A 50805-nucleotide genomic window follows, 5' to 3' on the forward strand; every position below is an offset into this window, starting at 1 on the left:
CACCTAGACAAAAGAGCTGCTCCCACATTTCCTTGGGCACAGCTGCTTGATCTTTCTGAGCTCCTGGTGTGCTGGAGATGGAAACTGATGGCAGGGAAAGCCCCACCCAGAGATGCTGTTGAGGTGAGACTCCCTGCACCTTTTTTTAGCAGAGCACAGGCTCGCATCCACACAAACAAGGAGCACTGGCTTTTCTGCCTCTCGCCACTCCTCCTCCCCACCAGAGCCAAATAAGGAACTCGGCAGTGAATCCTGCACTTCGTAATTTGTGTGCAAACTATGAGAACACAGGAGGCAGAAAAACCTGTTCCCACTCCAGTCATGCCCCACCACCACCCCACTTTCCCAGCTGCATTTGCTCCCCATCATTTGAGATTTCAGGTGTTCAAAGCAGTCTCTTACCAGTCTTCCTTCAGGAGTGATAAATGAGTTTGCATTTTACTGTGGCAGGGCAGACCAGAAATGCCTAGAAATGACGGTGACAAAAAGCCTCAAAAAAGCTAAACCACAGGTTTGGAGGGCCCCTCCTGCCCACAGCAAAGGAATGCTTCAAGACCAGAAGGGCTTTTTCATCTGAAAGGGTAAGGGAAAGGAGTGGGACAATCAAATCTGGTTTCAGTTTATTTCCAGAATTTTACTGTACAAAATATGCAAAGTGTAAAACGGTTTTATGTTTCAGTTTAAAAAACAACAAAATCCCATCCAGCTATAACTTAAGAGAACCCAGCTTGGAACAGAACAATTTACAAGGCTAAACCCACAGTGCATTAATGTCACAGACACCAGGAATTTGCTTACTTAAGTTCACAATTAGAAAAGAACAGAAAGACCATGTACCACTGCAGTTAAAGTCACATGTGCAAAGAAGAGAAGAAAGAAAGAAATGCTGGTTAGTGTCTATTAATTAGAAAACCTTGGCAAAACCCTTCTTACTATACACAGTGTGTGTAGAAAAGGTATTACACAGTGATAAAGGAGGGTGAGGGAAGGGCGTTTTGCTCCCACCCCCTTCCCCAAGACACAATAACGCTGAATCAAAGAAACAGGCACAGGAGAGTGTAAGATTCCTTCACAGTTATGCCTGTTCAGGTAGTGGCCACAGCATCTCCCCACTGTGCACACAGGAGATAACCCCAAGCATTGTCAGCGCTGGTGAGAGGTGCCCGGGAAGCAGCCAGAGAGAGGGAAGGATCCTCTCCCTCCCTCCCTGCCTGGGCAGAGCACACCCAGGGCAGGGCTCCGTGTGCAGCAGGGATAAAACAATGCAGTCTGCTGGAGGAGGCAGAGGGGGAAATGCCAGCTGCACGGCTGGCACGGCGGGGACCCCGCTGGGGACCGGCAGAGCCAGCGCACCGCTCACAGCCGTCGGAAACTGCAGCTTCTGGTCAGCATCCATGGGAGGCAGCAGCCTGAAGGCAGGAGGATGCACACTCCTGTAAGAGACATCATGGCCCAAAGCCATCTCTTTCAGAACAGAAATTTGGGGAGTTTCCTTTTTTTTGTTTTGTTTTCTAAAACCAGCTCAATTCCAAGAGCACTTCCTTCTTAAGGACAGCTGAAACACTGAGCCACCAAGGCTGGCTTGAGGCTTTAAACACATATAATGTGCACACCAGAGGCGGAAAAGCACACAGACACACAGAAGCTGAATGAGAAAACACCTGCACACACACCTCGTGAGCAGCTCTCACACGGCTGGGCAGCACTGAGCCCGTGTGAGGAGCCAGCCTGGGACCAGACTACAGCACTGTTGGCAGAAGACTGCAAGACTTCTTATCCTTTGAAAAGGGCAGAATTACAAGTTTTGGTGAGCAAGATGAAACTGGCTTGAATAGGTTTCCATGTTTAGCAAGCTATGGATCTTTTCAGTTTCTTCAGCAGCAACTGCTGGAAGTGAGCACATCTCAAACAAGACCTTTCAAAGCCACTTATGTGGGGCAGGACCAGCTCCAGATATTCCTTCCCTACAGATTTTGGCTGAACTCAGCAACAGCAGATTCCCAAGGCGTTGCACAGAGAGCGCCATCCCAAAGGAAAAGGTTTGGAGGCTTCATAAGGGTTGGGATTTGTTCAGACCTCCAAACTTGAGCCTTACTGCGCGCTGCCTCCAAGCTTCCAAGTGCAGCCTCATCACCTCCCAGCCCCGCAGATTGCAATGGAGGGGAGTGCTACAATGCTTACACTTCCAAGAGTGCTGCTTGCTCAGCTTCCAGGCGTGGTAAAGGACACTGAGACCCAGGGCAGACTCGCAGAGGCTGAAGTCACACGGCAGATGTGACAACAGCACCTACCCATGCCCAGCTACAGCACTGGCAAAGTATTAAGAGTAATATCTGCCCCTACACTCCTGCAGGGGCAGATAGTACTGCAAGAAATTAAAATATTTCACTTTACAGCCAGGAAAGAGAAAGCCAGCCTTCATGGAAACCCACAGCCATTTCCATCTGCTCTAGAACACTTGAAAGTCTCAGCTGCATCTGGTTTTGCAAGATCTCAGCATGGCTTTGGATTTAGGCTGTAACAAATCTGAGAGAAAAAAAACCCCAAAGCCTTTAAAGTATCTGAGCAGCATACTTGAGTTACAGGAAACATGCCAACATGGAAGAGAGGAGTGGGGCACCACCACTCCTGGCTGGGCAGCACAGCACAGCACCCTATCAAATGGTTCAGCTTCCAGTGAAGGATGTCCAGTGCAAGGATCATCTCCAAGAGGGGCACTGACCACTCCGTCACCAACAGGGCTGTCTTAAAAAATCACTTGAATTCTAATAACCCCCCCACAATTCCCAACCAGGTACAAACATCCACACTGGGACAGAGGAAGAAAAATATGTGCAGGGAGACAGTGCAGGATAGGAGAGGCATTCGGAGGAACAGCCTGCACTTGGCTGGCAAACCCTCCAAGTTGTATTTATGCTCAGCTCTTGGCAAGCTCGGCAGAAGTAAGGGCTGCAGGAATTGGATCAGAGCTTCATTCCCTATGACTCCATTCTTACTCATTAGCTGGCTATAAACAGAGTTAAACAAACCAGTCTGCACTCACCACTCAGTATTTTTTACAGAGTTTGAATTCCTACAGATGCCACAGATCCAACTGTGGATCTCAAAGCACTTGAAAGCAAGTTGAGTTTAGCCTCACAACACTCCAGTGAGGTAGGTATGACAGTGGTCCCCTGATTTTGCAGGGAAAAGGGAAGCAAGAGAGACCCCAAAAAATTTAACCAGAAATACCAGAACAGGGAATATGCAGGAATCATGATTCCCCTTTCAGTCTGTCCTCACCTCTAAGCAGGCTGCACCTCTAAAGAGACCATCTGAGAGAGACCTCTCCTTCAGATTTCATCAGGCAGAGCATTCATGCTGCTGATACAGGGAAGAGCATTTAAGGTAGGAGCTGGCCCCTGTTGACAGTGTCCTTTTTGGCAGCAGGCAGAAAAGGCAGTGCTGAACCACAGCACAAAGATGAAGAAGCAGACCCAGACTGAGCACACACTGCTTCCGTCTGGTTCTCCATGTGTTAAAGGATTTAACAAAATTAAGACATGAGTTTCCTGAGCAGATACTGTCAGACAACCCCTCCTCGTGGGGCAGGGAAAAGGAAAGGGGAAGGAAATCCTGGGAAAGTAGAAAAGTTTTGCAGATGTGCCTGTGACAAGGTGCTCTCACATACGTGGCACACCCAAGCCCTCGGCAAGGTGGTTCTTGTTCTGGCTTCACAGAAACGAGCCAACTCAGCCACAGGCAGTAGCCTCCACACAGGTATTAAGTGTTCCACAGTCTCCCAAGCTACTCCCAGTCTCTCCCACCCTGCTGGTTATGCACATCAGAAAAGCCAGGTGTAGGCATCTTCAGGAGAGCCAAGTGTAAGATACTCTGTTCACCTTCCTTTTTTTTTTTTTTTTTTCTTTTAAAGTAATAAACCAACCTATTTTTTCAAAGTAAAACACTGCAAAGGCCACAGTCAATAAAGGAGTCCTCATACAGACTACCAGAAAGCCTGATCTGCCAAAAAACCCAAACACTGAGCTTAGAGAGGGGAAAACACTACCTACTTCCCATCCTTTAAGGGCAAAGGGCATAATCCCATCATGTGCTGTGCCATCCAGTTTCTTTACAACCACATCTGGCACATTTTCCACAGACTGAAAAGGACCCAGGAGACCACCACATGCTTGTAAGAAAGGTGCAGGAAACTGCAGGTGTCACTTGGATGGGGAATCATCACTTTGGACCCCCACTCACCAGGGTGCTCCCTTGATCCCAAGAGAACTGTTGGACATGCCTCTCCACTGCTGCTGAAGCTGGAAGAGGATGGACCCTCCTGCCCTGTTCCCAGCACCCCTGTTTAAAGTGGCTGCTCCCAGTGGACATCAGCCAGCCCATGCCTGCTGTGAGAAGGGCTGGGAAAGGCCAGAAGGGACATGAGGGGCTGTCACAGCTCTCCTCAGAGGACTGTGCAGGCTGGCAATGAAAGGCACTGACTTACACACTGCTGGAACCAGGGCCTTCTTGGTTAACACATCCATATGGAGGGCAGGCCAGATCCTGCCCGATAAGGAATATTTGCATGGCAAAAGACTGAGCAGAATAAATTGATAATTTACATTCACATGCATCTCAAGGGACCTTCAGATCACTGCCAGCCTTGCAGCTGGCTCCAGTCACTCCATGCTCTGTGCTGGCCATCAGACTTCAGACACCAATTCAGGCTCACCATTAAAAACAAACCTTCCAAATTCAGGTGACTAAATTCACACATGAAAGCTGCACTGGTGGGCAAAGGCAGCCTCACAAACAAAACTGCATCTCGCAGAAGCAGATCCCAATGCTGAGCAGAAACTCCCACAGTACAGCAAGGCCAAGAAAGGCAGGCAGATTTTCAACATTCAGGCATTGTTTGGTATTTCTTAGCTACAGCTGAAGGCGTACGGTGGGGAAGGACTCACTGCAGTGTTTCCAGAGCACAACAGCTCTCCAAAGCAAGTGAATGGGGCAGAGGTCAGCCTTTCCCTGGCTCCTCTCCTGAAGGAGGGAAGTGTTTTTGCACCTCTTTTCTCCAGACGCACTTGAAGCTGGAGAGGGAGGGAACATTCCTGCCTGCACCCGCTTCCCCTCAAAGAGGCTGTCAGACGCAGGGAGGGTCTGTGATTTATCTAAGGAGGAGCCAGCTACTTACTGACCCTGTCCCAGTGCAAATACACAGCCCTTGCAGGTGCAAAAGGAAGCAGCAGTGCCTGGAGAAACATTCAGAAAGCCAGACAGAGGAGACACAGAAAAAGGAAACCTTGGGCCTGCCTGAGAAAGATGCTGACAAGCAGGACAGAGAGAAGCAGGGGAGAGATAACAGGGAGCTGTGACATGAAGAACAACTACAATAACAAGCACTGATTAAGGAAAAAACAAAATTGAAGAGCTGCAAATGGGCTGATCCAGTTCAAGATGAGCAATTTCAGAGAGGGTGAAACCTTCCCATTATACCCATACAGGTCTGGCACTGACAGAAGAGGCACATGGCAAGGAGAAGAAGCAGAATAAAGAGTGAAAGTTCCCTCACACCCCCACCCTTCTCCCCAAGTGAGCAGGGACTGTGGCACCCTGTGCCAGGAGATTTCTGTGGGGAGCAGGTGAGCAATGAGCCCTCAGGAGCAGCCACAGGTGGCAAAGGCAGAGATGCATGGGTGCAGGCATGCACGGTGTAAGGCAGCGCTCCAGCAACAACTCTGACACTGCAGCTGTGCAGAGAAAGAGAGCGTGAGATTTACAGGATGCCTGGAAAGAGGGACAAAGAAAAAAAATCTGTTCTGTCTCCAAGGCTGAGCTAACTGAGACAAGTCGCCCTGTTGCCTCTTAAGATACTTCTTCCTAGATAAGATATCCCAACTCCCCCCTCCCCTTTCCAAATAAAGTGCAGATGGTCAAATATTACTGGTCCATCATCTGCCAGTTTCAGTCAGCATTGGGGAAATTAAACCCAAAAGCACGATATTGAAAAAAACAAAAATAAAAATCTCCCAACAACCCACCCTCAAAATCCCTTAGACTGAAGTCTCAGACTGTAAGCGGAGGACAAATTTATGAGATTTAGGGTCTATGAACTCTTCTGAGAGTTTGATGAAGGGGATTTTTTTCACATTAACAACAAGGCTGAAGTCCAAGCACTTGAGGACAAACACGACGCCGTCTTGTAAGCCGCTCGTGACCGCTTCCTCGCTGACCAGCGTCCACTGCTTGGAGAACCAGCGATCCCTGTCATACTGGAGGGTTGGGCCCGGGTTGAGGTAACGCTCCAGGAATGCCTGCCAAGAGCGGGACACACGTTAGCACCAGCCCCACAACTCTCCCTGCTCTCTTCCCATCCCCAAATACAGCGCCGCGAGCACGGGCTTGCCATGCTGCAAATTGTTTCAGCTTTAACACTTCAGAAGACATCTTCTCCCCAGTCCCTCTCAGCTTTTCAGACCCAGGAGTAGACACAAACATCAGGAGATCCTCTTTCAGTCCATCCCAGCAAGTTTGCAGAGTTATATCCCTGACTTCTGCCATCAGCACAGCCATCTGGCAGCAGTTCAGTAGAGCAGAGGTCATTTCTCCCCTACCAGCCCCATAACCGATCCCGAAACAACAGTCCCGGACAGTGAGACGGGATAGCGGCTCTCCTTCAGGCCAAGCTAAGGTGGTAAACAGACGTCTCCACATTTTCAGCCTGAGGGTGCAAAACTGAAAACAGCATGCAAAATGCCATTTGACCTTGCTTGTATTTTCAAGTCCCTCTGCAATCCTAATGGCAGCAGAAATCCCCTGGCATACCTGGGCAAAGTCTCCGGTAGCTCACAGTGAGAGGGTGCTAAGCCCCATCTCTTGACAGCATTTCTGTTCTAACTGCAGTAAGTCCTGGGTGAATGTCCAGGAATAACCCTTTCCTAGGACTGTGGGGTGTTCTTAGAAAGGAAGGTGGAGCGTGGGAGGGGAATTGTGTAACCTGTTTCCCTTATCATTCAGTCCTTCCCTGTGTCCGCAAGTCAACAGTCACAGCCTAGGCATGAAGCAGCAAACTATGTTTGATCAAGCAGCTCATGAATTAGAAACACTGTCAGAGATTTAGGCAATCATTAGCAGTCCAAAATGCAGCAAGGCAGATGGGGCAGAAAACCAAAAAGATCCTTTGCAGGTTGCCACCTGCATCATTCTGCTTCCACGAGCCAGCTGGGAAAACACCTGTGACTCAAAGCCACCCTTTTAAACATTTATTAAGCATTCCCTTTGCTGAATTGGATTCAAGAACAAATACCTCATAGGCACTTTCAGAAAAACAGAGACAGAAGATGCTGCAGAGGAAATATTACTTCCCCTCAAGACCTGATTCAACCTACACCACACTGGTCAATTCACAGGGAGCAACTATGAAAGCCTTCACTCACCTCCCTTGGTAACTTTCTGTTCTGCTTGCACACAAAGATGTGCCATCCCCTTCTCCCTCCCTCCTGCAGCAGCACTAGAGAATGCATTCATTACCTTTGGTGTCATGTTGTTGGTGATGCAGAAGGACAAGTGTTGCAAGATGCTCTCCATGCTGTGGTACTGCTGCTGGCGGGTGGTGCGAAGGTACTTCTGCAGAGCTCTCGCCATGGAGGGGAAGATGGCCTGGGCTGCTTCTCGGGGGTCCATCATCTCTCCTGGAGCTTTCTGCTGTTCCTCTCCCTGGAGGCGTTTGATGTGAGTGAAAGCCTCTTCCACTGCAACCACGAGCCTGCAACAAGAAAATCAGGACAGCAAGAGTCATAACAAGAAGTAGGACGGGTCTGTGGTTAAGGCAGAGCCTGGGAGTCAGGATTTACAAGGCTCCTATTCCCACCTGCCATCAAGTCACTGCCTGCCACCAATTTACACAAAATCTTCTCTACTGACAGTCTGAGGGACAGACAGCAGCTTTTCCTTCCTTGCCAAAGCCATCCACCAACTGAGGGCCATAAACCAGGATTAAGATTGTAGAGCCCTGAGCACTGCACTTGGTTCTGCCAGCACAGCATAAACATCAGCTACGTGACTCAAACAAGACACAGCTGCCCCTGTGTTTAATGCGTGCCTGAGTACAGCAGTGCCAGCACACAGGACAGGCAAGCACCCCAGGGAGGCTGTGCACACCCCAGTGTCACCCAGGACACAGCCTGATCCAAGACTCTGTGCTCACAAGCTGCTGTCTGCTCCCATTCCCACCAGCTGGGCACAGAGCTCCTGCTGCCCAGCGACTGCCCTGCACCCCTCCACTGAGCAGCAAGGGTGAAAACACTCCTCCACCTTCACTCCTAGCACTGTAGCTTAAGGCATCATCATCTGCAAACCGCTCCCGTGTTGGCACAGGTGAGCAAACACGAAGCCCACACCATGAAAGGGTGTCTTATGACACTCATTCCTTCATACTGGGCTAACTTCCAAGTGAGGGGCTGAGGAAAATACAATAGTGGAAGAGCCACCCAACAGAACTCTTCGGCCCCTTCAGACAGGACTTGTTTTAAACCTAATTTCCTCTCAAGTCCCCAAGGACTGTCCACAATGATCTCAATATCCAATGCATCTTAAATCCAGGGGCAGCTGCCTCACCACAAGCAGAGATACAGCATACTGCATTCAGGCTGTACATGAGGAACAGCATGAGAAGTCCTGACCTTTGCCCATTTTGTTTAATTTGACATGGGGGAGGGTAGGGGTGGAAATCAGTTTTAAACTCCTGGCCTGAAACATCTGGCCTTATCTAGTGACTGACGGTTTCCCCTCTGACTAAACAGATGTTCTAACCAAACTCAGCAAGCACAGGAGATGTGCCCAAGTTAGGATGCTACACTTCATAGAAGGGCAAGTTTAAGTTCCTATTGCTCTGAAGCTGGAAGAGGGCCTAAAAGACAGAGGCTATAGAGCACAGGTCAGACTGAAGCAGGCAAGGAGGGGACGTAGTGCCAGCACTTTCTCAGTGAAACAAACTGCCAAAAGAAAACTCAAAACAAGTCAGCTCCTTCCAGTTATGACACATTCCTTCCAAACACAGGCTCAGTTCAGGGGAGCCTGCCCATAAGTAACTTGCCTCAAACTGTTAGGTATGCTAACTACAGACTGCAATTAGGATCCTGAGTAAACAGGGCACCGTCTTGGGTCACCCCAACAAAGCATCAACTCTGCAGCCTAAGCATGACTGGCAGAAGACATCTATGTTTCAAAATAAAATGTAACTGCTTGTGGTCAAGTCTTTCCTCCTCACCTCATTGAAAGCCAGTCAAACTACTCCTCTGACTAGCCTGCAAACACAAATATTCTCCTCACCTATGAATAGGCAACATCAAGCACTCCACTGATCCTGTCCCTGGATTACTTCAGCTGACCAATCTGGGCATGAGCAAAAATAATGGGATTTCCTACAGCAAGTAACTACAGACTTGTCAAGCACGGGACTGTTCCCTAATCCACGACACTGCATTAGCTTATCTGCCTCGTATACAGGAGCTCAGCTGCATGCACATTCTTCCGATAATTCCAGTTGTGAGCCGCCACCGTCCCTTACGCATCTGCGTTTCACAAGCTCCCTCCCTGGGACAGATTTACAGCCAGCCCTCCGTGCTGGGTTGGGGGTACCCTCCAGGCTCAGCCCCACGAGGCCGAGCCTCTCGGCAGCAGCCGGGACAGGGTGGCTTTACCTGGCCCGGCGTTTCCTCACGCGGCGCTCGTGGTCGGCCTCCTCGTAGTAGAGCTCGTTGTGGCTGGAGTCCCGGCGTCGGGCGGCGGCCGCGATCATGGCCCGGGACTGCCCCGACGCGTTGTTACCTGGGCCTGGGGGACAAGGACGGGCACAGAGGAGATAAAGGCTGTGTCAGTGCCACAGGGCTGGGGCTGGGACAGAGCAGCACCCCGCGGCAGCTGTCACTGTGCTCTGGGGCTGCAGCCTTCCCAGCCAACGCTATAAACCCTTCCCCGGTCCTCGGGAGCTCCGGCAGAAACCCTGCAAGGCAGCACAGGCTTAGAGGGGGAGTTCTGGCACGTGGACAAGGGGAGTTAGTTGGGATGGAGGGTCTCACAATATACACAAAGGCAGAGTGAGGTGAACATGCCAAGGATGCAACTTACCCCCCGTTATATATGCTTTCAGTTTGAAGGCAAGGGCAGCTGGAGCATATCACATTTCAGCATCAAGACAGTGTGAGAGCACAAAAAGTGAGAAGTTGGAAAGAGGAGAGAGACAAACACAAGAACATAATGAGACATGGAGATGAATAAATGAAAGCCAAACTCCACATAGTCATTCACAGGAACGAGAAACAGGATGCAGGGGACAGCAGGGTCACCTTTAGACAAAGCATAGGGTTTCCCAGGAGGGCAGATGCTGTCAGAGCAGCAGTCCCACAGTAGGGTAAGATGGGGTCTGTGTGTGTAATAGCTTCTCATGGCACTCTGAGCAGCACCTGCTATTAGAACTTCTGCTGCTCTTAACAGATCCTACAGAGCCACAGGAACAGGGAAGCTGCAATCTGCTTTGTAACACCCAGTCAGCCCACAGAGCTGTCTACTACAAGACCTTAACTGTGACCTTAAAATACAGTACTAGGTTCTTCAACTCTCCCATGACGCCCTCAGCTCTGGCTTTTCAGGTAGGAAGAGGAAAAAGTGTTGGTGTTGCCCCAGAAGAGTTTACAAACACTTCCATCCAGAGAGAGGGCAGAGGTGGGTCTACCCAGAGCTAAGTGGTAGTCTAGGACTAACTCCAAGCCACCAAGAGCTGATTTGTGCCAAACTCCTCTTGCCCACACCCTCAGCTGGCAGTGGTTAAGGCAAATCAATTGCACAGACACGCTCAAAATCATTCTGCTCAAGCAAGGGCAACTCTTTTTACTTTTTTTTCCTAAAAAGCCCAAACCAGATTCCAAGACAGAAGCATGAAACTCAGCAGTGGGAAGAACAAGCACAAATAGCTTCTTAAGTGTCTAAACATTTCAGACTTTGTTTGACAGCCCTGAAATGGAGGATATGACTCAAGGGAGACACTAGCTCCCAAATTTGGGTTACATCTGTAATTTGCCTCATTGACTACACCTGGCAATGAAAATCCTGGTTTTGAAGGTGAACCTTCCCACTCTGCATAAGAGAGATTACAGCAATATGTTTTTCTTTCCTGGCTGCTGCAGTATCAAATACAAAAGCTGTCAACAAATTAGTCTGCCTTAATAGCATTACTGTCTCTTTACAAGAAGGGTATAACAGACTGTCAAGCTGCCAGGGTAAGCTGCAGCCAGAACTACACTCTGCTTTGTAAGATGGATAGAATCTTCTTAATGACATGCTTCTAAGCATGAGATTTCCACGTCCACAAAGGCAGCAGCATTGCACACAGCGCAACCCAGGCAACTGGTACTGCCCCAGAAGGGAAAGCAGGAGATTCCAGGCCCTGGTAGGCTCACAAGCTTGACACTTGGAAAAGTTGCCAGCCACATCTGCAGCTTGCTTCTGGTTCCTTCTCTTCTAACGAAGCCTCATGAGCTAGCAGCTTCTGAGCCACTCACGCTACCAGTCTGACAGGCTTTCCTTGAGCTGGGGAGTCCCACTGTCCCAGCAGGTGCTGCAGGAAAAGAGAGCATGCCAGCTCCTGAGAAGACCAGCCACCGATCCGAATGGCACACCCTGCAGCCAGCCTGGCAGGCTGTGGGGTCTGAATGGCGTGCAGACAGCTGTGGCATCAGGAGACCCTCACCTTCCCTACACCAGGCCTCACTGAGAGCAAGCAGCTGGAATGAACGATTGCACCTCTAGAAAAACACGGAGCATTTCTGTTTGCATGTCTGGTTGCTTCCCCTCTCCAGCGAACTCAACCAAAAGCAGCACTCCAGGCAGCAGAGGATACATGATGGGCAACCTGTCCTTCCTCTTCCTCTGTCAGGATGGGAATATCTCACTGTAAGGATCTAATCCTCCAATCAATGTAATGGACCCAGGAATGCTGCATGAGGTTGGAGAAGTCTTTAGGATAAGATTTTTGAAACTCACCAAAAATGGAAAAAACTCAAACAAACCAAAAAGGAAAACGAAAACAAAATATTCCACACCTGTAAGGCACTGAAACTTTGCTGAAAGTAAAACAATCATGTCTCATGTTTTTCAATATGACAGGTACTCTTCATATTTCAGTCTCCACAACGTGCACACAGAGCCACCTCGCCCAGCTAAGTCCCTTTAATCTCCTCTTCCCAGCTCTCAAAGCCCTTCAATGCTAACAAATTCATGGGCAGGACGTGCCTTTACTACATTTTGTCACACAACTTCAGCCATCCTTCACCATAAAAGCTTTGCTACTCAGCTCTGACTCCTCCAAAGGAATGTGCACCTCTATGGAGGCTGCTGGGCACACCTCGCTCAACAAGCATGGCTTTCACCGACAGGGTTTAAGAGTGTCAAATGATTAAGTCCAGTTTTTTCACTGCTTTGAGCATCCACACATCCATCCGATTTTCTAAAGCCCCACAGCTTGAAAACGGTTTGCAGAACAAAGCTCAATGGGGATCGTTATCGGTGTTTGAATTTCCATGGCCACGGGTGAGCCAGGCTCATTTAGTGCTGAGACTGCAGGCTGATGAGCATCACTTTCATCAGCAGCTGCTGCTCATACCGCGGCTCCTTCGCCTTCCTGAAGGCTGCATGTGAAAGCAGCACAATAAACGACTGGGGAACTCATTTCAGTTAAAAGTTGCGTTTGTTGTACTATCACAACTAAAGAGATGACCCAAGGGTGACAAAAAGCAGAGGCTGATCGAGACAAGCAGCGGTGCTGAAAAGTGTCAAGCCACATGACAATTAAGCCCGACCCAAAACCTGGCCATTTCACCTGGCAAAGACAAAAGCCTTATTGTGGGCTAAACACATCTGTAAAGTCATCTGGAACTGGCAAACTCAGTGCCGCTAGGAAGATTTCCAGCGAGAGACAAGGACTTGGCAAAGCAAAAAGGTGAGAATGCGTGCATAACAAAGCATAAAGCAAATCCAGCCCTTCCCCATCCCACTCAGTCTGAGAGACTACATTTTACCTCACCTACCATCAACATTGTAGACTTTCAGGCCAGCCATGTGCTTGGCTGCTCGCGATTTGGAGGCTGTCAACAAGGCTGGGTTGTAGACTGTGAAATCTCGGTAGTAATTTTCCAGAACCACCAGTGCAGCTCGTTGGATGCTGGGTAAAGAAGAAAAAACAAAATACGATAAATCCCTTCAGACTGAAATAAACTCTCTTGTTTCCATAAAATATTAAAAAAAAAAAAAGGAAGGAAGAATAGTGATAGTACTCGGAACAGAGCTGTCACACCAACAGGACCGTGCAATACACAGAATATTAATTACGCTCTCTAGGACCTGAAACTTCATTTGAGATGCAAGATAAGTATCTGCCCTCAACAGGAGGATGCCAGGAAATCCCTAAACAAGGGCAGCACATAAAGTGAAGCACTAGGCTGCCTGCAGCACGGGAAATGACAGAAGCAGAGCTCAGCACACCTCGGCAGCGCAATCCCTGTGCTGCAGAGACCTTGCTCAGGCTGCAGACCACAACACCACACGGGTTTTGCTGTAGCTGGCCAGCCTGCATGGAGGGACCAGCTCCGGATGGATGCTTTTCCCTCTGAGTCACTTCCAGCCGCACCTCGCAGCTCCCCGGACCGCCTCCATCCCAGCACCCATAGGAGCGATCTCTTGAGCTTTCACAGCGAGATAAGATCGCTGCCTGAGGAGTACGGCTGCCAGAGACGGGATTACCTCAGTATTGCTTGTTAAATCCCTGGCTAGGGACAGAACGAGGAGCAGTGACACTCCCTCCATCCCTTTGAAGGGATGCCTCTGCATAAAATGACGGCACATGGGAGCAAAACAAACACACGCGCCAGCAGCAGGAAAGGCTCAGCCCAGAGGTATCTCGCTTTGCCATCACTTTGACAACGGAGAGAGAGAGAGAGCGATGTCTGCAGGCACTGCTATCAACAAACAGGGCAGCACTTCAAAACAAGCCCGAGCTCTGGCGCTTAAAGATGCGGGAACAGGACACAGCTCCTCTCTCCATGCTGCTCTGGCTCCGAGCCTCAGCGCGGCACCGGCACTCTCAGCAAATCACCGGGATCACTCATTCCGCCAACGGGAGTCTGCCAAGGAGCCAGACTAAAAGTAATTTTTGTGCCTTCAAAATTGAAATCTAACTGCCAAAACATTTGTTGCCAATTAATCGGAAAGGCCACCCTTACCAACAAGGCCTCGCGGAAGGAAAACAGAAAAGTATTCTCACACATATTACAACACAGGAAGAAAACATTACAAGGACGGTAACGTGGGAAAATAAGACATTAACAAATTAAGCCCTAAATTCAGTGCTCAGCGCTGCCACAGATTCCGCGTGTGTTCCCGGAGGAGCAATTTAAATTTTCCTGTGCTTTGTGCTAATATTAAACTTCTGTATCACACCCAAGTAATTTAAACACACACACTCATCCCACCATCCTCACTCTACAGCTGCCACACTCCCACTCATCAGTGAATTAAGCACAGATGCCAGCCATTCAAGAGATTCTGAGAAAGAAGAACAAACCCAGACTTGTTCACTGAGTAGCTTCATCAGTCAGTATCATGGCACATCACCATTCACTTGCTGTGTACTTTTGAGATGATGAATTTAGCTTTTGAAGCAAATTCCATCATTAGGATTGTTTGGAGGGATCCAGTAGAGCGTTTTAAAGAAGGTTTACCTTTCAGGTGCCACTCCTTCATATTTCCTCAGCTTACATTTGGTGAAAGCACTTATGCACTCAGCTACTGATTTGTGATGAAGAGCCACTACTTAACTAAGGAAACAATTTTCCTTTGATAAAGTAGTACAGACTGACCCACCACCAGAAAAACGTAGATGCTGACACAGAAGAGGTGAAAGTCGTTTTATTTCTCCCTGCAAAGTTCTCATTTCTACTGTGAATTTGCTGCAGCCTATAAATAAAATTTCATAAAAGTAATCATGTGGCAGCAGCAAATATTCCCCCTTCTGACTGCATTCAAACATGATCAAGTTTTTCCATCTCTGCTTCCCAGGAAGATAAAACCTCCATAGAGTTTCATCACAAAACACAGTGTTTGGAAAACGAGGACCAAATCAAAACAGGAAGATAAAAATGAACAGTTATTCTCTGTTAATACACTGTACTCATTTCAAACGGCACTGGAATGTCCATCCCAGCAGTGGAAAATGTTTGGGAGCTCCGCTGACCAACTCGCTCTATTAGGACAAAACACAATGCATCACAGCAGAGAATAATTTACTTTCATACATACACATTTTCCCTGGATCCCACCAACAGCATTATCATCAGGATGCCAGCTTTCCCCGCCTATCATCCCTTCCATCCCCTCATTAAATAACCTTCCCCACCAATTCATTGGCATGTGCACTCAAAATCCAAATATAACAAAGCTTTTACATTGCAGCAAGCAACGATTATTGTCCTGAAAATTAAAGCCCAGGTACTTCTTGCTGATGCAAATCCAGTTCAGGCTCAATTCCACACATGAGATACCTCAGTCACACAGAGGAGTCTGCTTTCTGGAAGAGAAATGTAATGAACGTCAGTTTCCTGAATTTCTGCCAGCCCATTTCTGTCTCCCATGTAGTCCATCCTAAGCGTGGCAGGTTAGGAAGACAGCTACAACTACAACTCTTCCAATTCTGTTACAGGGAAAAAAATAATTAGAAGCTGCAGACAAGTAAATTAAAAGGGTCACAATGATTTGCAAGAGCAAGGAAAAGGCTGAATCAGAGCTTCCTGGGCTGCGTTGCTCAACCTCTTCACCCACATCAAGGGGAAGCCTCACCCCGGCCGGCCAGGACAGCCACGCAGATGCTGCAAAGCGACAGGAACCTGTGACCCTGTGCCCGCAGCCGGCACAGCACCCCGAGCAGGGCGGGGGGCACACAAGGCTCCTGTGCAGCACCACGCCGGCAGGAGGGCAGCAGCAGGCACGGCAGCGCCCAGAGCAGCCCGAGGAGCCTGCAGCAGCAAAGCAGACGCCAAGGAAGTCGGCAGTCTCCCTGCAGCAATCCAGGCTCTTCGGGCTCCCCATGCAGGGCAGACCCTCCGCTGCCCTGCGAGCAAGGTGAAGCGGCTGCAGGAAGCCGCCTCTCCACCCAGTCGGCAGCTCCAGCGGGAATGGGAGCCGGCAGCCTTCCTGGAGGCCACCAGTCTGGAGAGGCGGCTTCCTTGCAGCGCTGTCTCGGGAAGAGTTCAGCACCATGTCGGTCACTGCATTCATTCACCCCGCGTCTCGGCGAGCTGGGCCCAGGCTCTCCTTTTGTTCAGCGCTTTGAAAGAACGGGGAGGGGCAGGAAGAGAACGAACAGAAAGTTTCAATATTTAATCGCCCGTATGAAAGAGGTCAGAGTGAGGATTGTTCTCACGTCCCGTCGAGAGCGTCTGGCAGCCCAGCATATTTCAGGCATTGTAGCAAACTACCAGAAGGCAGAAAAAGCGTATCACAGAAACACAGAAATCATGCTAGAAAGGCTCAGGTTGGAAGGGATCTCAAAGATCATCTAGTTTTAACCCCACTCCCTTCCACCCCCGCCATGGGCAGAGTACAAAAATGAGGACATAAAAAGCATTTCCATGGAACAGTTCCGATTCAAACTTATGGCACAAGAGGGAAAACGCCTTGCACGACCCAGCAGCTGACTGGGAACACAGTTTTCCTCGCAGGCAGTGTCAGCGAGGCTCTAGGCTTTGGTGCTCTGCGTTTTGTGTTTTTTTGGAGGGTTGCTTGTTTCTAATGATTAGTTTCACTCCCCTGGAGAAGGCCATGTCACAGCACGCTGCCAAGAGGGAAAGCAAACAAGCAGACCCAGCAGAAGCACAGTGGCATTTGGCAGCACAGAAATGCAGAGCCCTTTACTAACAGTAATGAATTAACTTTTACAGGGCATCCAAGTAAGTGGAGGAGGGGACTATGTGACACAAAGGTAGCAACTATTTTTTTCTCTCAAAGGGGTAAGTCAGGAGCAGTTTTGCCTCAGTAGTTGCTGCTCACAAAGCATTTGAATATTTGCAGTCTTGCCATACTCTGTGCCTCAGAGGCCACTTAGTGTTTGCTTTCTGTGACACAACTACACCAACAATGAAATTGGCTTTTCTTAGTGGATTTCTAGGAAAACAGTCCAGTACTATACTGAAGCAAAGCACAAGGAAAGAAGCCTGTTTATATCATCAAAATACTGGCTTTGGACACTGATGGTTTCTACGAAAGGGGGTTTGAGTTTTATGAAGTGGTGGGAAAGAGCTGGCGAAAATAAAAAACAAGGAGAGCAAAAAAATTGAAGCCACACCTCTATGAACCTGTCACTCACATGGTTTTAGCAGTTTTGCACTTTCCTGATAAGCTAGAAATGCAGCTTCTCATGGTACTATACCAAACATCAGGAGCACAGAGAATCATTGAGGGCAGAGGAGTGTCCCACACTTTTGCAACAGATCTGTGTACACATCCAGAAAGAGATGAGCTGTTCTACCAGAGCATTCTTGCTATGGATGCAGATCTTGCAGCATCAGGGTTTAGAGTGAGCCACACACACATAAAATACACAGGGACAGTCAGAGGTTTGATGACTGCTCTGTTAATTGAGGGCTGTGGGGTTATTTAATCAAATGGTTCCCAGCACAGACTCCTCTCCTCCAAATAAAATTTTTCTAACATTCCTCAAAACAGGCACAGTATCAAAACAAGCCAAGGTCTTTGGGCACATTAAACACTTGCCACAGCCAACTGGGAAGTTCGGCACCTCAAAGAAAAGCTAAGAAAAGATTCCACAACACAGCCTTCTAAGGAGAGTCAGCTTTGCCTTACCAGATGTCTCCAACCTACAAGTGCATCGAGCTTGCTTACTGCAAGGGGTACTGAGGTCTCCTGGGGCACTGAGCTGCCCATCCACAGCACTTTGTACTCTCTAGCAGTGCTGTCAGCTCACACCCGACAGGCTCAGAGGACTGCTCTGCCTTCCCTTGCTGTACAACCACTTCTCCCTCCCAGAAAACTCCCTTTTTTTCCTCCTTCTCATACACTTTTGCCAGAGCACAGAGCTAGGGCTCAAGTTCCTGATCCTTCACCCTGCTGGACTGTTTTCCCAGAACAAAGTCAACAGAATGAGAAATAAAACTGGAAACAGACAACTGAAGTCAAATGCTTCTGACACCAACATCCCTGCTGAAGATGATTACAGAAGGGATTGCCACCATCCTCAATGCAGACTTGCCTCCCTGCTCTGCCTGTCATAGCTACAGGTGAGGCCAGCACAGGCTGCCCAGACAGGAGACCATGGGCAGCACTGCCACAGTGGGCATGAGCTGGCAAAATGCAAGAGATTTGGTACTCTGTCATTCCCAAGCAATACCTTGGAGCAGGGCTCCTAAGAAGACCAAGGTCATGCAGAAGCACTTTGCAGTGCTGGCAGAAGCACAAATGCCTTGGCTACAGTTTTGTCCCCTCCAGTACACAGAGCCTGAGTCAGATCTCCGCAGAGATGCCAAGACAAGGAACTTCTCCAGCAGCTGTGGCCAAACAAGCAGAGCAGAGAAATGCCTTTTGATTGTCATAACTACAAGAGCATTTCAGTTTGGTCAAGAGAACAGGACTGCAGCTCCTAGGAAAAGGAAAACCACATTTTCTTGCCAGACAACCACAACTGAGATCTCCACTTGGCTACAGCAGGCAATCCTCGCCTTCCCTGGAACAGGCACCGGGCAACCAGGACACAGCAGGTTTGTTTTAGATACCCAACTTCTGGCATTTGGTGAGGCAGGGAAAAGAATTTGCAAAGTCAAACCTTTATCAGGGAAGAGAAGAAAACCTTGTCATAGTAACAGGCTGTCGGCCTGATGGCAGCACAGCTGCTGCCCCCAAGGAAGCGAACATCCATCCACTAATGGTGTAATTTATATGGAACCCAAACACACACAAAGCTTGCCCCAGTTTGCAGTGACCCATCTCCATCTTGTCCCTCCCCTCACAGCCTTTTTTAACAACATGGAAGGAAAGGACAGGAATTTAAAGGGTGTCCCCATCTATATCCAACACTGGACATCTGAACAACATATGACAGCTGGAAATTTTAGGAAAGTACCACGTGAGTTGCTAACCACAGATCTCCCCTTTTCTGCCCTGTGCAGTCCAAGACACGTTGCTCTACAACAGACATTATAAGTCTCATCTTTTGCAAGACAAAAATCAGAATCAACACACCAGCTGAGCAATACAATAGTTCACTGCTGATATAGAAGAGATTTCAACACAGAAATTTTCTGTATGAGACAGAGAGAGAGGAGTAGAATTCATTTTCAGGTTGGCTTGTTTTCCCCAGACCTCAAAAGCAGCCTAGTCAAAACCCTCCACTACAGGTGAAAAAGAAAAGGATCTCTGCAAGTCTACTACTAACTTTGCTGTTACATTTGAATGTTTTCATTTTGACGGGAAGCTGTGAGTATTTTGAAAAAGCAAGATTTTACAGGAGGGTATGACCATACTTGGGGACTGGGGGGAAATCAACTCCTTTACCTCATACAAACCAAACTACTTAAGCCTTCCTGAGGAATCCTATAAAGGCACTCCCAGGCCAGCACTAAAAAGATGCTGTTACAGAAGTACAGAGCACAAAGTTTTAGCCAGCAGCTATAAAACCCAAGTAAACCAAATGGCATGCTCCCACTGCAGTTCTCCTTCTGAGAAACTTCCAAGACTTTTACCTCAGGAAGTTAACTGGTCTTTAGGGTACCAGCACACAACCTGAATGTTTTCCCCAGTCACCTTTATTGGTAGAACCTCAACACTTGATGAATGCTTTCCCAACAGCTGCACTGCCCTTCCTTCGACTTCCAACAGCTGAAGGTGGCAGCTAGCACAATAGCCTAGGGAAAAACCCTATATGGTAATATGTAGTGAGAAGGGGGAGGAGGAGGAGAGCAGAGTCCTCTCACTCAAGGAGTGGTCCAAAAGATCCAATAATATGATTTGCCATGAAAGAACAATCACTGTGTTGAGGTCAGATGCTGTGACAGCAACACACTTCTCTTCCTCAGTAACACTGTGAACATCCCGTTTCACAGTAGGCAGTGCCAAGGGACACAAAGATCATAAAGACACTTGTTACCTCCAACACCATATTCAACAGCCAGAAAATGAAATAAGCTGTAAAAGTCTAACCTGAGTTTTAGAAACAATGGAGGTTCTGCAGCACCAGAAGAGCTTCCTAGGCAAGGCAGAGGACTCTCTTTGGAAAAAAACCAAGATTTAATCCCCTGCTGAGACTAAGCTTTTTGCCAGGCTCCCTGTATACAATTCTAGGAGGCTTTATTGCAGTAGGTCAGCCTAGGTAACTGGAAAGATTCCCTTCCAGCCCCTCACAGAATAGCAAATGGAGTTTAACATGTGGCAAAGCAACGTGGCCCCAGTTGCCTCCATGGGGATGGGTGAGTGTACAACAAGAGCAGCTTCAGGAGCTGCATCTGAAAGAGCAGCTTGTGAAAGCCTGAACACGTAGTGCAACAAACTTTTCCCTCAGAAAGCTGAGGAACCCAGATGCCAGGAGAGCAGGCTCCAAAGCAAACTGCCCACATCCTCTTAAGCCAAGACCACCTCTCCAAGGGGAGCAGCGTGTGTGGGGAGGTGTTGTCAAGCACTTACCATGCAGGTACCTAGCAGAACCACTAAATCCAAATGGTACAGCTCATGGATTAGCCAGGGCACAACAGCAGCTTTCAGGCACTCAGCTTGGGTTGCATTTCAGCCAGTTCCTCAGACACCAATAACCACATGCAGATGCCCCAAGAGCTCTCAAACTAGACACCCACTTCCCTTCGATGCCATACAAGACCTTCAAACAGGCGAAGGCACTACCTTCTCATCATCCAGAAAGAGAACACTTGCCACCAGCATCTCATTGCTCCAGGCTCTGCTGCAACACTGACAAGAAACACGAGAGGCAAAGGAGCTGCCTGTGCCCTGCCACGCATCTGCTCTGTCCCAGACACCTGCAGTGAACCAAAACAACACCTGGCCAGACATCCACACCTCAAGCCCCATCCAGCGCCCTCAGGAGTCACTAGCAGTTTAACTGGACCTGGAGAGTAGCAGCTACTGGATCCAGGAGCAAGAGCTCAGAAAGGGGTTTTCCAAGGGCACTGCTAGCACACCAAACATTTGTCTCCACGATATGGTTTTGCCAGGTGGTGGGGGTATCCTCCAGGGAGCTAATGAGACTACTATCTTGCTTGTTCATGAGAAAAAAAACCACAAGCAAACCACCAGCTATTGTCTGCTCACACTAAAGTAAAGCCAAAACTGTGAAAGGCTTTCTTCATCAATTGAGCAAATGGGCAGTTTGGGAAGGAAAGCAGTGAGAGAAGAACACAAAGGGGGCAACTTAAGTGAAAAGGTGATGGGAAGAAACTGCTGCTGAGCCTTCCCCACAAACCTGCACAGCACAGTAGACACAGGCACCCCAAAAATACATGGGTGCTGACAAAGCAGGGACAAGTTGGCTTCCCCAGGCACTGTGGGTGTTGCATCCAGCTGCCAGGAGTCCAAAGGGATCCACTTGTCCACCCAATTTGACACAGACGCATGACCAATTTGAGAGAATCAGGGATGCTGCTGAAGTCAATGTTACAGTTAACATTTGCACAGCTGAGCAGATTATTGAGGCCAGTGAGCCCTGTGGCAGGAGACCTGCATGACTCAAGACAATTTTAAAAGTCCAGTCCCACAGCTGGAGATATGACTATAAACCAAATGGACAGAAGTAAGCTGCCATCCATTTTTGTGCCATGTCCAGCTCTGAATCTTCAAGGACATGACCTGAGGAGCTCCAGACCAATCCCTCACGCTTGGCCCAAGGCTGGTCTCCTGTAGGTCAGATGGACTGGGGAGGAGAAGCAAGGACTTGGAGGCTCTCCTTTCCCCATGGCTCAGCAGAGGAGCAGACTTAGCAGACAGAGCCGTGCCCCACCAAAGAGGGCTCCTGCAGACTGCAGGAATCTATGGGGCCTGATGGGATTCATGCAATACTCCTCAAAGAGCTGGCTGATGTCATTGCAAAGCTTCTCTTGAGGATTTTTGAGCAGTCACTGTCCTGATTTTCAAGAAGGGCAAGAAGGTGGATTCCAGATACTACAGGCCTGTCAGTGTCACTTCAGTGCCTGGTAAAGTGATGGAGATTATTCTGGGAGATATTGAAAAGCACCTGAAAGTGTGATGACAACACAGTCATAACTCACAGCCAGCACAGCTTCATGAGAGGAAAGTCCTGCTTATTAAACCTCATTTCCTTTCATGACAAGGTAACCCAGCTAGTTGATCAAGGATTGATCTTTTTGGATTTCAGTAAAGCTTTTGATATTGTCTCTCACAGGATCCTACTGGACAAGATGTCCACATTCAGCTAGATAAACACATCATGTGATGGGTGAGCAACTAGGTCAGGCACAAAGGGTTACGGTAAATGGCGTGACATCAGACTGGAGACCTGTCACTAGTGGGGTTCCACAGGGCTCCATCCTCAGCCCCATGCTCTTCAACACCTTCATAAGTGCCTTGGACACAGGACTGGAAGGAATACTAAGCAATTCTGCAGATGATACAAAACATGGAGGAACAGCTGATGCCATTGAAGGCAGGGAGGCCCTGCAGAGAGACTCGGGCAAATTACAGGGCTGGGCAATTACCAACCATGTGAAGCTCAGCAAGGGAAACTGACAGATTCTGCACGTGGGACGGGGCAATTCCGGACGTACAGACAGACTAGGGAATGAGATGCTGGACAGCAGTGCCACAGAAAGGGACCTGGGGTTCCTGGTCAATGACAAGTTGAATGTAAGTCTGTGGCCATGAGAGAATTCTATCCTGCATCTTTCCCTCAGCCCCACCAAACCTTTCCTCTGCCACCACAAGCCTTTGTAAGCACTAAACACCACAAGGCTAGTTAAGAAGACTGCAGAAATTAAGATGAGCAAAATAATTGAAGTAGAAAAATACACACACAAACTGCAAAGCTACATGGGTAATAGAGATATAAATTACCAGCTCCCCAATTCCTCCACTGCACTGCTGTGCAACTAGACAATATTTCTTTGGGAGGGGTGAGGAAGGATCAGGCTGCTGACAGGATTTTTTTCTGCAGCAGCATTAGCTTAAGAAGTGATGCAGAACTATGATCAAACATTTACGTAATTGAGGGGTGTACCGAGTATTTCTGAGGGAGGTGTAACCTCTTTCAAAAGTTTCTACACACTTCAGGTTGTATTTAGGATTTAGGGGGACAGAACAATACCAAGGTGTGCTTTACCTTCTGAACACAGGAATTAGGAGCAAGATCATGAGCTTACCCTGCATGCAAGGGTGAGTTGAGACAGGCACTTAGTGCAGACAGAAGGGATGAAATACCAGACACCCCCAAGCCCTGAGTTACAACAGGGCACCCATCAGCTTCCAGATCAAGCCTGTGTCCTGCTCCAGCACCCAAGAACTCTGCAGAAGTCGGGAACGTATGGGACCTGGATTACCATTTCCAGTTCCTGGGAGCAGCATAATCCACAACAGTGATGGATTTCCTCTTCCCAGCATACACACATGCTATGCCTCTGATTAGTCTAAGCCTCAAATGAAAAAAAAAAGAAAAAGTATATGCAGGAACTGGCAGGTATGGCAAGAAGTTTTGAAGAGTCTGCATTTATACAAGGTAATTTAAAGCCTGTTCATGCTTCAAATAAGGCCAGTCTTTAGCCAAGCTACATGAATAGTTATGAAGTAACTAAGGGCGGGGCTTTTTGTTAGTAGTTTTGTTTTTTTGAGGGTGGGAGAAGGGGTTAGTTGCTGATTTAGGGTGTTTCTTTTAAGTCAAAGCTAAGAAGTACAGCTTTAATTCCAAGAAAATAACAAAGTGTTCAAAGCTTCTACCGGCAGTGAAACTCCAGTGGTGTAACAGGACTTCACATTCAAATGCTGCAGCCATGAAACTTTAGCATTCAGCTCTTGATCCTATAGCTGCCTGGTCAGATGCTCTCTCAGGAAAGAGGAGCATCTCTTCTTTGATTCCCAGGTAGGGATGGGATTAATGTGGCAGGACTCTGAATGAGGTTGTCTTTTGAGTCAACACAGCAGCTTTTAACTTGTTCTATGGTTCCTCTCAAAACACCTGGGAACGTTGTTCTCCTGCAAGCCACACAGACAGGCCTGAAGAGGCAGCATCCACGTTAGCCACCAGCAGAGCTTTGCACTCAGAGGTATCAGCTCTGCAACCACAGCCCAGTCTTCTCTGCACAGCATCTCTCCATCACACAGCATCCCCTGCAAAGCTCCACCCCAGCAAGCTTTGCACAAGCAAGGGCCACCTGATTTTACAACCAGCACTCAGCAACCCTACAAACAACACTAGGGCCACAGGGACATGACCTGCAGCTCCAAGCTGAGAGAAAAAAATCCAGCCCCAACAAGGATGTAGATAACCTTCCACCAGGACTAACTAGAGGAATGCAAGCCAGAGTCAGCAGCCTGAAGCTCCAAACCACAGCCAAAGTCCTTACTGCTGTGCCAGGAATGTGTTTTCCTGTCAGCCAGGGAACAGCTCTCCCCACATTGTCAGCTGATGTCCCCACTTGACCTACACTGAACAAAAGAAATTTAAGCACTGAAGTTCATTTAAGCATGTACTGGAGGGGCAATCAAGTTATAAGTGAAAATACTGCCCTCAATTTTATAGCCATTAATATATAAATTATTTTTAAAATTCTATTACTACCACACAGCTCCCTATTAACTTTTCCTTACTTCTTCAGGGTAGAGTCAGGAAAATTAGCTACCAGATTATTAGACTTTACTTGTTGTGCTATATGAGAACTGTAAATTCACAATTCCTTGTCCTCTTAGCAAAGCATGAGCCTCCTCTTTTCCCCCAAAGGACACACAGCTCACTTCTTTGCAGAATATTTGTATTTAATCATTCACCACAAGAAACAGACGTCAAAGGTTGAGCGGGTGGATTTTTTTTGCAGCATTTGAAGATGAAAGTACCTTCATGGCCACAAAATTTGTTCAGCAGCTTAGAGAGGCCATCTGTCTCTGTGGGTGGTACACACAGGCACTTCAGAGGGCACGGACAGCAGTGGAACAGAAATTCCACAACAAACCCCGTAAGTACAGGGTAGGCTGGAGTGCATACCGTTCTTGGACTTCTGGGCAGTGTTGGTTTTGAAAGACAAGCCAACAAGAAAGGAAATCCCTGCAGATGAACCCAATGGCATTTCCTCCACACCATCTCTTTCAGAAAGATGAGCGGTTCCTCACCAGGGAGCAAGTAACAGTGTACTGGCCATGTGGGTTAATAATTGACAGCAGTCACTTCATCTGCAAGTAGGCTTGTAAACTTTTAAAGTATTAAGTATTCCAAAAATGCAAGACTGCTCCAGGGTATAACAATCAGCCTGCACCACTTGCCCTTGCTGCCTGGTGCATCTGCAGGAGCACAAATAAGACTGGTACCTGGCCTGGTGTCTGCTCAATGGTGTGTGCACAGAGGGTGCTGGGGGGCATCAGGGATCGAGACCAAGGAAGGGAGAAGGGTAAAAGGATGTGGGCACTTCAGTTCCCTCAGCTCTCTCCCCTTTATCAAAAGGAGGAGTAGGTCCACATGAAAAGCCATATGTAAAATCTGGAAACTGTATGCAGAAAGGCTAGGAAAACATGCTCCTTTCAGAAAAGCACACCTTCCACGGCTTCGGAGACAGACTTTACCACATCAGAAACTCCCACTCAAGTAGTGCATGTTGTCAATACTTATGGTCCATCCTAGGCTTCCCCCCACCTCTCATGAGGAGTACCTGGCATTCCTGGAGCTTGGCTGTTCACTTCTGTCACAAACAAGCAGCCTCTTAATGAGGTGTTGCTCTGACCCATGTCATAAGCCCTAGCTGAACTTTGCTGGCAACACACTCCTTGCACCACCAAACAGACCCTTGTAAAACAGAACAAGGCACCATTCCCATAACTCATCTGGAACATCAAAGGAGAGTGCTACCTACTCAGCAGGGAACAGCACTTTTTTTTTTTTTTCAGAAGCTACTGGAAAATTCCCTTCTGTAATTCCAAGGGTACCCTCCTGGCTAGAGCAACCATATCTCTGCAGGACCATCCTCCAGAGGTGAGGCAGCAGACACAGGCAGAGGGGGAAAGTACGGCCTGACTAAAAATGGTTAAGAATGTGGCTGAAAATATCTTCCTATATAAGTCATTATCAGTTCATCCACAAGTCAGAGCTTTCTTTCCTACTCCGTGACTACTTCATGGCATGGGGTGTTGGAAAGGTGCTAATGCTCAAGTGCCCACTGTGAACAAAGTTCAGCACTTTCAGGACTGGGAGCACGGAAAAGCAGCCCAGATGAGTTGCAAGAGATGATGAGCTGCAAAAAGGTGGTTGTAAACGCAGTTTTGTGAAGTGCTGGTGGAGAGACACTGGATTGGGAGAGGGGGGGTGTCACAAGTCTGACACCTCTCAGTGCTGAAGAAGCTGCTCTGGAGGAGACCCCTCAGTTTCCCCAAGAGCTTCACACCTGCAGATGCCATTAACACCCATTTAGCCGGCTATCCCAGAACTCCTTGGGAGGGGAGACTGATCAATGCTTGTGCTCATCCCGTTTGGTGATGGGCAGGAAAAAAAAAAAAAATCACACAAATGGGCATCAGGACACCTTGAACAGATTTCAGGACAGGGAAAACGTATTCAAAAACAAGGCTAATTTCACACAGGTTGGAGGCTCCAGCAATAGAGCTGGTCTGCAAAGTCTGTGTAACATGCTGTTCTAGCAAGATCCTGCAATCAGAGCAGCAGGACAGTTAATAATATGTTTTGCTACAGAACAAGGTAAAAACTCATCAGCATGCATCACTACAGAAGATGGTGAGGTTGAAGAAACCCCAAGGAGAACGGAGGGTCAGTGTAATTCCTCAGGTCCCTGGGAACACAGAGCAAACAAACTGCACACGGGGAGAAGGAAAAAACTGGAGTGTCTCCAGCAGCATTTAGCTCGGCAGGTAGAACACTGCACTATGGTGCACCAGTGTTTGTCCTGCAGTCCCTTCTGACTGCCCTTCTGGAAACAGATATCCCAGAAGCCTATGTGTGGGCTCAGTCCTCCACCAGAAACCAGCAAGATTGCAGCAGCTCCTGCTCAGGGAAGAGATCTAACTGCCTAAACCCATGGTAAAACCATGCTAGAAACAGAAACCAAAGTGTCTATATTCCATAGAAGCTTTCGAGGAGTAAAAAAGATTTTAAAACAGCATAAGAGCTGACACAACTCCAGACAAGAGGACTCTGTACAGTTCAAATGCTGACCTCGTGCTCTTCATCAGCACCCTTGATATGGGGAGGTATACTTGAGCAACAAGATCAGATGTCAAGGCTTACAAATGCAGGCTGGAATATGGAGAAGCCCATTCCCAACTCCCTAGCCTTCCACAAATTCCCTCAGTAGTGAACAAAGTACCAGTGTGCATCAAGGAATGCCTGACAAGAGAGCACTCATCAGATTAATCAGTAAACACTGACAACCTAGAGATCAGCTTTATAAGCAACAGGTCCAACAAACACCCAAAGCAGCTGGGAGACAGACTGAACGTGATCCCCTTGCACAGAGCATGTCTGCCCCTCCTTTCTTTTGTGAGTGTGTGCAAGCCACCAGGTCCCTCAGTAAGGTATTGATAATTCCTGCAGGGAAGGTACTGGGTTTTCAGAGACAAGTACTTGTTTTGAGGAAACAGCTGTTCCCTTTATTTTTAAACCACAGTTTAATTTAATTTTTAAACCACCATTCAGCAAACACCCATGCAAATGGAGATGGGTAACAAGGGTACAGGGAATGTTCAAGCACACTTTTACCATACAGAACTGCTACTCCTGAGTACCCAGCTTCTCTTGATTAGATTGACAAGAGAATACTACCAGCTCACAGCCATCTGCAGAACTTGAACCCTGATTCTAAAGGTGTACATAGGCTTCCCCACCAGCTTCCTAGCCACCCGGTTCATAAAGGCAAACCCACGCCTGAAAGGACAGTGTCCTCGTTTTCTCTGGGATTGCGTTACTTTTCTCCCCAGTAAACTGATGTTTGGGCTGTTGCTAAGCACTGCTTACTCTAAGTCAAGGGCTTTTCATTTTCCCATGCTCTGCCATTCAGTGATGAGTTGCACAAGAAGATGGGAGGGAGCACAGCCAGGACAGCTGACCCAAAGTGGCCAAGGGGATATTCCATACCACAGAACATCGTGCTCCATGTATCAACTAAGGACAGCTGGCCAGGAGCCACCAATCACTGCCTGGGAACAGGCTGGGCATCAGTCTGGGGCTGGAGAGCAACTGTATCGAGCATCACTTGCCTTCCCTGGGTTTTACTTCCCTCTCTCTCCTCTCTTCATTACAAGTATTATTATCAATGTAATTATAATTAGTATCATATTTCACATTAATTATAATATTCAGCTGTTCTTATCTCAACCCACAGATCTTGCTTTTTTGCTGATTCTCATCCCATCCGACAGAGCGAGGTGCGAGTGAGGGGCTGTGTGATACTTACCTGCCAGCTGGGGTAAACCACGACAGACAGAAAAGAAGACTGAAACTCCAGCTCCTTTAAACAGCCCAACGCAAGATGAACTATCACAGCTCTGCTCCTCACATACGTGCTGCAAGAATGAGCAAAAGGGAGGAGGAGGACCCACTCTCAAACATTTCTAACCTCAGAAAACCAAGACTAACTGTACTGCAGCCCAACATCCAGTCTATGTGAAAGATCAGTAATTACCACATGTATTACAAGACATTCATTTTCCTGAGCTGTCTAGACTAGCAAAGCTCTAGGGTGGGAAAGAGTACTCAACTGGATAGGAAGGCAATATGGTTAGCACCCTAACTACAGAAAAGGAGGGGTTTCTCCAGCAAGATCCTTCCTACAGTTTCTGAGACATAAAGACAGTACTGAACTCTGGATGACAAGTGTCATCAGCATCCCTATTTACAGGGAAAAACTGAAGCTGCAAATCCAAGCCTCCACTCGCTAAAGTATCGGCCTTTCGACTGAGAAGTTACCTACTGTTGTGCTCCCCCACCTTGGCTTCCCTTTGTTGTTGCTTTCAAAGTCTCACCACCACTCCGACCCAACCTCCTGCATTTTCCCAGGCTTGACCTTTCCTGCATCTCTGCTGCTCCCTGCTCTTTACCCACACGTACCACCAGAAAGCATTTGCCCCGTGTGGCAACCCTTCCTACAGAAGGAGCAGCAGAGCAGTCAGTGAGCTAAGACTTGGCACCACACTCATCGAGACTCCTGTTTAATTTTTACCTCCCCCCTCCAAGCTCCTGAATCAATGCCAAAGGGAACGTTCGTTTTGGCAGTCAAGTCTCCCAGAAGAAAAGTTATAGCCAAAGTGCTGGGGGTGGGACCAAGACAGCCTATTAATAGGCTGATTATAATACAAATTTGGGGAACTAGTCCCAAATATGCTTACCCTCCTGGACCTAGGGCTCTCAGGGGTGGAGTGGAATACCTAACTCAGCACTTTCAGCTTCTTTACTGCATCTGGAGCCAAGGAGGGTGGAAAATCCTGTCTGTACCCTGCTTCGCAAAAACATGGTTTGCCAGAAGGGCAGCTGAGCTATTGTTTTTTTCCCTTCTCCCCCAGAAAACAAGTTGCTCTCATACTTACATAGCAGCTCCCTCTGCCTCACCAGAAAAGACCTAGAATTGGAAAGCTTCCATCTTCGGATTAAAAAGGGTGATATCAACAGTTTTGCTGTGAAGAAAAAAATCCAGAACGACTCCAAGAAGAAACACTGAACAATCTCAGATGTCTCAAGTCCCTTCTCACCACTAGTTTCTCCAGAGCACACTAGACTGCTGAGGAAGATAGACTCCATGGATTGTTTGTCATCAAAACTTTTAAGATATTTGAGAGCATAAAGAGACAAAAGGTTTTGATTTCAGCAGACAGCCAGATTGCTATACCTGTAAAAGAAAGCTGTTTCCTTCCAAGTGGCAGCTCAAAACCTCCCCAAGACCCCTTTAAAAGTGTTAGGATGAGGCAAGCATGCACGGTGGCAAAAAGAGTCCAAAGGCAGCAGCAAGTGGTACATGGCTACTCCATCGTAGTTAGAACAACCTCTCCAGCACACCCACAAGGCTGCCTCTCCAGCCTTCCTGAAATCCAGACTGTCCTTGCATGTCTTCACATTCTGCCATCAACAGACCTCCCACTCCAGCCCCATGCCTCAGCCAGAGAATCAGGGGCAGAAAGCAGCCCCTTGTGACCCCGACCTACATTTCATCAACTAGCATGACAAGACCTTAATGAAAACTCTGCAAAATTATGCTGTGAATATGATCATGATTTTTTTCATGTTTCACAAATATGTCACAATCCTAAGCCCTTAGAAGCTGAAGGAGATATTAACTACATGCACTTTTTATGCAGTTTGTCACATTGCAGCCACAATCTTTATCAAGATCAGAAGCTCTTACACGTAAGTAACACACAGAGAGGAGAAACTCTTCCTTAGCTGTGAGACACTGGGCCCTAATCAAACCTGCAGCTTTACCTTTGTAGCAATAAATATGGAAAGACACACAGGTTTCAAAACACATGTCAATATATATTATACTCATCTGTCAAACTATGGAAAAAGCAACACTAGTTTAGCATTATCAGACACGCTTGATGAGCCTCTTCTGTAACACAATACACTGGAGCATCCGTGCGCTGCGTGGCTTGCATTCAATGTACCAAACAAAACTGAAATCATCTTGCCAATAAAGAAGTTACAAGTTTTCATACATCTTAGATTTTATCCTCAGTTTTACAACTCATTTCAAAACCCTGCTGCAAAGAAAAGAATTGAAGAAAACACTGCTTCTAACACATGCACTATTAAATATTCAGGCCTTGATTCTCAAGCAAATTCTTTGCCTCCAATGACAAGTTAGACATGCACACTTTGGCAGGTGTAGGATCTCAATTCCTCTGAACACAAACCCACAGTCTACCACCAAGCAAACTCTCTCATACCAAATCTGCTGTGTGTGTACAGATGGGTAAATACTGACACACACCAAAGTTTCTCTGCTGAATTCACTTATGATTGAACTGCCTCATCACACCTCAAGGCACAATATCGTAGCACAGGGAAACTCTGGTACTCATCTTTCCATCTCTCCCATCATATAGGTTATACTGGCTCACTGACCACAGAGCAATTAAGCTCAAAAAAAGTGATTTCACAAGAAAACCAGCAGATTTTTGAAATCCTGAAAGAGACATTTAATTAAGTCAATTGGTGCATGTCCAAGGGCTCTCCCCTTCACATTTTACAGAGAAGGAAAACAAAGCAGAGTCCAGACCTACTTCACCCAAGAGGCCTCAAGTTCTTCTTTACCCAGGAGAAAACTCCTGGACTTCAGCTTCAACCACTAAATCTGCTTCAAAGCAATTCCACTGCTAAGCTAACGGCTGCAGGAGGCTGCTCCTATAGCCCAGCAGATGCTAATCTCTTCATCTGCCACAGATACACATGCCATTGGGGTCTGGACAGGATAAACTGAACAGATGTTTAAGTGCACATTCAGCCTGGGGAATCATCTCCAGAGCTCAGCTGCTAGCTTCACAGGACACAGGAACTAAGGGATTTCTGGAGAGCTTTGCAGGACACAGGAACTAAGGCAATTCAGACACCTGTCCTTTTTTGTACCGTTGCTAAGGGAAGCACTAATGCCAGCAGGAGGGTGGAAGCAGCATGCTTGTGTCATACCTATGGCTCCCAGATACATCCAACCCAGCAAACTGATCCATACCTAATGCCAAAAAGAGCATCATGACATAAAGCCTCCAGCTCCTGCCATGTGGCCTGGCCTGCTCTCAGGAGTCTCTGAGCAGTTACGCTCTGCACAGCCTGAAGGGCTGCTCCCAAAGCAGCGCCTGGCCCCTACAACCAAAATGCACAAGGCAGCCCCAACTACACAAGGAAAGCTCTCCATTTTCCTCCAGTAAGGAGACAGGGAAAGAAGCCCGGACAAGGATTTTAAAGATCTCATCAGGATATTGACCATCCCAAAGTTATGACATCAGCTTTTTTTCATTCACTGAAATGCACAGGACTCCTCCGAGGCACAGGACTGCTCCGAGGCACTCAGAGAGTGGGCAGAGAGATTCAGTTTGGTAACTTTGGAGGGACCCTGGAATTCTTCTGGGGGAAGATTCATGAGCCAGCAACAACACAGACCCAAATGCAGCTGATGCTTCACGCCACAGCCGAGCCACACTTATCTACACCAGCGGACTCCAAGGGCTCGCGCCTACCTGAGGTGTCCCAAGCTGTAGTATCGCGACTCTCCGTCCGTGGAGCGAACCACCTTGACGGTGAACATGGGCTGCAGCTGCCGCAGCTCCAGCAGCACAATGGCCAGGTAGTGGATGAAGAGCAGGGCATCCACCAGGGACACGGCGTACTGCACTATCCCTTGGTAGTTGGTGTCCTTAGAGTCCAAGATGCGAACGCCGTAAAAGAGCCAGTAGGAGAACACAAAGAGGAATATGAGGACCAGCAGAAGGGCCCGAAACACAAACACCCTCGGTAGGTCTGCCTTGGGTTGGCGGAAAAAAAGAGCCCAGGTCCCGATCAGGAGAATGAGGAGTTTAAACGCCACAGAGATGAACAGTCCCTCACAGACGGTACCACACGGCTCCAGATCATCTCGCCACAGGATCTGGGGTAACAGAATGAAGGCAATGGGGGTAAGGAAGACTAGGAGTCCGAGAACAGCTGCCACTGTTAAGCTCAGGTAACGTTTGCAGTCCAACCCAACGCTGTCTTCCAGATCCTTACTGATCCGGGCAATGTCCTCCTGGGAAATACTGTGCTCAGAGGTGCCTGTGATTGCTGTTGTGGTCTCACCCCAGTTGTCATCCTGAAGGAGGAAGAGATAAATAGAAATAACATTGAAACAATCAGGCTATTCCTTCCAGAGGCAGGATGTTCTATTTTTCTTGCCTGGAAAGACTGCTATGACAGCCTTAAGTTCCAGAAAAAATATACAGCAAAAGCAACACCTTAAACATAGTGAATAATCAACCCTGACAATTAGTAAAGGTTTGGAAACAACAGCAACTTGTCCAAACCAGTGACTATAAACAGGTGCTAAAAGCCCATAACTGCAGAGCAGGTAGCTCTGCTTGCTCTGCCACTCACTGTACCCCCAGAGGTTCCACTTCCAGCACATTTAACGAGTTACATGACATAAGTCTTGGAAAGTGTAGTAATCACCAGTTCCCATGTCCAGGGCAAGGACTAGTATTCTTCCAGCCCACAAATTCTGCAGTGCAACTGCACCACAGAAGCACCTGGAAGGGAAATTTTCATTTCAGCGTTTCAAGCCAGTTGTTTTTGTTACACAATCAAAAACATGTTCACACATTATTTTTCCATCCTTAATAGAAGCAACCACACCTCCAGCAAGTTCCTCCACTTCACTGTCTTTTATTCTCCTCTACAGTAGCACTGCCCTCAGCAGCTGACAATCTAATAAAAGTTTAGCTAAACCAACACATCACAGGTGATCACAGAGGATATTTTCAGGTATGGGGCTTTTAAGTTTAGAGGATCCTAGACTGCCAAGTAGCTCTGGTATTACAAGCCAGGCCATTGTCAGAAGCCACTTACTCACAAAGAGGCTTACCTGAAATACAGTCACCATGCTAGCAAGTTTCAGATTACATTACGTGTTCTCAAAGTCTCATTTCTTCCCTAGCTAACATCAGACAATGTCTGCACTGGTTCCCCCATGCTACAATGCCTCCAATTGCTCCTTCCAGGTGCTGGCACAGCCAAAGAGCTACACTGACATGTACGGATTTGACTCACAGCTGCTGCTGGAGTGACTCATGCACATGGAGGCTCCTGATGCTTCCCACAAATGCATGCCAAAGAGTGGCTGTGCATGTGGCTCTGCTGCTTGGCACCTTTGTAGCCACAATGCTCATTCAGAACCACATTTTTGCTTTTCTTCTTAAGAATATCTTCCTGCAGCCTGTGTCATTAATAGGATTTACAACTTCCCTCAAACTTCTCCAACTGCACATGCTGACCAAACAACTTACTTGAAAGAGACAGGCATAATTTTAAACCTTTATTCACTTCTTTTTAAGAGCTAGAGGAAAGAGTCTTTGGGAAAGGACTAGACTGAAGCAGCACAACTACTTGGAACAATTCCCAACTCCATGGATTTAACTTCTAAAGCACTCCAAGACATGAATACCTCCCATGCCTAGAGCAGTAGGGTTTTGAGACAGACCAACCACAAATAGTCAGCATCTTGAATTAATATGAGGGGTTTTTGAGTCACTTCTCACCAAAGCAGAGGCCCCGGAAGAGATCTGCATTGTAGTATGTCCTGAAAAGCAGCATATTCCTACCACACTGTACTCTTTAACAGCACCTCTGCAATTCAAGCATTTCAACTATTTTATGTTTATGCATTAAGTAATTCTGCATAGTTTCCTCCATTTGATGAGCTGCAAAATTGTGCAGAAAAGAGAAGGAACAGGAACACCAGGGCAGCTTAAGGCTACATCCCAGCAGACAACAGGCAACCCTAGCCACAGTCTAGCCCTTGCAACTCTTGCCACTTTGAAAAAGTGGACTACAGCCTAATGCAAAAAATTGTGCATTTATATGGAACCACAGACTCAGAGAATGCTTTGGGTTGAAAGGGACTTCAAAGATCATCCAGTTCCAACCCTCCTGCCATGGGCAGGGTCATCTTCCACTAGACCAGGTTGCTCAAAGCCCCATCTAACCCAGCCTTGGAACATTTCCAGGGATGGGACATCCACAACCTCTCTGTGCAATCTGTTCCAGTGACTCACCACCCTCACAGCAAATAATTTCTTCCTAATATCCAATCTAAACCTACCCCCTTTTCAGTTTAAAGCCATTCCCCCCTGTCCTATCACTGCATGCCCTTGTAAAAAGTCCCTCTCTGGCTCTCTCTTCAGATACTGAAAGGCCACAAAATAAAATCACCTCAGAGCCTTCTCTTCTCCAGGCTGAACAACCCCACCTGTCTCATCCTCTCCTCACAGGAGAGAAAATATGAGGCTAAATCTCTAGTGGTACACAGTTGTTGGACCTAACTGAGGACACTACTCCCTAGGAGAAAAGTCTGGCTCACACATCAACTTATTTAGCTTTGGCTTTAATTGAGGAGGGCTGCATGAAAACAAGGACTTAGGAATTCACCAGTGCCTTCAGAACTATTTGAAAAAACAGCTGGGACTCATGAAAAGAAGCAACTGATTACAAAGCACCGAATTACAGGACATGAAATGAGTACACCCCTAGGTACACAAATACTGTTACAAGTACCAGCACACACACTTTGGCTGGAAACTGCACACTGATTTCTTTTTTTTTTTTTTCTTTTTTTTTTTTTTTTGTAAAGGCAGAAGTGGAGCCCCAGAGCCGAGGAGTAACAAACCCCAAACCCAGCCCAGGAGGCACTGAAGCATCCTGCATTCTAGGTCTTGCAGCACCAGCCCTTATTTGAAAATGAGTATGTACCTCTACATCACCTGCTGGAGCAGAGCACTGGATCCATCCTAGGTACAATCCAAATGCAGTATTATTCTAGTTTTTACCAAACCCCTGTTAATGTACTAGCTTTGTCTGAGTCCATCCTCTTTCACAGCTATCTCACACTAGTTTCACATCTCTTGATTCCTTTCCCTATTGGAATCCTGGTTCTAATGCACTTTACAATATTACCCGGAGCAAATCCTGGTTAAAAACTGAAATACGCATAGAACTGAAAGGGCTGAATTAACACACAGTGAGACAGATGTTTCTATAGAGCTTGACAGATGATACTCTGGAGAGAGAGTCGAAGTAGTGCCCAAGGAATTGTCAGGTTAGCACTGGTGCTGTCAGAAACAGCACCCTCAGAACAAGACAGAAGTGACTGAGACCGTGGCTGTATGCACGAGCAAAGGGCACCCACAAGCCACAATTCTTTACTAACCAGCATGCAAGCAATTCTTTCTTCCCACTCGCGAGCCGGCGAGCCCCGCTCTCTGTCCCACAACACACAGTGCGGGTTTGCTTTCACGGCCTCCTTACCTGGCCCTCCTCTGCCCGAGAGGCGTCATTCCCCAGCAGCGGCTCTGCAGGAGGCGTCTGGATAGTGACGGACTTCTCAGACCGACTGCCATCTTTGCTCCGGGGAGATTTGTGTCTGTCCCGGCTCCTTTTTCAAACAGAGGAGGAGGAGAACAGTGTTAGCAGTAACTCCGTGGAGCAGGGCCTGAAAGGCGCTGCACTTCTACCTGCAACAGGTGCCCCACGCATTAGATCAGCCAGCTTGTCCTTCTCTTGATCAACGTAGACTCAGGCTGTGACAAAAGAAGCTCTGGAGGAGGAAGAAAGGGACCTTGCCCAGACAAACCGACAGCCTGGAGGCTGGGACAGACCACCCCCTCAGTGATAGCAGAGGGGAGAACAGGGATCCATGCCCACCACCTCACGCTCTCTTAAAACGCCTTCCATCAGTGCTGTGTTTAAAAGGAAAGCCTGCATGCTACAAACAACTGGCAATTCCATTTGGAATTTACTGGTCTACACAGTTCTCCACCTACAGGAAAGTGTCTTGCAGGGACATGCCCAGTTAACACAAGGAATTAATCAATAGAGCTTTATTTCCTGCAAAGCAGAGTCTTGTCATCTCTGACCTTAACACTGTAGGACAATTGGTGAAGTTTATTTCCACTGGTTAATAACCTCAAGTTAACCTCTCACAAAGAAAGCAAGAACATCAAGGGTACAAGGCCAGTCTTTATTTCCAGAGCACCCTTGCAGACCTCACAGCTTCTCATCTGAGAAAATCTCAAGATGAATTAAGCCCCACCAATCTGCTCACCAATGCTTTCCTCCCTGTTCCCACATGGACAAGAAAGCAGCTTTTGCACTGCAAACCCTCACTGTGCTCAGAGACTGGCTTAGCACTCATGAGTATCCCAGCTCTGCCTCTCTTGGAATTACCAAAGCCCAAAGGTTTCATGGGATGACACTTTTTCCAGTTTACGGGCTCTAGGATTTTTATGTTGTTTTTTGAACTTTGAGAGCTTCTTTCCACACAGCATTCTAAGTTTAAAAGGACAATCTGTATTAGGGGTTGGATGCTAAAGAAGGGAAAAAAGGCAAACTAGACATGTTTTACTCGATAACTGGACTGTGAGCAAAGAGACTTCATGGAAGAATTATTTTTCCAGCCACACAGGGTAATTGCTTCCGAATTGCAAAATTATTTTGGACCAGCTCAGTAATAAGTTGCAAACAGTAAGTGGCACATATTTTACATGTAAAACTAAGAATGATGTAGATAAAAAAAGAAAAGGAAACGTTCCAAATAATCAGAAGTTTCAGAGCAGATGGGTTTTCAGGCTGTTGAACTACCACAACAGAAAGGACTTGCTATTCAAGTTCAGAAAAGCCCGACTTCTAATCCAATCAACGCTGATAAAGGACTTGTTGCCGACTCAAGTACCACTCAAATTCTATTTAAAAAAACCTCAACACACCATTAACAGTAGGCTGGAGGAGGGTGGGGAGAGGCAGGAAACCTTATTACAGAATAAAGAAATGGCATCAGAAGACAACTAGCAATTATTAGTTTAGGAAGTCTAACACTCTTCTCCCCAGATAGTGTACTCATCCCACACCCTTTAAGAGGGGACTTAGGTGATCTTTTCTTTCTGCTGGCATTGCTTATCCCAAGCTTTTTGGCCACACATAACCCCAGTATGCATCCAACAGGTTGAATATCACTGAATTAGCAGCTTCAAGTCTCCTCACTGTGTTCCCCATGAGGACATTCCATGTCTACCTCCTTCAGAGACATGGGTCCACTGATTTTATCCTGGCTTACAGTTCTTTTTCCCACTGGACATATCCTAACTTAGAGCAGTAAGTAATTAAAAATAAACATTTCCTTACCCTTGTCTGTGAGCTTTTTTGGAGTGACCTGAGTAGTGGGAATATCCCGAATATGTTGATTCTGTATCCATTGCAGCAGACATCGGGTGCGCACGGAAGGGGCACAGATTTTATTTACAAGATAAGTTCCTGGTGCTCCTGAGGTGGAGTCCGTGGTAAAAGTGCTTTCCTGGGTACTCTTCGCTTCCCAGTCATCGGTGAAATCTGGTCCCAGAGACTGAGTGAGCTTCACTTAAAAGGAATCTGATCAGGGGGAGGGGAGGGAGGGTGCTTGTCTTCTCACGATTGACCTAAGAAAGGAGAAACAGGCATGGAAGTGCACTCTAAGCAAAGCAAGACATCATCCCTGTTGCAGGAATTCCCTCACTCTGGCCACATATCACACTCATCAAGCCTGTCCTGCTCAGCCTCTCTTTCTGATCTAGTGAAATATATGCATTTGAAGAACTCTAAATTAATTCAGTGCATCTGTTTTGCAGAATTTAGCCCATTCATCCAAAAATCTGGAAGGGACAGTCTAGGTCACCTGGCAGGGACAGTGACTTGGCACAGCAGCCTTACATACCAAAATTCACCCACAGAAGAATGACCAGGCTTGGCTTTGACACCACATCTCTTCTCCTGCATGACACAGCCCAAATAACACCCCTTTCAGAACAGCAGCATTACAGCCTATTTACAGGGGGAAGGGATGGGAGTGAGGGCAACTTCCCTAGGAGAAATGCTGGAGAGAATCAGCCCACCATGTCTGAACCTGCTTTGTTTTCATAACTGTAAGGTGTGCCCATCATACAGGCATTAGTTACTATACAATCAATGCACTGTGAACACCTCCCTCTCTTTGTAACCTTTGCCTCCAGAAGCTAATTCGGGCCCCGAAGAATTCAATTTTATTAAAAATCATCTCTAAATATACACATACTAATAACACTGGGGAGAGTCTATTAGAGATCACATCTAGCTTATATGGGCCAAAGCTTCCTACAATGTACTTCCATTTGGAACAGCAGCTGAAGTCACATCTGTAAAGGGCAGAAGAGGGTCATGCTTTTTGGAGCAGGGCAACATTAGAACAATTCCCAACAGTAACATGTCAAAACCCCTGAGCCCGGTGGGAAGGAAGCGTAGACATCATCCCACTTTCCAAATCCACATCCTGTGTTAGGTGAGAAGAGAAATTGAAAGGAGGGGAGTTAATCACTGGTTTGGGGAAGCACATGCAAATAGGGAAGAGGGAAGGGTTGCAGCTATGGACAGAGGTACCTTGGCACAGCCTGTGGCACACAGGAGCACTCTCACATGCCTTCTGCCTAGGCAACTGCTGCCTCCAGCCAACACAAGACTAAAGTCATGCCATGCCTTCAGAGTGGGCAAAAGAGCACTTTAAAATTAAATTAGATCCCTCTGTAATTTTTGGCTCACAGGAGTTTTTGAAGCTGTTAGCAATAAAAAAGGCAACCACTTCTTTCATCCCTCTCCTTCATCAAAGACAGAGGGACAGCAACAGAAATCCTGCTTTGGCCAACTACTCTTGCCAGCCATAAGATTCCTCCACTAACACCTCCACAGAAGCTCGAAGCAGCAAGCAGTGCCAAAGAACTGAGCCTCTTCCCCACAGGGCTCCTTGGCTGGAAGGGCAATCCAAAACAAAGCAAAGCAGCACCCCCACTGCATCCAGAGCTGCAGGTATTTGCACAGCACTTGGGTTTTCCAGGGCTCTTGGAAAGCACAAAGGCGTGGGGACCTTTTGTGTACAGGATTCCCAGTCTCTAAGGGCATGTTGTGCCTCAGAGAATACAGAAAGGACAAATAAGGATGGGACCATAATGCCCGGTTTCAGGAGGAAAGGAATGAGGATGGATTTAAATACAGTAAAACAAAGCCAAGGCACAGCACAGTTTGGAAAATGGCATAATTACTGTAACAAGAATAAAAATCCCCCAGCCCAGGATGTGATGTTAGCACTCGTTAACTCCCTAGATTTGCACACAGCTTGTACCTTACTGCTCCAGCAATAGGCTCATTAAAGCTGATTTTTACCTCTACTGTCCTGCTAGGCAACATAGAAAAATCCTTTCCCTGTGTTTGCCTTCCTCTGATAAATGGAGATGAGGCCATGACCCCCCTACGTTCAAAAAGCACTATGAGGAGATGGCTACACAGGACTTTACAGTCATTAGGCACCACAGACCAGAAACACCCTCACAAAAGGTGACAAGTTATTGTAGTCTTAAACCACTGTTTGTGATGTTACGGGAGTCCCTTCGAGAACAGCCATTACCTTTACAGATACATATCACTGCATTATAGGAAAAGGAAAAGCAAGGAGAGCTGCTAAGAGACATCAGTAAGGGTTACATCCTAGCCATCTAGGAAAGTATAAACTCCCACCCTTTTCCTCTAACCACATAAAAGAATTTTCCCCCAAATCCCAGGTAAAATAATCAGAGCTGAGGCAGGGACTGGGAATAGAGCTCCTCTTTTGACCCCTGACCCCATCAGCACAGAATCATACCTCTCTGGAGGCCTCTGGGAACATTTCTGCAGGTAGAGGCTGCTGTGCAAATGCACAGGCTGCCTGGGCAGGTACCATGAACAAGCGCTGCCCATTTGATGGTGAGTGAAGTAAGGCAGTGCTTGGGCACCAGGCAGAAAAGTCCAACACAGGAACATCAGGGCAGGCTGGATCATGCCAACTTTCCTTTTCTGTGTAAGCAAGAGCAACGGTTTTGACACAGCTCTGTGAAAAGTCAACAAGGCGGCCCCCAAAAACCATCAAGTCTCCTGGATCACTGTCAAAAGCAGTAATCTCAGAGGCATTTTCCAACCTAAATGATTCTAAGATGAACTCAGGGACTCTGCACCTCCTCCTTGCCCCAGCTGCAGGATACAACAGTGCCTAAATAGATCTTCCTGTTGAGGTACTCACAGGCCAGTCAGGAACAAAACACATCTGCCCAGCCTCAGCTGCAAAAAGCAGAAGACCACTTCTGCTTTGGTGCCCAACTGAGACTGATTGTCAAGAAGGCTTCCTAGATTTGTCCAACAGAGTGTAGCCTGGATTGCTAGACAGATACCACTCCCAGCCAAGGTGGGAGAAGAAGCACAGTCCAAACACACATTCCTTATAGCCACGCCAAGCCAGTTACCCACCTCCTGCTCCATTTCACAGCAGGAAGGCTGGGCAGCCTTACACCACAAAAGCTTCTAAAACTACTGTGGAAGAGGTAAGAAAGGGACCAAAAGACAATTAACAAGCTAAACTACATCTCTAGGTTGGAGCTTTTCCAAAGGCACAGTCTGGAAGAAGTCAACACTGGATTAGCCATCACCCCAAGAGTGCCCACTACTAGAGCCTGAGGACACCTAGAGAAGACAAGCTGTACGTGTGTCCTTCATAACACAACCATATCCAAACTAAGCACAGTCTTTATACACCCCCACTACTAAATCACTATTAATGATGATTCCTACCCTACCCCTCTGGGAAGAACAAATGTTCTGCTTAAAGCAGCAGCCCCATCATTTTGGGGCCTCATCCCTTCACAAAAGAGCGTGAATTCAGAGTACAACGCAGCCAATCTAAGTGGCTTCACAAAAGATCATTACATCTTGCAGGACTCTGCTGAAGGCATGGTCTGTTTGCAGAGCTTCTGGCCCTGCATGAAACAAAGCTCTGTTGGCCTGAGGGTACAGTCGCACTGTATTTCAGCGTTGACAAGAAAGCTGGTGTAAGTAGCTTCCACCTCCGCACCACGGTTCACCACTCTCAGTTGTGTCAACACAATTCTCAGCAAGCAAACAGCACTGCTGGAAAACAAAACAAAAAATCCCTTTTCACCCCCCTGCCACGCTTTTGTCTTGGATCCTTTCCGTGACCTAGTTCACAGCACAGCTCAAAACATCAAAACCAACATCAGGGTGAATAGCAGCACAAGCAAACAGCTAGAGGGGAGATGGGAATGCCTCCTCTGCTCCACCACGGCACTCGCATAAACTGTACACCCAGAACTTTTCTCCCAGCATGGCCAGCACTCTCACTTTGCCTTTCCCTTACTCACTGATGACAGAAAGAAGCCAAGTACTAGATGGAAAACAATGGTAAGGGCACCCCAAAGTAAATTTTGGGTCCCTGTGCTGGCAAGGAGGACTGCCGCACCCTGCACAACAGTGAAGAAATGTAGTTACCCCTGAATACCGCAGAGATCACTGTAATTACAGTTTCTACGCAGCTACACAACTCATTGTAACTCCCTCTTTTCATACGCTCATAAATCTCAAAAAGAGTTCTTTTGAATTGCTATTTTCCACACTGGAAGCCCAATCCTATTTCCAATGAAGCTTGCTTTGTGATCGTCTTCAAGGGAGAGCAGTTTGGCTCTCAGCCCAAGAGAAATTTAAAAGAGCAAGTTACATCTTTAAATCAAAGAGGGCAAATGCAAACAACAGCTCCCTTTTACATCCTATGCTTTCCCAATGGATTTCCCCCTGTGAAGTTGAGGCGAATAACTCCAGAGCAGCTCATCTTTGAAATCTTTGCACAGTTTCAATCTTGCTCTGTTTAAAACTTGCAATCAATTAGAGCTGGTTTACCAGTCAGTTCATGAAGTTGTACGTATTTGCAAGTGCCATCTGGAGCGCAAAGCAGCCACAAGTGTCCGTGAGGATGTGTGCAGAATTCAGCTCCAAACGCTGTCAGCCTCACTTGTTAAACAGCACCAGCTGTCTGTGGGGTAATGAATGCCCACAAGCTATTGCACTGAGAAATCTTTTTTCCCTTCATTTAGTGAAACGAAGAGCTTTGCAAATCAAACACACTGAACCTCAAGCGCTGAAGGTTCAAAAGTAAAAACAATTAAGACGGCTAAGCAGCGAGGAAGTTTTTCCAACTCTGGCATTGGCTTGGCTGCACAGTACTGCTGCAGCACATTCCCATTATTCACTTCAGGAAAACGAGAAGTTGCGTAACTTCAACTGCAGACATAGTAAGACCTATGAGCAATGCCACAGGAACCTCTAGCTTTTGAATTTCCTGAGCAGGCCCCAATCCAGCAACTTGATCTGGAAGCACATAAGTTCATCCATGCTCATCTACTCACAGAGCCAAGACTTTCAGTTTTAACGGGCAACGAGCTTTGGGAAACAAGGTTTTTCTAAAATATTTGTATTTATTTTTGCATGTCATTAAATAAGATCAATTTTGGCCTCGTATATATATATACAAAACTAAACCATGGCTTTTACTCTACGGTAGATGCTCTTGATTTGCAAGCCCCTCATTCTAAGAAAACCCATTTAGTAGTCAGCAAATTCAAGCCCTCTAGCAATAGGTTCTCTTTTCTTTTGCTTCTCAGAGGCTCCTCAGAAAGATTTCACAGATCCCCTGGAATTTCCAGCACCAAAGCTGAAAATCATTAGTCCGTGACATGGATATATCAGAAAGAAAAGCCCTTTGGTTTATTGAAGCAATCCACTGTTTAATCAGAACATGCAGCAAGACAGGTCTGAAAACACAGCAACTGACAAGAGAAAAACCCAGGCAAAGCCACCTCTCAGATGAGCGGAGTTTCCAAGCAGTAATCCCCAGTCTCTTGTCCCCCTGTTACACAGCTGGAAGCTCTCTACGTGGGGTCCATCTATGAAGCTCTTCCCTGGAGGATGTCCTCTCTCCACTCCAAGAGCCACATCTGTGCTGTCCAAGTTTCTGAAGCACAATGAGCATTTGAGACTATCATGCAAACTACACCTCAGTGCCATCCTGTCAGACTGGTGAAAGCTTGTGCTTCCTCACTCATGGGTGTGTTCCATGCTGCCAGATCTTCCAGTGCTCCTCTTAACCCCAGAGCCACGTAATGTGGCACAAGGTATTGTGGCCTCAGCCTCAGGACACCAGAGCACCTGGGACTGTGCACAGGAATACAGTTTTCCATACTGACATTTAAAACAAAACAAATGGGGAAAAGATTCTCACAAGACACCGCTGACTCTGCCTATCCCAGCAGGCAGCACCTACACCTCATTTTCAATATTCGCTTTTAGCAATAGCACTTAGATACTGAGTTAGCATTACAAGGTATGAACTGGAAAATGTTTCTCTACTGAAAGAGCACTCCCTCCTTTAACACACTTCATATCTGTCTGCATTTTCTACTTAAATTTAAAACAAAAAAAGAAGTCTACAGACCCTGAGAAAATCCCCAGGACACAGCACAGTGGGACTCCATAGAATGGAGTCTCTCTATATCTGCCTCATGCTCAAATCTGTACAAGCCCAATGCCATTCTGCCCGTGCAAGGAGAGAGGGCAAAGGTGTTGACCCCTGAGGAAATAACCATTGATTTTTAATTTGACCCAAGTCAGAAAATTCAGACATACAGGTTAATGAGGAATTAAAAGAAGTACTAAGATCATTTTTACATGGGTTCATTTTCTTCTTCCAAGCGATAGTACCAGACATGGAGAAACATGAGCTTACTATTTCCCACCAGCAGAACTGGACATCACAGTTCTCCACGCAGGTCTGCCTCTCAGGTCCCCACACAGCAGCACAAGCCCTGCAGCAGCAGCAGCAAAGTCACACTTCTGATACCATCCTTTGCTTTGGCTGCAAGAGGTGGGGGTGTAAGGAAGGCAGGCTACAACAACACAACATGCAGTTCTGCTAGTACAACCAGCAGTCGTTTGGTACTCTTGTCCTAGTACTGTATCCCAGCCTCACAATGACAGGAAGCCCTCTCCAGGTGCACATATCCATAAGACAACAGCCACCAGGAACAACTGCCACTACTAACCAAAACCAAAAGGCCAGAAGCAACCACCGGGAGCTGCTGGTCGGTGGCTGGGAGCAGTCAGATATTTGCCTGGCTCGTTCCAGTACAGCCTGGGATTATTCCAAAATTTCAGCTATAGGGAACATTTTTAAAGGAGGCTTTCTACAAGACTCCATTCACATTTATTTTTCAAAATTAACAACTGTAGTGATCACAGAGCCAACGCTGGCCTCATAACTGTGGCCAGCTAAATAGCCAAACCCCAGTGGGGGGAAAAGAGCCAAGCATGGTCAAAACGAAGCTTTTCAAAGGTGGCAAAGCACTGTCGAAGCTCCCTTCTCCACAATTCTCCTCCTTGAAGTCAGCTCACAGGCTGATATCACAGAACATACTTCATAACATCCGAATTTGCACATCCAGCCAGCGTGACTCCATTTCTTAACTCTTTATAGCTGCACAGATCTTATGGGCCGTTCACTACTGACAAACCCGGGGTCAAAAAATCCCACTGCTCCGGTCACTGAATCGCCCACCTGCCTCCTCAGATCGAAAACCCTGCCATCAAGTCACTTATGCTTTCACCGGTTCTGCAATTCAAAGAGTTCAACCCCTGGCACAAGAGAGTTAGTTCACCACCTTGACAACCTTCTGAATAAAAATCCAAACCCCCTGTGTTATTTCGCAGCAGCACTCCTTCCCGTCACTTTTGCTCCCCCTCCCGTGCTGCCCAGCGGGATGAGCCCGAACACAGAGCAGTTTGTTTCACACGGCGTGGGCAGGCAAGGCACCATCAGCATTCACACCAGCGCGGAGCCTCTCGCACGAACAGCGCCCGGGCTCCTTGCAGGGCGAGGTTCGGCAGACACAGCGCTGCTGCGCCCACGGCCCTCGCCGACACCGAGCGGCTTCTCCCGGGATGCCGAGATCGCGGACCCGCCGCCCCAGCAGCCTCACGGCGGGCAGGCTGAGCCCCGGCCGGCAGGAGGGAGGCCCCCGCCCGCCTTCCACCTCCGCCCAGGCACGGGAACCAGCGCGCAGCCGGAAAGCGCCGGGCAGGGCAGCGGGACGCGGCGGGCTGGCCCCGCAGCGGGCACCGCCGGGGCTCTCAGCCGCACAGCCCGGCCGGACACGGACGCTGCGGCCAGGCGCGGGAGCCGGAGGCTGCCACACCGCCGCTCCCGCCGCCCCAGCACCGGGGTCCCGGCGGCGGGAGGGCGTGGTGGGGGCAGCGGCATCGCCCCCCCGCACGGCGGCCGGCCCCGCACAGACAGACGGGCAGATGGACGGACTCACCTCCCTCCCGCAGCCGTCCCATGCTGCTGCCGGCACCGACCCTACCCTCCGCCGCCACACTGCTCCCCGCCACCTTCCCCGGCGGCGGCCGCCGTCGCTGCTGCCGCTTTCCGCTTCCTGTGCCCGGCACCGCCCCGCACCCCGTCCCGCCCCCGCCGGAGCCACCGCCCCCGGGCGAGGCTCGCCTGCCCTGGAAGGGGCCGACCTCACGGCAGCTGAGGCTCCGGCACCTAAATCCCGCTGGAGCCGAGCCCTGTTGCAGCCGCACCTGGTGGGGCTGTGCGGCGGGACCCGCTGCTTAGCTCCCAAGGCCTGATTTGACTCTTGAACCTCTCCCCGTGGTTCAGCCTCCTCTGCACCTGGGGCGTACACACGCTCCTTCACATCTCCTGCCGCTGTTTCCCCATCGCCGCCCTCCTTGCTCCCGGTGCCCAGCCCATGAGCCCCGCAGCTCTTCCAAGGCTCTGCAGCTCTCCTCCACCCAGCCATGCTCCTCGCCTGTCCTGTGCCGTCACCTTCTCCAAGAGAAAGATCAGTCCCTTGGAGCTATCCCGTCCCAGACTACGGTGTTCTTGCGTTTCCTCAAAGGCTAAGTGTATTGCCATTCACTCTAATGCCTCACTTTCGCGACAGCTTGGTCTGTTCCTCCACCCAGAGCCTGCAGCTGCAGCACTCTTTGCCCCTGGTCACAAGAGGACTTCCATGAGGAAGGACCTCCTACCGCCCAGGGAGAAGGGCTTGGTTTGCCTGAAGCCTGCCTTGGGCACCAAATTCCTGGCACCACTTGCTCTAAGCAGGTGGAAAGGGAAACAGGACAGTCCTATGTTAGCACAAGTGATTTTTTCTACATGTGTTGCTCCTATTTCATTCCACCTTTGGTTTGTCTTACCCTTTAAAAATATTTAAGTTTTCAGGACATACAATGAGCTAGCAACTGGGAATGTATGAAAAAAATCTAGACCTCCTAGATTCCAGTCCTGCACTTTGAACTGCTCAGGTTCACAAATGCCCAGGCCACAAATGGAACAAATGCACAAGAAACTGAAGTTATTCCTATTTGATAGTATATGTTTTGCACTATTGTGGCTTCTGTAGATGGCATCTTTTATTTTTCCCCTCCACTTTGCATTCCCTCCCTTTTTCCAAAATAATGCCAGTTTTATTTGTGGTGCTTGCCCTACTCAACACCCATTAGACCATGGAATGACTTCACAATGAAAGTCAACCAGGAATAACAAGAAACCTTTCCATATCACTCCGATTTGGTAGTTACATTACCTCCTATTTTGCATGGCATACATGCTTACCCAACCCTGTGACTGACTGGAAGAGTCTGATATCAACTGATAGGCTCCATCTTGTATTATGCATCAACATGTGTCTAAACTTGCCCAAGGCCCGAGTACTCTGCTGCATTCCAGGGACTGTCTCTGCCCTGAAAAGCGTCTGACACCCTGCTGAAAGCCTGCCTCAGTCTCGCTGCCTGCTGAGGGCTCTCCACGGCTCATGGGCTTGCTCATTTTGTCACATTTTGCCCTGCTCAGAGGTGGGTGAAATGTGGCAAAAGACAACAGGCTTGAGCTTAAGCAGGACACCATCTGGAGCAAGGGAGAGACTCGGTCCAAGGAGCAAGATTTTACCTGTGCCATGTGGGGGAGATACTGCCCTGCCTGAAAGGCTATGGAAACTCAGCAGAAAACATCAACACGGGAATGAGGCCTTTACCAAAGGTCTGTAGCTAGACTTCTTTGAAAGCAACAAAGAAACTCTGCTAAATCTATTTCTTTTTCTGCCATGTTCTTCCACCAGCTGCTCAAGAAGATTTAGAGGATTTCTCAATACTCGTTTCATGGTTTAGAGCAGCAGGAATTGTTGCAGTACCCCACAGAAAGGAAATTGCTAGGGATGTACACAAACCTCAGTGAGAAGCAGCAGCCATGCCCTACCCAGACCTGGTACAGATACCCATGAGACCCAGCAGTGAAGCCCCTCACACCTAACTAGGTCAAGGTGTTACACAGAAGACTGGCAAAGGAGGAATACACTGAAGATGGGCTCAGGGGCAGATTCTGTGATATAGTTACATGCTTATCTCTCATCATCTGTTTAAACCTCGGAGACATGAGGAAATGTTTCATATGAGTCAAGCTACCCGTGTAGTAGGGTCATAGTTCAGAAATTTGTGAGGTGCTCTGCTCCTGTACACTACTGAATAGGTAAAATTAGAGTTGATTAGGGTTCTCTTTAAGGTACCTGAATAGATTTTACAGATTCACAGAAGATTTGTTTCAGTTGAATGGACCTCTGGAGGTCCAGTCTTTCCAGTCAGAACAGGGTCAACTAAAGCAGGTTGCTCGGGGCTGTGCCAGGCAGGGTTTTGAACATCTCCAAAGACAAAGAGTCCATGAGCTCCTTGGGCAACCTGCTCCAGTGTTTAACACATGAATAGTAAAAATGGGGTTTTTCTCACATTTAAATGTAATTTCATGCTTCTCAGTTGGCACCTGTTCTCTCCTTTCCTTTCACTAGGTCCCACTGAGAAGAGTCTGGCTCCACTTTTTTACTCCCTTCCAAGTGATATTTCTACACAGTGATACACATTTACACACATCAACTCCCCTCTGAAGCCTCTTCTCAAAGCTAAAAAATCCCAGCTCCTGGTGTGTCAGATGTGGCAATCCCTGAATCACGTTAGTGGACTCTAGTATGTCCGTGTCAAACAAAGTTGGTCTCTGGTCCAGAGTGTGTTTGTAATGCACAACACTTACACTGTTCCATTCTCCTCTGCTTTGATCTTTTCCTGTTCCTTATGGAACAGTGGCCAGGAAGGATTTTTAAGTGGTCAAGTATATGGTTTGGCCCTGCTCTCTGGCATGATCTTAGATGCACACACAGATAGGTGAGGAGCTGGTGCACACATATGAAGCCAGGCCCAAACTGTTTCATGAAGTGGCACACAAGAAAGGGATATGATTTCAGATTCTTCATCCCTTTCTGCAGCAGACTTGATATCATTTTATGAGAGCATAAATACCTTTGATTTGCTCCAAAGTTGTCTCTCTTCTGTGGAAAAAAAGGCAATCCTTATCATGTGAATATCAATGCTGCAACCTCAAATTCACTGGAGGCTGCAGAGAAAGGATAGTAGACGCCCTGCACTTATTTCAGCAAGTTAATTAAATAATTATTTTCTGCTTAAGCCACCAAAACCAAAGCCTTTATCAGATTTTACAAAAAGCAACTTCTCTCTTTCCTTAACTCTCTGTTGATTTGCTTTTTTCAACAGCAACATGATTAGCATTCTCATTTCACACAGCTCCTTGAGGGGGTTGTTTCTATCCTTAGCTTTGAAGAAACACACAGGAAAATGTTACAAGTGCAAGCAGGGACATTTTCTTCCTGCCTGAAACATGAGGATCCAGACAGTTCCTGTCTTCATCACATTTTCTGAAGGGTCTATGTGCCTTCCCACCAATGCAGTACCTGACCAGGTATCTGACCAGGGCCAAGATGCGTGGATAATGCAGTCCAACATGAAATACACACACTTGCAGGAAATTCAAAATCATACCGACATCTGTGTTCTAGAGAAGACACTCATATGTAATTCTACTAATGCATCTACTGCATTCCTCAGGCTTGGACTTTGCACCGTGAAAAGAATGATTTGGACAGAAAACCAGAAAGAGATGAGGCACTTTCTGAAATGTGGACATTATCCTTCCTTATGGCAAATCCTTTAGGGTTTTGAATCATTCTGTCTTACACTTTGATTTGCTGATCACAGTGCATCAGCAATCTGCTATTCACTGAAATCATCTGAATAAAGGTCTACATTCTCTCTTCCAGGATCATATACTGTAAAGCGATGGGAGTTTTCACACAACTTGACATGTATGTTACACTTCTAAGTCATCTCTCAGCTCAAAAGTTTGCTTTTCTTTTTCCTCCAGGACCTTGGCTTTGCTTATTTTTAAATTAATCAAATCTTCTTATCCTTACATTTTTCTATTGATCATTTTTGTGGGTCAGATTCTGCTCTGTTTGGAGATACACACATACAATATTTTTGTTAGGATACTGAGGTTGAATTCAGTGTAGATTTTTTCCATCACCTTGGAAACCATCGTCTTCTTCCCTCAAAATCCAGGCTCCACCTTCCCCAACACACAGTGACATATCCAGGTAATTTTTGTCTCTGAAAAAATTCAGTGACAAAATCACATGTCTACATATGTCCATAAAACCTGATTGATTTCTGTGCTTGGTATTGCTTTTACTGCTTCCTGAATAGAAAGGAAAGATCATTCTCAAGTTACAGGCCACTAAAGAGAAAATTTGTGTGCATAATGCCCTTAGAATCAGAGGCAATGCTTTGTCAAGAAACACAAGTGTGAGCTGAGCCAGCACAAGTATAAATGTCACTCTGAATTACAGCCTGCTTTTATATAGTATCAGCTGGAGCCTCCAGCACTGGGTGCAAAGTTTTTTCCTGAGACTCTATGTCACCTCATAGGTCCTATCTGATGAAACTGCTCATACAGTCAGTCTGAGCTGTGCATGATCGTGCTCTCAGCCGCTGACCTCACTCCAGCAGCTTACATCCAAAGTTTAAGTAAATGTGCA

At 47.5% G+C, this 50805-nt stretch overlaps 1 protein-coding gene across 1 annotated transcript; it reads right to left on the reverse strand.

Annotated features, from left to right (window-relative positions):
* Window positions 1-603: 603 nt before the first annotated feature.
* On the reverse strand, window positions 604-46292 carry VANGL1 (VANGL planar cell polarity protein 1). The gene is made up of 8 exons (XM_041410952.1): window positions 46180-46292; window positions 38117-38406; window positions 36245-36371; window positions 32431-33038; window positions 13065-13198; window positions 9684-9816; window positions 7513-7747; window positions 604-6296 (listed from the first exon to the last, which is right to left on the reverse strand). The coding sequence occupies exons 2-8, from the start codon at window positions 38197-38199 to the stop codon at window positions 6036-6038; spliced, it is 1581 nt and encodes a 526-aa protein (XP_041266886.1). The 5' UTR covers window positions 38200-38406; window positions 46180-46292; the 3' UTR covers window positions 604-6035.
* Between the last annotated feature and the right edge of the window lie 4513 nt (window positions 46293-50805).

This window comes from Onychostruthus taczanowskii, unplaced genomic scaffold (genome assembly GCF_017590055.1).
Source record: "Onychostruthus taczanowskii isolate IOZ18803 unplaced genomic scaffold, ASM1759005v1 scaffold34, whole genome shotgun sequence".
Lineage (NCBI taxonomy): Eukaryota > Metazoa > Chordata > Aves > Passeriformes > Passeridae > Onychostruthus > Onychostruthus taczanowskii.

Bases quoted from the DNA above. Each gene is read 5' to 3' on its own strand.
- VANGL1 (XM_041410952.1), bottom strand. From the start codon at position 38,199: ATGTCTGCTGCAATGGATACAGAATCAACATATTCGGGATATTCCCAC. The intron at 36,372-38,116 runs GTAAGGAAATGT...TGTTTGAAAAAG, and splicing joins AAAAAAGCTCACAGACAAGG to GAGCCGGGACAGACACAAAT. The intron at 6,297-7,512 runs GTAATGAATGCA...CGCTCTTGGCAG, and splicing joins CCAACAACATGACACCAAAG to GCATTCCTGGAGCGTTACCT.